The sequence below is a fragment of the Periplaneta americana genome, chromosome 6 (genome assembly GCF_040183065.1).
Source record: "Periplaneta americana isolate PAMFEO1 chromosome 6, P.americana_PAMFEO1_priV1, whole genome shotgun sequence".
In the NCBI taxonomy this organism is placed as follows: Eukaryota; Metazoa; Arthropoda; class Insecta; order Blattodea; family Blattidae; genus Periplaneta; species Periplaneta americana.
In genome coordinates, this window is record NC_091122.1 from 151354877 (window position 1) to 151414454 (window position 59578).

General features: G+C 36.0%; 1 non-coding gene across 1 annotated transcript; it reads right to left on the bottom strand.

The window, feature by feature from the left end:
• Positions 1 to 19834: 19834 nt before the first annotated feature.
• TRNAN-GUU (transfer RNA asparagine (anticodon GUU)) lies at positions 19835 to 19906 on the bottom strand. Its single transcript has one exon. It is a non-coding gene; the product is annotated as a tRNA-Asn (tRNA).
• Positions 19907 to 59578: the final 39672 nt, after the last annotated feature.

The following is a 59578-nucleotide window of genomic DNA, read 5'->3' on the forward strand; positions in this document are numbered from 1 at the left end:
TAACGGTTAGCGTGTCTAGTCGCGAAACCAGGTGGCCCGGGTTCGATTCGCGGTCGAGGCAAGTTACCTGGTTGAGGTTTTTTCCGGGGTTTTCTCTCAACCCAATATGGACCCCCGGACTCATTTCACCGGCATTATTACCTTCATCTCATTCAGACGCTAAATAACCTAAGATGTTGATAAAGGGTCGTAAAATAACCTACCGGTACTAAAATAAAAAAAAATCGTTTTTGCCGGCAATATTCGAAATAACTGAGCGAATTGGCTCAGGTGGTAGCAATTGAGACTTGTATTCGGGAGGTCCTGTGTTGAAACCCCGTTACCGACCAATCTGACTAGGGATTTTCATGGTTTCCCTCAGTCACAATAGACAAATCGACCCTCCCAAGTACTAACATTGTAACTCAATTTTTTTATGGTTTTGAGTTGTCCTAGTTAATATGGTCTTAAATTGTTTCTTTTTCTCCCAGTACTATCATTGTATAGCTCTAAACCTCCCCAATTGTATGTAAAATCTTATTGCTACTCTACATATATACACTAATTTACACGATCATTTTAAAAATTCATTTTCATCTCCTGAAAAATGTAAGAAAGTGAGTTACAATGTTAGTACTTATATGGGTCGAAATGTCGGATTGGAAATTTATATACCATAATTCTGTGGTGTTTGGGTAATGGGAGTTAAGTCATAAAAATGAGTTCGGTGATAAATGAAATTTAAACTTGGAACCCTTATTACAAATAATTTTCTACACAAATAAAACACATCAACTGCTTGTATTCTTTTGGTTTTTGCACACCCACTTGTATAATTTAACTTGTGTGTTCATCTGGGGAACAAAATTCCACCTGGACAAAAAATGACTTATGCTTCTTTACCCGAACACCACAGAATTCATCATCGCCTCAGTCACCAATATCATAAACATTAATTAAAATATATCAGTAACATGAACACAACACAACAAACAACGGCCTCCTAGTATACCACAGATCCTAAATACGCGATATGACCACAGAGGTTTAAGCGAGTATAAACAAACTTAATATATATAGGTATATATACACACACGCACGCACACACGCACAGGCACAGGCACAGACACAGACACACACACACACACACACACACACACACACACACACACACACACACACACACACACACACACACACACACACACACACGGTGAGCCTTAAGTAATGCCATTGGTTTCAGGGAGTTATTCTTTGAGATATTTCAAACAAATGTTTTAATAAAATTTTGCTCGTTTTTGCTTTCTTTCCGAGAAAAAAAAATGGTTTTATATGAAATTCATAGCGTGTTTTGGAAAAGGCATTCAATTACGTCCGAACATGCTCAGTCAAGACAACAGTGTATTATCATAATAAATGATTGAGAGAATTTTAGTTTTTTGTCCTTTAAATGTGCAGAAATTTTATCTGAACAATGTAACATTTTAAAAATGTCTTTTCAGAACTAAAATTTGCATTTGTACGAATGAAATTTCTGCACATGTAAAGGAAAAAACTAAAATTCTTTCAATAAATTATTATCATAATACATTACTCTCTTAAACGGACTGAGCATATTGGGAACTAAATTAATGACTTCCTCAAAAGACGCTTTCAATTGTTTTATATTTAACAGTTTTTATCTCGAAAAGGAAGCAAAAATTATCTTATGACGAGTTGCCAAACTAACTTACTATTATGACACGTGTTGTATTGCATGTTTCCACGTATTCACATTTTTTTATGTTCTAGTGATATTTAACTTATTTTATATATTTTTTTTTCATATTTTCCGGTAATGGTATACCTATAATGTGATAAGTTGAGCTATATATAATCATAATTTTCCTTACTGTATATTGTATTCATTGTATACTTTGTACTGTACTATTTTATTATTATTATTATTATTATTATTATTATTATTATTATTATTATTATTATTATTATTATTATTATTACTTACTGGCTTTTAAGGAACCCGGAGGTTCATTGCCACCCTCACATAAGCCCGCCATTGGTCCCTATCCTGAGCAAGATTAATCCAGTCCCTACCATCATATCTCACCTCCCTCGAATCCATTTTAATATTATCTTTCCATCTACGTCTCGGCCTCCCCAAAGGTATTTTCCCCTCTGGCCTTACAACTAACACTCTATATGCATTTCTGGATTCGCCCATACGTGCTACATGCCCTGCCCATCTCAAACGTCTGGATTTAATGTTCCTGATTATGTCAGCTATTATTATTATTATTATTATTATTATTATTATTATCATTATTATCATTATAATTATCTTATTTTTTATACTTTGTATGTCTCATTTATTTTGACCTGCTGCTCACATTTTATTTTGCTTTTTCCTTTCTTTCTGTATGTTATATTTTATGTCTGATTTCTACTTACTTGTTGTTTACATTTTATTATTATTACCTTATTCAGTTTTGTGTATAAAATTGTAGTGTACTTTGTAAATTTGTAGTGTTTTTTGTAACGCAGTTTTACTCCTGGTTGAGTGTTAGAGAAGGCCTTAACTCTGCCAGGTTAAATAAATCATTATTATTGTTATTATTATTATTATTATTGTTATTATTATTATTATTATTATTATTATTATTATTATTATTATTATTAAAAAAGGGGCCAAAATGTATTGAACTTTTTTGTTTGAAATATCTCAAAGAATATCCCCTTAAAATTAATGACAATACGTAAGGTTCAACCTGTATATATTCAGAATAGGAATTGTTTCAATCGTCCTGTCCTATAACACTACTATATATTTCGTAATGTGCACCGTTACAAAATTATACTCCTTTGTTATCATCACTTATTACGGAGGGTTGCTGTTTATTTGTCGTTCTCATGTTGTTCTTACGTATTTATTCTCCCCATCATTGTTATTACAGATATAACTATAGCTCAGTTATTTAAACATTATGAAAACATCAAATCAAAATATTTTTCTCATAGTTACTATTCTAAGAGGTACATAAATCTTACGGATTCCATGGACTTTTGTTTCTATTCTTACTGCGCATTATAATTATGATTCAAGAAACTAGTTCGATTAATTAAAATGTGTCTTAGTGAAACTTACAGCAGATTCTGTATAGGCTAGTTTCTATCTGATGCTTTTCGAATTCAATGCGGGCTAAAGCAGGGAGATGCACTATCACCTTTACTTTTTAACTTCGCTCTAGAATATGCCATTAGGAAAGTTCAGGATAACACAGAGGGTTTGGAATTGAACGGGTTACATCAGCTTCTTGTCTATGCGGATGACGTGAATATGTTAGGAGAAAATCTACAAACCATTAGGGAAAACGCGGAAATTCTACTTGAAGCAAGTAAAGGGATAGTGTTGGAAGTAAATCCCGAAAAGACTAAGTATATGATTATGTCTCGTGATCAGAATATTGTACGAAATGGAACTATAAAAGTTGAAGATTTATCCTTCGAAAAGGTGGAAAAATTCAAATATCTTGGAGCAACAGTAACAAATATAAATGACACTCGGGAGGAAATTAAACGCAGAATAAATATGGGAAATGCCTGTTATTATTCGTTTGAGAAGCTTTTGTCATCTAGTCTGCTGTCAAAAATCTGAAAGTTAGAATTTATAAAACAGTTATATTACCGGTTGTTCTGTACGGCCGTGAAACTTGGACTCTCACTTTGAGAGAGGAACAGAGATTGAGGGTTTTTGAGAATAAGGTTCTTAGGAAAATATTTGGGACTAAGAGGGATGAAGTTACAGGAGAATGGAGAAAGTTATGCAACGCAGATCTGCACGCATTGTATTCTTCACCTGACATAATTGGAAACATTAAATCCAGACGTTTGAGATGGGCAGGGCATGTAGCACGTATGGGCGAATCTAGAAATGCATATAGAGTGTTAGTTGGTAGGCCAGAGGGGAAAGGACCTTTGGGGAGGCCGAAACGTAGATGGGAAGATAATATTAAAATGGATTTGAGGGAGATGGGATATGATGATAGAGACTGGATTTTTCTTGCTCAGGATAGGGACCGCTGGCGGGCCTATGTGAGGGCGGCAATGAACCTCCGGGTTCCTTAAAAGCCAGTAAGTAAGTAAATAAGTAAGTAAGTAAGTAAGTAAGTAAGTAAGTAAGTAAGTAAGTAAGTAAGTAAGTAAGTAATAAGTAAGTAAGTAATTCAGTAAGTAAGTAAGCAATATAATTATAATTTTAAGAGAAAACTGTATAATTAACTCCAACCTACTTTCTAAAATATATTATACTAAGTTCTGTGCATGAAGGTGAAGCTCTTCTGCTAAGGGAAATGCACGATCTGCAGAAATACAATTTTCGTTACACAGGAGAAATGAAATGTAAGCTCGAACTCAAGCAGAGGGTTTATGGAGATGTAAAGTTGGCGTTTCTGAGACTGTCACATGTATTATTAACAGTGCGATGAGCTGGAATTCATTCATAATTTGGATCTGCTAATTACGGAAAGCGTCGTGCAGTTTATCCAGTGCACTGAGTTACCAAGTTTAAGTCTCAGTAACTTCAAAGTGAAATCATCAGTGTACACCAGAAATGATAGTGAAAGCGGCATAACAAGCAATGTCTTTCTTTAGGCCTACTTGGGAGTTGATATTACCAGCGACGAATTCACGCGAGTAGAAATAAAATGCTATGTAAATAAAACCTACAGATCGAACAGAATAAATATCTAAGGAGGAACAAAAGTAAACACTTAAAATACACTGCAACACTTGAATAAAAAAAAAGCAACACTTGAATAAATTTCAAATATCAAATCATAATACCATAATATAAATTATGACATTATTGTGTGCTTCTATGTACCTGTTTGTGTTAGTGAAGTGTTAATTTATGTTTTGGGAAAGTAAGCATAGCCATTGGGTGGTTTATGACACGCTCTTTGCCACTTCTCGTCTCTCACCATACACGAGAGGATCCCTGCGAGGGGGGTATGGTCCTTGCGGGGTAAGAGGAGAGAGTAAGCCAGTAATTCAGCGTTCTTGAAGGAGCAGGTGGATGGGAGTGATGTCATTGGCCGACTGGGACAAACAAGGCTCAGTCAATGGCCGGCCGGTTCCGTGTTGGGAGTAGGTTATAAGAGTGGGGGGAAAACTCGCATTCCTTGCTCGGATCTTCTCGTGAAATGCGGACTGTATGTGTATTGCTGTGCCGTTGAAATGTACAACCCTAAACACAGGCAATACAAAGTTATAACACTATTGTTTTATTTTTTTGTGTATAATGGAATTCTGTGATATTGAACTCAGGTTTAAGCAACATTTAAGAGAGTTAAGATGTTGATAGAGCAGTTGCGTTGGCAGAGGATGACCACAGCTTACGTTATGTGGTTCAGGTTCAGGGAAAATCACTATAGTAAATATGATAAATATTATCATAAAAATTGCCCCTATGAGTGCTCCTTTTCTTCTGAAACTCTCAAGGTTCAGAGTTAAAAATTTTGTACCAGATTTTCTCTTTATTTCTATCTCTAGTGATAGAATTTGTTTTATTTAGCTTAAGTAGCTTCAATACAAGAAAAAAGAAAACTAAAATTTTTATATGTAATTTAATCATGTACTGGAGAGTTGATGGGATCTACGAAAAGAACCGGAGATTATTTTGAAATGCAATTTCATATATGAAAGTAGAGAAGATGTCGTGAATCGAGCCCTGGAGCGTTCTTGCTGTTTCATCACCATACCAATCAAACAGTTTTCTGTAGATTGATCATATGTGAGTCTTAATTACTAAATTATATCATTTGGTGTGTTACTAAATAGTGCAAATCTGTGTTTAAATTAGAAGCACGCACGGAGGCGAGAATACGTAACGAGAAACGCAAATTAACAGCTGGATCTTCGATCGCTCTGAATACAAACTTGCAAATTACGGACTACAGCGGGACCTGTTCCCCCATCGGAGAACTGAACGCAAAGCGTTGTTTGCAAGGTCCTCAGTGAAAGTTCACGAAATGTTTCTCTTCCAGTGTTCAATAAATTAACTCAGTTGTAAAAGTATGCATAGTTGGATATGTTAAGGAACGAAATTTGTTTCATTATAGACACAAATGCATGTCTTACGCTCTTACTAGAATGAATTTTATCTCTTATCATCGCCATCACTACCACCACCATCAGTACCACCAATTTCACCATTTTCTTCTCAATCTTTTTTTTTTTTGCCTCTATAAAGGAATCTAACATAATCTTCTGCACTATGGCCATTTTACATTCTCGATCGAATTTGTCATCTTCGTCTCTTCCATTGCCTCCAACCTCTTACATCATATTCACCACTACTAAGACCACCATACCCACCGTCACAAAACCATCATGCACACTAACACCAAAACCTCCATGTCCACCATTACCAAAAACAATCATGTCCACTATCGCCAAGACCACCATGTCAACCATCGCCAAAACCACCAGCTGCAGCAACGCCAAAATCACCATATTCATCATTATAAAAACTATCATATTCACAATCCTCAAAGCCACCAAGTACACAAATGCACCATGTATAATATCGTCAAAACTATGTCAACAATCGCCAAAACAATCCTACATTCACACTCGCTAAAATGGCCATGTGCACCATCGTCAAAAGACCATATCCACTACCGCCAAAACCAACACGTCCACCATCGCCAAAACCACTACATCTATAATCGCTAAAACCACGATATACACCATAACCAAATCACTATGTACTCGTACATCAAAATCAAACCCATCATTTCCCTCCAGCGCGCATACCACCATATCACACCATCGCACAGTCAAAATCACCATATCCCATTGACAGAACAACCATATCCCCACTTATCAACAATTTCCAAAACCAGTATGTACAGCAGGTTCGTCTATCATCGCCAAAACCGCCATATACACCGTCGTCAAAACGGCCATATACACCATTCCAAAACCGTTATACCCACCATCACAAAAACCACTATGTCCACCATTGCCGAAGTCATTATGTACACTATCACCAAAACCACCATGTAGGCTACACCTTCGCCAAACAATTACATTTAAAAATGTCAAAATCTTCATATTCAACATCGCCAAAACCATCATGTCCATCGTCAAAAACTACTATGTCTGCCATCGCCAAAACCCCATATATTTAAACGCCAAAACCACCATGTATACAATCGCAAACTACCACGTACACCAAAGCCAAAATCACTATATCTCACTAGTGCCCATAGATTACTACTATATCTCACCATCGCGTCGCCAAAATAACCATATCTTACCGTCGACAAAACCATAATGTATACCATTCCAAAAACCACCATATCAACAATCTTCAAGATTACTTGTTACACCAGCTTCGTCCACCATCACTAAAACCACTGTCTACCATCGCCAGAAGCATTGTGTAGCCTACACCATTTCCAAAACCACCACATCAACAATCACCAAAACCAGCTTCAAAACCATCATATAACTGCCATAATCACCATGTTCACAATAGCAATTCATACATCGTTGTTAAATAAATTATTAGTAAAACACTTCATTTTCAACACCATTCTTGACATTCGGTAATTTAATGGTAGGATTGATTTACACTGAATTGCGTCCTTTGGAGAGGAACTTGACGTTAATCATTATTAATTACGGCTTCTGCTTCCCCTACAGGTAAATTAAACATTACCAAAAACAATATCTAAATACAATAGATGAGTTCCAAAGCAAACAACTGTTCATGGATTAATTGTTTTATTGCATGCGGATTAAGTACAAATCTCCGAATATTTAATGACGGCTCTGGCACGGATGCCACCGTACTCAGTTTTTGCGACTGGTTTGCGATGATGTACGATTCATACTTTGTTTAGAGACGATGTCAAAATTGCGCTAAGCGACAAATTTTTCAAGTTGGTACACGCATGTCATGTAGCTGGGAAATGACTGAGCGAAATTTTAAATATTAAATGGAGAGAGAGAGAGACCAGTACGTGCACGTGGTGGAGTGCGTCCTAACGTACAGCGACGGCCAGCGTATGTCTGAATAATGGACAATGGCTGTATTCCTCTGAAGTGGCCAAGAGTTCGATCATCTAATAGGAAAGCTACAAACGTAGTTAAAACTAATCTGAAATAACTGAAGTTTACAGAGATTCGAACTTTAAAGCATTGACTCTAATTATCAGAAAATCTTGAGTAACTTCCACCGCTGTGGAGTAACGTTTAGCACGTCTGACCGTGAACGAGCGGGCCCGGATTCAAGTATTGGTTGGGACAAGTTACCTGGGTGGGGGTTTTTCCGTGGTTTTCCCTCAAGTAATTGAAGTAGGATTACTGGGTAACTTTCGGCGTTGCATTTCGGAGTCATTTTGCCATCATTAATTCACATATCATCATCCACACCATGGTCCGGGTTAAGTTCACGGTGCGGCGTGCTGTACTTGTACAAGAGCTCGACCGTTCGGCTTCCTAATCATCCGGCTTCGACACTTTGGACCCGATACAATAAGTTTACTGTTTGTACTATAGGTTGTTGACTCGCTGCAGGTAGTGAAAGGTAGAGATGTGTTGAGGTAACAACGTTGCTGTTTAGAGTAGAGTACGGTAGTATGGGGAAACACACATATGTACATTCTGAAAGTAAATATACATTACACAATGATAATGTGAAAAGAATGTGAAAAGTATTTATTCTCCTGTATTTTATAAACATTTGTGTTTACACATTGTTAATGGTGGAAATAAACATGTAGCAATTTTAATTTCTTCATTTATCCTATTGGTCGTCTTTAGGAAGTGGGGTTACAGTACCGAATTGCAATGTACTACAAAATACATTCTCAGTCTCTCAAACGTATATCTTTTTCGGTTATCTGTCCAATACAGTTTGTACTGTGAAAAGTTGCGCTCTACGTCGCATGGCGTGATAGGAGCAAAACGAAAACACCTAACATCATTGCAGTCTCTAAGGGTGCTATGCATAGACATTTCGCTAGCCCGCGCTACGAGCGTGCTAAACTAGCCCCGGCTATCGAGTGATTACTTGTACAGGATTCATATCATATCATATCATATAATATCGCTAGCACTGGTTTATGAATACGAAAAACGTTAGTTCGCTGATCATCCACCGGAAGCCCGCGCTAAGAATGTCTATGAATATGGCCCTAAGAGACAATCCTTTATTCTCGGGTGACTCTATTCCCACTAATTTGCTGTTTATATTACACAATGTTCAATATCCATTATTATTACATAAAATTGATTTACACTTCTGTTTTACACGTTCAGTAACCGGTGTACTTGGTGTCTCATTAATTCTTTGTGTCATTTCCTCAACTAATTTGAGGGCTTCCGGCATCTCTTGCTCTGACTTTTCTAACCGTGTAATAGTTTCAGACACAGTTTGAAAATAGGTTTGTACGAAACCAAATTATTCGCCAGAACCTTCAAACCCAGAGCGTTTTCGTTTGCGTATTTGTTGGCATTCATTCTACAGTACCCCCACCCAATGTACGCTTTACCACTATACTCAGTTCGCCGTTATGTGGATTTCCCACTGAACTGCTCTATTGGGTCCGAAGTCTCGAAGCCTACAACCATTGACAGAATAGGAGTGGTAAGCAAAATAAGCCTTAGGCTGCAGTGTAAGCCTTCGAGTCTCTTCTATGTACAAGAGAAAAAGAAAAAGGTCCCCTCTGGCTAAATTCCAAGTTACAAGTTTCGCGACTGGTTCTTGTTATATTCAAAATAGCTGGTTACTTTCTAAACAAGAATTCGAATGTCAGTTTTAGTATTAAATTTTATTCTGTAAGTTCTTTATTAATTTATTAACTCCGTATTGACATTTTACCGCTTCTGAATTTCGTCTGCTATTGAAAAGGGACGTTAAATAAAGAATGATCACACTTTCAACACATTTCGGAATCAGACTACGAAACCTATTATCGAATGCTTATGAAGCTGGACGTTATCTAAGTTGACATTTAGGACTTCGGCTAAATTTGCTTCACTGTCGATAATTTTCGAAAGTAAAAAATGCACTTTATATCCAGAATAACTCTGTCATTGATTGAAGATAGTCAAATGTCAAATCTATACAGCGTTGGCTGTATGACGACTGAATATGATTGACGTATAAGACTGTACGTAGGTGAGACTAGTGGGACTCCAACATGAAATATGCCGTGATGAACCTGGGTGTTTGCATATAAGAGCGGGAAACGTAATTTTCGAAGAGTGGGTGTAATCACCCACATCAGAAATAAATCTTTTAATAACATTTAATCGACTATTTAACTGTGTGTATCAACTACTCTTTATAGTGATGACTAGACCACGGAACTTTATGCACTAAAAACCTGAAAATATGCATGCAGTTATGCAGTAAAACTGCTGAAATATGCTCTAAAAATTGTATTACTCGTATATGGAGTAAAGAATACACTTTAGAGCAGTGATGTCAAAGCAAGCGCATTTTTCTGACCTTGACGTCGTGCGCGGGCAGCAAGCGCTAAGTATGGAAAGAGGAAGGGTTGTGTATATGAATAAGCAACCTGTTGGATTAAGAAAACAGTGGTGCACAACCTTCAAACGGAACGTGAAATTTTATGTCGTTATTTTTATATGGCTTCTTTCTGTTTAATATTATCTATATTGTCTGTAAAACAAAAGTACTAACACTCATTTCTTAATATTGCACTTGTGATTTAAATCTTAATAACATAATAGAGAGTTAAGAAGGAATATTCACTTAAATTCCATAGTAGTATAATATTATACTGTATTAAGTGGATGAAACACATCATTCATAAAGAAAGTGATATTCCAAAGAAAGAGATTGAGTATGACATGATAAGTTGGAATTTATATTGATGGTATCTTTAGCCTTACAAAAGTAATCAATAAATTAATCAAAACAATATTACAGTACAAAGCAAAGTTACCTAGATACTGTATCTGTTTTAAGTGTGACTAATATTACATAACAAAACTCTTATCGCATTATGCTTTTAGGGTGATATTTGTGAGCAAGTTCCTATCATCATCAGAATATTAAACTATTTTATCGAAATCTGCTGCAGCTATAGAGCTGACATTTTTACAACACATGGGCACGTATCTTTTGCTTATGATGTAACAATAGTTGCTTTGTTAATTCATTTCCTTACAAACAATTTCCATGCGAATATTTTCAAAATTTTCAATACACTATCTTCAGTAATCTGTATATACGGTATATTAGGTTTACGAAAACATTCTGTAAGGTTACTAAATAAATAGGCCTATAATTACCTGAAAAATTTACTTTTCTATACGAAAAGTTGAGAAAATATTTCTTTTGAATAAAAAAAATCAAACTTGTGAAAACTAGCATTAAAATTAAAACTTACATTCTTATAATGCAATTATACTTCTCAGGCAAATCTAAAAATTAACATGGATACAGTTTTAATAAGTTCTCTTCCCTTTATCTATTGAATCAGTGCTGGCCATCCCTGAATATAGCTCGACCAAGCTTCATATACCACCTCTTTCGTCTGTCTCTTTCCTTTCCGCTGTAAAGCGCTCAGGCTCTCCTGGGCTCTAAAGCGCGCGCTTGCTCCTATGGGCATCAATTGACATGCCGGCTTTAGAGGTTTATTTGGTTTAATAATATGATGTCCAATATTGGATATTTTGAAAGAATTAAATATTGACCCAATTTTAGAGAAAATTCAAAATTGTAGACAGAAATGGAAATCTCATATATTCAGGATGCCTAGAACAAGGATAGCACACCAAGCACTAAATTAGCGCCCTTTAGGAACAAGATGTTTGGGCCGTCCGCTGAAACGATGGAGTGAGACCGTAACAAGCCACCAAGTTCTTTTTTCATTATAATTACAGTATATGTAAAAATAATGAAATTTTATAATTCATGGCAAAAAATCGCAAAAAAAATTCTGATTTCTATGTTCAATTGATGACAGTAATTTTTTTTTTTGCTCAACCATGCCGAAATGTAGTCATTATACACCTGGTAGCAGTCCTTTAATGCATGTCATTAAAGTACACCTATTCATTAAAGTTCAGGTTTTCGATTATTCTCTGATATGCAATCGAAAGACAACAAGGGAAACGTCACGGAGGCTGGAAATCCAATACTGTTCTGTTACTATAATAATTAGCGTTAATTGTAAATAATATTCAAATAAATTCAATTTGTCATCTCGTTTTTCAATTCTAAATCAATTTCCAGGTTATATCAAAATTAGTTCATGTTATTCTCAGATTATATCAAGGTCAATGAAATTATTGTTCCTCGGAAAAAATCAATACTTTCACGTCTGTGCACATCTCACAACTTACGAGCTATGCACAAGGTCACTTCCGCTCTTCAGTTAGATACGAATAAAATGAATACTTCTGAATAATTTCAAGTTAGAAATATGGTCGAGCATAAAGAGTCGTATGAAACTTGCCTATAATGGTAATTAAGACGCTCGTATGAAAATTATGAAATTCGCTTGAGCTCGTTTCATAAACAAACATACTCGCGTCTTAAATACTATCATTATAGGCTCGTTGCATAATGTACTATTAACCCACTCATTACGAATAAAAGAAAGAAGACAGCATTGAAATATTAAAAATTGTACAAGATATCAGCGAAGTCTATTTTTCTTGCATAAATTGCACCCTCCCTCCGAATTTAAAAATATAATTACTCTTAATAATAAAAGGTTTTCTTTCCAATTCTAAAAATTATTTATTAATATACAGGGTGATTGACGAAGTTCTGCGTTGGTTTGTGAAGGTGGCTCCTGAAGTTATTTGGAACAAAAAATGAAAATAAATTAATAGAATCACATTCATAATTACGAAGTTATGGTAATTTGAAAACGGGAGAAGAAAATTTTATTTCAGGATTTCACTAACAAAAATGCAAAAAAATAATTATAATACAAACAATTGATTATTTATGTATCAGCGTTTTTCATTTAGAGTGGATTTAAATCATATTTTCGAAAATGCCTTCCTGAATCTCAAGGCAGCGGTTCGCACGGTTGTGAACCGCGCGTGTAGCATTTCGCAGCTTCACACGTTTGTTCCGTAGTGTCACCGCGCCATCCAGAATGCGTTTGTACCTTAAGCTGATACACGATGTCTTTCATCCACGTCCAGATGCAGTTATTGCAACAAACATGTCTAACGCTCCATTCACTATGACGCGTTTCGAAAATGTGTTGTAACTCCGTAATTATGAATGTGATCACATTAATTTATTTACATTTTTAGTTCGAAATAATCTCATAAACCGGGAGAGAACTTGATCAGTCTCTCTATAGAAGTATTGTTTAATCACTAGGCCTTTATCAAATTTCAACGCAAAATTAATTCGGTATGTAGAAACTAAATTTTGAACTTTACTAAATTTATATCAGCGAAAATCGTATATACCCCTCAAAACAGGTTGCTTATTTTATATGGTATTGAAAATTCCAACACGTAAAACTGAAGTGAATGTATGTAGTTAAAACAATATGGTATAATAAATTGGGGTGGAGTAGCATCATCTGTACTTAATGTCATTGCACAGAAGATTAATAAAAATATGTCTAACCAAAAATATGGATTACCCAACAAATTTAATTTATACAGATTTTAAAGTATTAACTATTGAAGAAATTTATTTATTTATTTATATTTTTTTTATTTATTCATTTGTTGTTGAACATAACAGGCAAAGCCCAATTACAATGTTCACGAATAACAAATTAATTTATAAAACATAAACAAGGAAAAGGAAACATACACTTATTAAAAACTGAAACAAAATAGAAATAAGAGAAAGAAAAAAAGAGAAATTGAAATAAGGTGTGAAAGTAGCTTCAAATTAACTAACAACAATATTCTGTAAAATATGATAATAAATAATTCTGTATCTAGAGAAATTCATATTGAAAATGTCAACATTAGGATGAGGATGTAATTTATTGTATAACTGTAACATTTGGAAAACTGGGGAATTTTTGTGGGATTCAGTATTTGTCCTTGGTATGTAAAATAAATTTCGAAATTTCGTTTTAAACTTAGGTGCATATAATGTTATATAATAAAATAAACCAACACAGTCCAACTTATTGTTAATAATTTTATAAAGAAAGTTTGAAGATTGACAATTTCGTCGAATTTGCAATCTAGAAAATGGAAATGTTGAAACATTGTAGCATAACTCTCATAGGTAGGATAATCATTATAAAGTCTGTAATATAAACATTTTAGAAATTTATTTTGAATTTTTTCTAGTAACAGAATATATTTTTTAGTAACTGGCTTCCAGATAACAGCAGCATACTCTAATTTAGATCGAACAATGGAATTATACAAAATTATTATAGTTTTGACTTTAAATTTACAAGAATTTCTCAAACAAAACCTATTCTTTTATAGGACAAATTTATGATATTATTAATATGACTATGAAATGTAAAATTACTCCTAAATAATATACCTAAATCTTTATAACTTACTACCACTGAAATCAAGTAAAACATAAATCTAATCGACATGAATATCGTACTCGAAAACAAAAGTCTACTTTCCCATTAATTGAGCCCAAATGTCATACACGTGCAGCTCTTAAACATGGTGCTAGTTTCGGCGCAAGGTTTTATAATAAAATTGCAAACCATTTTCCAAATTTGAAATATTTTAAAATTGAAGCTTTTAAAAAATAAATTTATAAAATTGTTCACGATATATAATATTAACAATACTGTGTGTTTTTTAACTTTTTATATCTGTGGACTATATTCATGTTTTTATTGAATATCACTGGCTTCTGTCTGATTGTCAATTTATATTAAATGTGTTTTTTCTCTTTCTTCTTTTTTTTTTTGTTCTTGTGTGTTATTTATTGGTTTGAATTAAGTTACTTACTGTATTTAATAAACTGTCCTTGTAAATTTTATGTTATGACTAAGACCACACCGTACACGAGCCTGGTTCTACGGTAGTGACTAGAAACATTTTTGTTTTATAATTTAAATTTGTACTCACTAGCTAGCTAGTTTAAATAGATGGATGGATGGATGGATGGATGGATGGATGGATAGATAGATAGATAGATAGATAGATAGATAGATAGATAGATAGATAGATAGATAGATAGATAGATAGATAGATAGATAGATAGATAGATAGATAGATAGATAGATAGATAGATAGATAGATACATAGATAGATAGATAGATAGATAGATAGATAGATAGATAGATAGATAGATAGATAGATAGATAGATAGATAGATAGATAGATAGATAGATAGATAGATAGATAGATAGATAGATAGATAGATAGATAGATAGATAGATAGATAGATAGATAGATAGATAGATAGATAGATAGATAGATAGATAGATAGATAGATAGATAGATAGATAGATAGATAGATAGATAGATAGATAGATAGATAGATAGATAGATAGATAGATAGATAGATAGATAGATAGATAGATAGATAGATAGATAGATAGATAGATAGATAGATAGATAGATAGATAGATAGATAGATAGATAGATAGATAGATAGATAGATAGATAGATAGATAGATAGATAGATAGATAGATAGATAGATAGATAGATAGATAGATAGATAGATAGATAGATAGATAGATAGATAGATAGATAGATAGATAGATAGATAGATAGATAGATAGATAGATAGATAGATAGATAGATAGATAGATAGATAGATAGATAGATAGATAGATAGATAGATAGATAGATAGATATCTTTCATGTCTGATAAGTTGTATGTATCTCCCTTATTTAGATTATGCCCTGTCTCTAATCTCGGTCTATACGGAGTGAACCGTAAGATTTGTCATTAATTCAAGGGTGTTATTCTTTGAGATATTTCAAAGAAAAAATTTTCATACAATTTTGCTTATTTTTGCGTCCCTTTCGTGAAAAAAGTTTTATATGAAATGTTTCATAGTGTGTTTTGGGAAAACCATTGATTTAATTCCCAATATGCTCAGTCAGTCGAAGAGAACAGTACGTATACGCAGACAGGTAGATTATTTGTGGAGGGAGAAATGAAAGAGTGGTGTATACAGTGCCCGTGCGGGAACATAGTGCCCATGCCTGCCTTATGGCTTTAATTCTCTCACGCAAATTAAAGCTACTACTACTACTACTACTACTACAACTTCATATTTTTACTGTAAATGCTGTGAGTTGCTCACAATATAATGTACTGTAATTATAAATCAAAATGTGGTTTTAGTAATTTCATTTTTTTTGCAGTCCGTGGAATTCTCTGATACGAACATCTAGTTCTGTAAACATGTAGTTTCCATTTTAATACAGTTTATACTGGAAAATGTTAATATTGATGTTAAACAAAAAAAAAATGGAAATATGATTGTAATGTTGATCAATCGGTAACTGTTTTAACGACAAAATTCATAAACAAGTTAGGGGTCAACTATTGAATTCCAACGAAAAGCTGTATCAATTTAGTTCCTAATTTGATTTAAACTGCGCAGTTCCACATTTTCATCGAATCACAATTTAAAATATGGTCAAAGTGGACAAAGGGATGTTTCTTCGTTGTATTAAGGGGGAGGGGGAAGTACAACATTGGCCTGCAAAAATTTAGTAAAATTCATTTTTTTATAGGTCAGCTACTATAATAGATAAATTGAAAAATAATATTAGATGTGCATAATTATTTTACAACCGAAAAGCAAATGATTATATATGGGAGGTGAGAGGTTTGCTTTTTGGTACCCGCGGATCGGCTCATAAATAGACTATACTACTGACATTTTAAAACAATATGACGACATCCCAATATATTAAAAATATTTGTTTAAATATCTTAAAGAAATTTATAGACATTTTACATAATAATTTATATAGGCTTTGATTTTTAAACTTTCCAAATTGTATATTGTACTAAGATTGCTACCTATTGTATTGATTTTTCTCTCTATTCCATATAGGGCTATGCATTTTTTAAATTGTTTTCCGGACGTATATGGTCATCTGTTATGACAGGCGGATGTGTTACAATTAATTAAATATCTGCATGATTCTTTTACAGGAGTATTCTAAAGGAATAGGTAAAAGATCCTAGACTATGTTGTTGATGTAGATCTTTAAAACATTCCAGTAAAAGCATCGTGCAGATATTATTTAATTAATTGTATATTTCATTATGTATAAATGCTTTATGGCTGTAAAAAGTTTTCATATTTGATATTATTTTTACAGACTATTTCGTTTATATGTTGTCATTCCATTTTCGACCAATGAAGTGTAATGAAATTTTGAATTCCAACCAATCACAGTCACACTTTGCGATAATTTTTGCAGCTAGATTTATCGCATGGTCCTTCTTTTGTTTAGTCGTTGTCGCCAACTGTTTCCCCGTAAATTGATGATCATGAATACATTAAGATGCAACTACACGGTTAAACTTTTCTTTCAACTTTAAAGCAATGAATGCAAGATTGATATTTAATATTAATGAATATATTTACACAGTGAAGACGACGTTCAAAACGGAGCACCATGTAGACACAAAATCTTCATGATTCTTAATTGAACGTAACTTTTAAACTTGATTCTTTCAATATTCTTCCCAGATTGCACGCATACGCGATTGGAATATTGAACTGTGTAGATGCAGCTTTAGTTCCGTTACACACTACAGCGAGAATGCGTTTGTCGAGCAACAAAAAATGCTTTCGTGTAGCACTGATTGTAACGGTCGAAATAAGGCACAGCTGACATTGGTCCTGCTCCCACAGGTAACTTAACCTATAATTGTAGCCTATAAAATTTGTATTTTGTGAATGAAATTAAACAATTAATAGAAAGTCAGATGTTCAAATTTATGTAACATCATCGTATATCAAACCCAATGACCTTGCATAGTAATAATAAGGTCTTTGATCAAACTGCCTTCCGTATGGCGTAATAAAATTCGTGTTTTAATTAGGACTATCTATACAGAGATGGCTTCACTGTGTAGCAACATGTCTCGCTGTGAATGTATAAGCATTGGTATATAGCTGTTCCCAATATTACTGTTAAATTAAATTATTTCAGCAGATAATGAAAATGTATTTATGTTTTAATAATAAGGGAAAAGTGCAGTACATGTAATTAACATTGTTAAACCTACATTTCGCTTTTCGCAATTGAAATTACTGAATAATAACATCGAATTTCTTTCTTGCAGTAATCGATATTCATCTACGAGTATTTCAACTTCACAATGTCTGAATGGGTTAAGTATTCGTTAATATACAAATATTAACATTTTGTAATCGAATTTTAGGGATATATTATTTACATTTTCATTTTATTCACGAAATAGTCCTAATAAATGTCACTCGAGGTCTGAGATTTCCCAGATAAACCGCAGATCTCTCGTGACATTAATACAGATAATTATTAGGTATTTTAATATTCTGAATAGTGTTTTATAAAGTGTAATGTATGTGTATTAAGAGTGAAAAGTTTTGTTCATTTAGCTTTTATAGTAGCTGAGATATAAAAAATAATAATTTCACTAAATTTTGCAGGCCAATAATGTACCTCCCCTCTTAATAATGATACACAGTAAATTATTTCGATTGGAAATACCTACAGAGTACAGTAGCATCCAGTTGGATAACATACTAGTCAGAAGAGCCAATTCTCTGGTACGAATTTTATTTACCTTCGAAAGGAATATTGCTATTAGGCCTACGAATACATAAACGAAGGTTGATCATTAAGTAAGGTTTGTCGATAATATTTCCCTGCATGCTAGGAGAAATTAATTTTTTCCTTATGTATATACTGCTAATAATCGAATTGTTCCAACAGTACGACACAGCGAGCACGGGAATTTTAGCAGTGTTTCCATGGAAAGTTATGAAGCATCCTCCTTACAGCCCGGATTTAGCCCCATCCTATTTTTATTTATTTGGTATTTCAGAAGAAATATAGAACTTTAAAGAAACGTCTTCATCTAACTCCTTATAAACTTCAATTGTTACATGCACTTCATCCAGACGATTACCCTAGCACAAAAGGTATGAGTTTGCTCTGTGAACTGTTGTTTTCGGAAGTTCTAATTGTCAGGCACATTTACGAATAAATTTCTTTGGACTCTGAACAAATGCTCTTCGGTTTATTCCCGGACATTTTCCCGAATCCGCATTCCCGAACATCCATTTTCCCGAATACAAAATTCTCGAATCCACTTTCCCGACAGACATTTTCTCGATTTATTTGATTTCTATTTTCCCGAATCCACATTCCCGATTTCATTGATTTTCATTTTCTTTGATTTCCATTTTCCCGGTAATACAGTAATGTATATTACCACACAAATGTGTTTTCTATAATTTTGATATAATTAATTACATTTTCTCTTTACAAAATTACATGTTGTCCAAGTGTCCTTAGGTATGCATGGGTGTGATAATTCTGCATGATATTTCGTATTCGTGTTTGAAGTTGTAGACACTCTCTGCGGCTGGCCCTTTCAGTACTTGCAGGTTATTAGGCGGCCCATAAGTAATCGCCCGTACAGAACATTCTTTGGAACGTACTTTTGCACAATTCCAGTATATTTTTCCTACAGCCGCACTCTCGTTCTTTAAATACATGTAATCTTCCAACAAAAGATTTTTACCTCCTCGCGTTGAAGTTATAATTGTACCTTCATCTGCTATGCTTGTCATAACATAAATTTAATACGCAAATCAAGATTTCAGGTATAACTCCCTGTAAAGTTGATTTGAATAATTTCCGAGGGAAAAATTGTTCCTGAGCCGGGTATCGAACCCGGGACCTTTGGTTTAACGTACCAACGCTCTACCACTGAGCTACTCGGGAACTCTAACCGATACCGATCCAATTTTTCCCTCTATATCCACAGACCTCAAAGTGGGCTGACAATCGTCAAGCAACCAACTTCGAGTGCACACTAACTCCGTGTGACTTAAATTGTGGTTTTCTGTTAACGAACAGTGACGTGTATTATGCAAATCAAGATTTCAAGTATAACTCCCTGTAAAGTTGATTTGAATAATTTTCGAGGGGAAAAATTGTTCCGGAGCCGGGTATCGAACCCGGGACCTTTGGTTTAACGTACCAACGCTCTACCACTGAGCTACTCGGGAACTCTAACCGATACCGATCCAATTTTTCCCTCTATATCCACAGACATCAAAGTGGGCTGACAACCGTCAAGCAACCAACTTCGAGTGCACACTAACTCCGTGTGACTTAAATTGTGGTTTTCTGTTAACGAACAGTGACGTGTATTATGCAAATCAAGATTTCAGGTATAACTCCCTGTAAAGTTGATTTGAATAATTTTCGACGGAAAAATTGTTCCGGAGTCGGGTATCGAACCCGGGACCTTTGGTTTAACGTACGTTTGGTATCGGGTTCGATACCCGGCTCCGGACAATTTTTCCCTGAAAATTATTCATAAATTTAATACATTTGTTTGTCTAAATGTGTTTTGTGCGAGATCGTGCGTATTTGCTTGTTTTCCGCACAGAACCAATGCGCGGTAAGTGTGAAATACTACATTCAGTATTCCCAACGTAACACACATAACAATTTCCCTCTTCTTACCGCTTAAGAGCGACATTCATTTTACTGCTTTAGGCTTTTAACATATGATTTTTAGAGACGTTTAACAAAGTAATAATTATAAATTGGAAATTTCACCTAAATTGCAATGTTAATTATTGTTTTTAAATATTTGCAAAAATTAAGTAAAGTCTACTACTCCACGAAACTTATTGCATTCCTGATACAAGTAGCATTAAGGAAGCCGTGCAAAATTCAACTAGATTCCAGATCTGGATGTTATTACTGCAATATGTTATATAAATAATATTTTTAAAATATTAAAATGAAAAATAAATCATTACATAACCTTACCGTTTGTTTTAAGTTCGCATTTATAGACTGGGGGGGGGGGGAAGATTGACGTATATCACTGCCTGCTGGAATGTAGTAAACACAGAAAACATTTTATAGCAACAATGTTGAAGAAAGATATTAAGTTTCTCGAAGTTGCCGTCATTAAACAGAAACCAACACGGAGATTTTATTGCAACTAATTAGAAATTCGTCTTTCAGGTATGTAATAAACGATCTTCGCACAAAATAATGTACGATACACGAGCGGTATGTTTGCTTTCATGTTCTCGGAAATTAAAAAAGCTCAACTACGTTTCGCTTTTTCAATCTTTTCCTCGACCATGAAAACGTCAACATACCGCTCTTGTAACGTATATTATTATTTCGTAGTTTTTTGTTTCCTGGCAACATGTGGGCTAGTGATTATCAATTCATTTCTTTTACTGTAGTTTTTGTAATTTATTTTGTTTCCTGGCAACATGTAGTGATTGTCAATTCTTATCTATTACTGTTTGGGAATTTCTCGCATTATAAATTCGGGAAATTGAATAGTAAATTAAATTCGGGACCGTGGCTTCGGAAACTTGGCTTCGGGAAAGTAGCATTCGGGAAAACGTCCATTCGGGAATGCGGATTCGGGAAAATGGGTGGGAACGTATTCGGTTGTCTTCTATCGTTTCATCATTTGTTATCGGTCTTCCAGTACGCTTTTTCTCCGATAGGCTTCCAGTCTCTGATAACTGTCTATCCCAACGAAGAATGTTATTCTCGTGTGCTGGTTCCTCGTTAAATAGCGACGAAAGTCATGTCGTACACGAGTAATTAACAGAAAAGATTGCATTAGAGACCTCGGTGTATTAATTGACAATAAATTATATTTTCACAGCCATATTGATTATATTTATAATCATGCAATAAGAATGTTAGGAATAATTCGATCAATTACTTATTATTTCTCAACACCTGACTCTCTTTTAATACTATACTATACATCAGTAGATCGAAACTCGAATATGCATATGTAGTTTGGAACTCTATTACTAGTTCTGATTCGGCAAAACTGGAAATTATTCAAAGGACTCTATTTCATTATGTTCGTACAGATTCGTGCCTAATAACTCTGGGTATAACTATGATAAAAAATGCGAGCATTTTAAATGTCGAAGCCTGTATGCCAGACGTCATGATCTCGATTATTTATTCTTATGTAAGTCCTTAAAGGTGACATTAATTGTCAAGCTTCGTATTCCTATGAAGGACATGAGACATCACTAACTCTTCTATATTAGAAATTTTAAATCTTCCTCTCCGGTCTCCAGATGTATTAAACATGCTAACTTACATGTAGGCGATTTCGATCCATTCAATGTATAGAAGTATATGCCGATGTCCTTGTTAATATTATACACAAATTGGTAGTAAGAATCAACTCCTTTCCTAATATTTTATAGTACGAGGGGGATCCAGGAAATAACGACCGTTCGCGCATACCCGCCGCGCAGCTGACTCCCCTTCCTTGTTTGAAGGTCAACTGGCTTCCTTAACATGTGTTCTCATAATGTTGTGAGTACTGGTTGCAACAAGTCGCCATTGTGCATTTTGCGTTACTTCAAAATGAACGACGTGATTGATAATCCCGCCGACTGTGAGGTGAGGAGTGTGATTCGATTTTTGAATGCCCGACATTTGAAAACTGCAGAAATTTACCGGCAATTGAAAGAAGTGTATGGTGATACTGTAATGAATGAAAGAAATGTGAGAAAATGGTGCGAAATGTTCAACAATGGGCGAACAAATGTCCACGATGAAACTCGACCCGGACGCCCATCACTCATCACAGAAGACCTGAAGACTAAAGTGAACGACAGAATCTTGCAAGACAGGCGCACATCGCTCGACGAATTGCATATTGCCTTTCCTGACATTTCTCGTTCTTTGCTTGGTGAAATTGTGTCGCAACATCTTGGCTACCACAAAATCTGTGCACGATGGATTCCACGGCAACTGAGTGACCAACGCAAAACTCGGAGAATGGCCTCAGCATTGACATTCTTGATGCGATATCACACAGATGGAGACGCCTTTCTTCATCAAATTGTGACTGGTGTCTCACAACACCCCAGAGACCAAGCTCCAATCACGTCAGTGTCATCATCCCTCATCACCCAAGAAACCGAGAAAATTCAAACAGACTCTCTCAATACAAAAAGTCATGACTACTGTCTTTTGGGATCGCAAAGGTGTTCTTTTGCTGGATTTCATGCCAAAAGGCACTACGATCAATGAAAATCGTTATTGTGAGACTTTACGAAAACTACGACGAGACATCCAAAACAAGAGGCGAGAAATGCTTTCGAGAGGAGTTGTGCTTCTTCACGACAACGCCCGCCCGCACACTGCTGCTTCAACTAGAGAATTGCTGGATCAATTCGGTTGGGAAATCTTTGATCATCCGCCCTATAGTCCAGACCTTGCTCCTAGCGATTTTCACCTTTTCACTAAGCTGAAAGACTTTCTGGGTGGTACGCGTTTTGGAAGTGATGAAGAGTTGAAGAAGACAGTGAACGCCTGGCTTAATGAACTGGCGACAGAGGAGTATAACACGGGAATTCTAAAGCTAGTGAACAGATACGACAAATGTTTAAATGTAGGTGGTGATTATGTAGAGAAGTAAAGGAAGCTTCAGTTATGTAACAGACTTTGTTTTTTAAAATAAATATTTTTTTAATTATTACAACAAAACGGTCGTTATTTCCTGGATCCCCCTCGTATTAATTCTTGTAAATTTATTATTGTAATCTATGTTCTTTATTTTGTTGTTAACTCAAGTATTTAATTTGTACCATAGTTGTTCATTTTCATGTATTAATTGTATCACTGTGCTGGACTTTTATTGGCCAATGGCTGTTGTCCAGCATAGAAATAAATAAATAAATAAATAAATAAATAAATAAATAAATAAATAAATAAATAAATAAATAAATATATTATTATTAATACTAGAAGAATTACAATCACATTTGAATACTTTTAAAATATGTTCTGACTACATTAAAGTACGTTGAATCCATAATTTTTAAACGAATAGTGAAATGCATGAAAGAGACGAACCATTTTGAGAAATGAAAGGTCAAAGGCTCTCCTTTGGAGCCACATATTGTGATTACGAAAGTTGTGGATGTACGAGAGAGAGGTCACGGGTCCCCCAAACGCTGTCCGTAATGAGATTGCTGCATTTCCCTCACGTAGTATATATTCCACTCACACCCAGCGCTGCGCTGCGCTGGAATCGAATTCTAAAACACGTCAAGCAGAAAGCAAACTCTCGCCTCATTCCCACCTCAGCAGCCCACTTTTTTTTATCTCCTCCCCCAACCCATAAAAATGCTCGGTCGGTTGGTTTGTTCGGTGAACTGTGCTTCCAGGTAATCATAGAAACGAACCATCTGATTACACCGAGTTGAACATAACGTTTCGAAAAATGTCGCGCAATTAATGCGAGGTGACCATTACCTCATGTAGAAACTCCGAGGGATTCGCTCGCAGCGTGCAGGTAACTAGAGGCCATTAACTTCTCCTACCTAGCTCTGAACAAAAATGGGATAAATAATCATCTGTAGATATTCGGCCTTCGTTTTAAGATTCAAAATCAGATTCTCTGTGTAATATTAATGTGTTTTAGCAATGTTTCTCAGACTTTTTCGAACGCGTGTGAAGGTACTAACTCCATCAATTCAGAAAATGGATTACAACTGACCAGAAATACGGATAGTAATGTTGATTTCTTAGATATTGATAATTTGTAGTCTTTCCTATGGAATCTACAGGGACATCATTTTATTTTTACTTCAATTTTTATTGTACCTGAGTTTTGGAATGTACTTCACTCCCATCCCTTCTACTAGTAAACTTCCAACCCTTCACGACAAAGAGCCGAGGGCGCGTAAGCAGTACTGAATTACTGAGTATAGTACGTTTCAGAAATATGTTCGCGTTTTCCAGTGACGAAAGAGCTTTCAATATTGAATCATATTTTCGTACGGGTACTGTCGTCCATTTGCCTATGTCGCATCCCGGTTTCCCCCACCTGCTTCTGTTCGCCCCTCTGTTAAGTCTAGTAGCTGGGCTATCTTAGCTCTTTTCTGAAAACATTAATTTCTGTTAGGAATTGGACGTCTACGTAATATTATGCAAGTGTTTAAAATAACAAATAAAAGGGCCTCGTTAAGTAATTAACTATCACGCGATTCCCCCCCCCCTTTCTACAACCCTGCGTCAAAACCACTTGAACGGACAGTAGATAGCATTTATGAGTGATTTTATCTTTTTGGATCGGGCAGAAGTGAAGATTAAATTTACAGTACGTAAGGTACTCTTTTATTATAGAGTAGGTACAGAATTATTTCAACATGAGTTACTCGTACGAAGGACGAAACTGGTAATTGGAATTAGGTACAATAGTCTATAGTGCGATAATATGCACAAAAGAACTGAAGCCTGTATCGAAATGAACGGCCACAATTTTCTAAAATGTGTTTAAATATCCATATTATGATTATTTTTCAATTTAACTTCATTCTCTATATTGTACGCTAATGTACTGTAACAGTACAATCTACAGTACACTGTATAATTAATACTTCCGAATGGATAGCTGAATTCGTGTGTAAAAACACTAAGTGTTAAAACAGTACTGTATTTTGATTAAACAAAAACCTAATGAAAATTATCAAACTCAAAATCGCGATATTTCCTAGTTTACATAAATGGATGAACTACTTTTCTTCCCTACTATACCTAGTAAAGTGATTTGTATATTACGCCAGTATCATCGAACTCCGTCGTGGAAGGGGGAACAAACGGTGTTTCCTGCTTCAATCGTTAATAGAAAGGTATAGCCAGGTTAATATTAAAAATGTTAGTAAAAATAAAATGATGTCCCTGTATGTTTCAAAAGTTGTAATTATGACAAGGTTTTATAACAATACAAGTAAATAAAAGTGTGACGTATACTAGCGCTATTACCTGCAGTGAAGGTAATAACGCCACTTACTTTTTTTTTTGTCCTTAAACATTTATAGGGGTATTTTTAGACCATTTCCCACAAATGCAGTTATGCCGTTTTTGCATACGGGCGATTCCATATGAAATCGATCAGTAAAAAAAAAAAAAGCATTTTTTAATTCTCTAATTTTTTCCCTATTTATAAAAGGTGCTGAGGAGAGTGCATTTTCGAAAATATACTACCGAAAGTCAAACGGTTTTCGTACTATTGAGGGACAAAATTACCGTATTTTATAAAAACAAGCCTCTTTCAGCGCTCAGAACTCAGGAACCATTTACTGCGGAACATTGAACGAGAGCTCATTTTGAAGCTGACATTTGGTAGGTTATGTTAAGAAGTAATTCTTATTTTTATTGTACACAGAGAGACAGGTAATCTGATTTTACTTACTTTTAGGCTTTTTGCCCATTTGTAAAAATGTAAAAAAATATTGAGAAAAAACCTTGCATTAGCGTTGGGCGTGATTTTACTTCTGTGTTTATGAAACCGTGTGATAAAGCTAGCCCAGCTATGCGCTACGAGACGGAACATGACGTGTTTATGTCTCCTGGCCTTGCTTGCCTCGGCTAACTCCCGCCTCACAGTCAGCTGGTTAGTTCACGCGCGTACTATTTATTTTCTTTATTTGATATTTTCAATACTTTCTTATCAACGGTGCACCAGTAAAAAATATGTGTTTGTTTGTACTTCCAATGCAGAATCTAACCATATATTTTAAAAATATTTTTTCGTGGGCAAAGGCGTCTTAATGAAGAAAAATCTAAATTTTTCCATTTCCATAAAATGTAAGAAAAACTGTTTACTTGTCAATATAAACTTTAATTTCTCAGCATCAAAATAAACCATGATTTTAATCATTGGGTGAAAGGGTTTTGGAGCCACAACAGTTGAAAGTACGAAAATACGATAGATTAAAATATTTTTAATTTAAACACTACGAAGTTCTGAGGCCTCAAACTTTGCACAAAACTTTGTATCACAGCTGGCAACGGACAGAAAAAGTTTCATTGTATTTAAAAATTGCAAGGTCAATTTTCTCTATATTTCGATCGATTTGAGATGGAATAGCCCATACATTTCTATGTAATCAATGTCGCCAACATAAGAAACAACTCGTCAAAAGTAATAATAATAAGTTATGTAATAATCCTCTAAATACTAAATTCGGTAGGAAACGTTGGTTAATATGACGAAGGTTAGGTTTGGTTTGTTAAGGTTTTTAGAGCTTGTTCTCATTCGAATAATCTGATAACAAATAATGATAGATGAAGTATAGGAATTTTTTCCACGGCCTACATTAATTTGAAACTGGCATGGCATAGTTGCTTCTGTTGGTAACGCAAGAAAAGGCAACTTGGCGGATGTCAGTGAGAAATGGCCTAAAGTTCCTTCCATTTATAGTTGTTTAATTCTATAACATAGTGACAGAATCATTAAGTTTAATAAAAAAATCATCATGACTGTAATTTATGTTACCGCAGTTACAGTGACCCTCGCAATCATTGTTTAAACAACAACAAAGCCCTGGAAGAGTAGCTGATTGACAGAAATAACGAAACTAGTGCTTTACGGAAAGAAATGTACGCAGGTATCTAATGGTACTCCAGTGTTGTTATATCGTGGTATATTCTGATGTGTAGGGGTACATCTTTAATTCTTGTGTGCGATTGCGTGACCATCTATACGACCAATATGGACTCTCACGCCACTACTGCAGTCATCAATGACCTTGTAATTGTTTTAGATAATTCAAACTGAGACTGATCGAAATGAATGCTACATGAAATGGAGATATGTGAGTTGAAACATGAGTTTAGAAGCATGCATTTCAAAGTAACGATCAAGCACACTCTGGAGTCTGAAACAAAGCTAACTTTTACACACTTCTTACTTATCTACTTATATATATATATATATATATATATATATATATATCTATCCATCTCGTGAATATATCAGGTGTTAAGAAAAAAGTATCCAATATTTTAGGAGCCGCTAGTATGCATCAAAACAAGAAAAAAATATCTAATAAACATGGGTCCTACAACACACACCTTCTGAGATCTGAACACTTGTTCATAGGAGGTGCTCAATGTGACGTCCATTCATGGTAATGCATTCCTCTGCCCTTCGGCGTAAGGAATCACGCACTCTTTGAAATTGACCTGGTTGTTCTTATATATTATTTTAATGTACCGAAGTACATATGATATTTCCATGCAGATATTCTGCGTCATCATACGATGAAAGAGTAATGGAACGGAGAAAAATTCTCTCCGGCACCGGGATTTGAACCCGAGTTTTCAGCTCTACGTGCGGATCCTTTATCCACAAAGCCACACCGGACACCCACCCCGGTGTCGGACAGAATCGTCTCAGTTCCAACTCTTGGGTTCTCTCTAGTGGCCGCCCTCTGCACTACGTCATAGATATCTATGAACGTAGGACTGAATAAATAATATATATGATATGCGTAAATCACTTCTTAAGACGGCGCTTATTTCGTCGGATCCCGGCCAACTAGTCACTCATAACGAGTGCACCTCAGCACATGTGTGGACCTCAGTCCTACGTTCATAGACATCTATGACGTAATGCAGAGAGCGGCCACTAGAGGGAACCCAAGAGTTGGAACTTAAACTGAGACGATTCTGTCCGACACCGGGATGGGTATCCGGTGTGCCTTAGTGGATAAAGCTTCAGCACGTAGAGCTGAAAACCCGGGTTCAAATCCCGGTGCCGGAGAGAATTTTTCTCCGTTCCATTACTCTTTCATCGCCTGGTTGTTCTTGATAACCAAAAGTCTATGGGATTTAGATTTGAGGAAAGAGCAGGCCAAGGTGTGGGGTCTCCCCAATCAATCCAGCGGTCCTGAAATATCAGCGTCGGTGTTCACGCTCATTGCAGAAAAAATGTGCTGGTATGCCATCATGCATGAACCACATCTGTAGTCTTTGCTGACATGGCACATACTCCAGCAAGGTAGGCAATACATTAATAAGAAAGTCCTGATAACGAGCCCCAGTTAATCTCTGTGGTAACACGTATGGCCCTTAATCTATCGCCAAGAACGCCTACCCATACGTTGATTGAGAATCGGTGCTGATGCCTTGTTTCTTCAACTGCATGGGAATTTTCATCAGCCCACACATGCTGATTACGAAAGTTCACAACACCATCTCTGCTGAACCCCGTTCATATCCGCAACCAGACTTTTGTTTTCAGTATTCCTTGCGACGTCACAGTATTCCAAGTCAGGGTGTCAACTACGGTATGATTATCTGGTAGCCTGCTGTATTGTAGGGCAGAAAAATGCATTGCCATAAATGGACGTCACATTGAGCACCTATGAATAAGTGTTCAGATCTCAGAAAGTATGTGTTGTAGGACCCATGCTAATCAGACATTTTTTCTTGTTTTGCTACATACACTCACCTTCTAAAATATTGGATATTTTTTTTCAGTCCACACCTGTGGAGTAACGGTCAGCGCGTCTGGCCGCGAAATCAGGTGGCCCGGGTTCGAATCCCGGTAGGGACAAGTTATCTGGTTGAGGTTTTTTTCGTGGTTTTCCCTCAACCCAATACAAGCAAATGCTGGGTAACTTTCGGTGCTGGACCCCGGACTCATTTCACCGGCATTATCACCTTCATTTCATTCTGACGCTAAATAACCTAGATGTTGATACAGCGTCGTAAAATAACCCAATAAAATAAAAATAAATACTTTTTTCAACACTCTGATACGATATAGAAAATAGTCCGGTAAATATTTCATTATAACTAACGTTTTTACACATATTATATCAATTCAAATCAGTGCTATGTAGTTAACCATTATGCTAGATTGAAAGAAACGTATCAATACATGATTGTGTACTTGATCTTTTCTGTTTACCGAGGGTTAGTGATATGTTAATATGGTTCTTGGCTTGGATAGATAATAGTATATGTCGAATATAGATGTTAAAGGTAAAAATAATATTCGGAATATGTATGATAAGACTTTCTTGTGTTAAATTCTAACGTACCTTGTTTACATGTTTCGAGCTATTTATGGGTCATCTTCAGAACTGGTCGTTGCTGCTCTTGATGCCTCTTGTTTTGTTTCCTGTGAGGGTGTGTTCGTGTGGTGTAAAAAGGAGTCGAAGAGTGTGTGCGTTCAGAAATTTAGTTGTGTGTTGAGAATTTCATTGGGGTGTGTTTTTGAGTGTCTGTATATTTCATATTGTTCTATGTGTTTAGTTTCTGGCTTTTTGGTCGGATGCCCTCACAGAAAACAAAACAAGAGGCATCAAGACCAGCAACGACCAGTTCTGAAGATGACCGATAAATAGGTCGAAACATGTATCTATGTATTTATTCACACTGCAAATGGGTATATTATACCCGGCGGCAGTGGTAACTAATTACACTCAATAATGACAATTAATAATAAACACAACTAATAAAAACAATAATAATAATTAATAATAATAACAACAACAAGGAGCATCCTAAATTACATAAAGCATGATCACTTAAAATAACATTTAAAGTGAATCTAATTTGTATCTTAACTCTTAGTTCGAACTAAGACCTACGAGTGTGACAGGTTCATATCTGCACAAGTACCTTCCGGCACTACACTTATTTCGCTGTCAACTCACTCACTGCACTGATTCTATCCTGATTTCACTAACACTTCTAACCACTTCACTGTTCAAATACTTTGCACAGCCACTTCACAGACACAAACACACTTCACTTACACAATAGACTTCACTGACACTACACACTTCACTGACACAACACACTTCCTCACTGATAGAACACTTCACATAACAAGATATCAATTACACCCTTTAAATAGTGTGTATAATATATTACCTTCTATTAGTAAAGTCCTTAAGCCTATTTCAAAATACATTATATTTCATGTAAACATGTAAACAAGGTACGTTAGAATTTAAGACAAGAAAGTCTTATCATACATATTCCAAAGTGATACAGTGTTAAAAGTTGTGTAATCAAGATGTATAAAAATAATAGTTCTACGAAGACAAAATATTGTATTAATAAAATTCATACATAAAAATCGAAATAATTTTGAATTGTATTCTCATAGTTATGAAACAAAAGGTATGAATTCTTTAAGATTGTTTGAACCAAAATGCAACACTGTTACAGTATTTAATCATAGTAGTAATTTAGGCCCAATAATATATAACAAATTTATATTTAAATAACCTAATCTTGTCAATTCTAATAGTTCCAGTATTAAATTTTAAAAGTTATGTATGGATTTTATAAAATTGAAAAATTGTAAATTTAAATTTATATACTATAATTGCATAGTACACATAAGACAAATTGTATTGTATAATTTTTAATTTCAATTCAGGAATCCGCCCCTGAGCACGAGTTCTACTCTTTCAGGGGCGAGCTAAAGTTTTTCTGTAGGCTATATATTATATTTTATGTTACAATTATTAGCAAAATAAGAAATAAATAAATAAAAACAAGCTACAAAGTTTAATTGATAACAAAATAATTTCTTGGATGAGATGTAAATAAGTAATCATTCGAAATCAGACTAATTTTGATATAACATTTTGACTTTGAAAGGAATCCGGTAGTTCTGTGTATCAAGCAAGGAGGATATGAAAGTGTAACAGACCTCATAGAGATGATGAAAGAGTTTTACTGTCACTTAGGAACAGTACAAGCCGACCTATTCGTGTAATAGACAGAGGAAAGGTCTTCAGTTAGAATTTATACTTCTGGCAGTAGGCGAAATAGATGTAATTCGCTCTTGAGCTGAACAACAGGGATGGTGGGATTTGGACGCTACGGGAAACATGACTGTCCCCTTGTGAATATTTCATGGAGTGTCCATCCATAACTTTAAGAGAAATGGACTGACGCCGCGGATTTGAAATACTGGATAGGTGTGGAATTGAGAACCGGGAAAATTAAGTTAGGTCTAAGCCTTGCATGGCGTTATGAATGTGTGAAATGACGGCATTGAATTATTCTAATCGATCGGCTACAGTTTTAAAATGAGATTGATGGATGATGTGTGTGTCCTTGCAAATCGATTGCGTGGCTACCGCTGCGTACTGGTACGTATTCTATACATTTTTATGGGGTCACTAGCGTTTTATTTCTGTAACCGACGCTCTAACAGGCACCGACTTTATTTAGCACGTGGTCCATAAGTGAATTATATGTGGTTAGGCGCCTGGTAGCTACATTGGTACAACACAGGCTTACGACGACCACGGACGAGAGTTCGAGACTCGGCGTTGGCGAAATTACAGGCTATTTGTGGCTGACAAAGCTTTGTCGTGAGGGTTTCTTGGTGTTCTCCCGCATTACCTTTTCATTCTACTAACACACTTTGTGATTTACAATTCTTTTATTATCATCATCATCATCATCATCATCATCGTCATGACATACCGTCACTCCATGACTGTTTCTAAATTATCTCAAATACTCTCGACCCTGGCAAAATAGAATGAGGTCAAACTCATCTGGATACCAGGACATTATGGTGATAAGGGCAATGAATAAGCTGACAAACTTGTAAGGTAAGTAGTTAATACAAAGTATAGGGTAATCGAAAGTCTTGAACCATACAAATATCTTCCTTGATTTTCGATTACTATAGGTGTTACCAGTATTTGTAAGATCAAATGCTCTACCAGTGACACATTCAATTCTAGCCCTCAGCTATCTCAAAAGCAGCCATTTTGGATGCAACTTCGAAATTTTAAATAGAAAGGGGTCATGTAGCTACTCAAAATCATGTGAAATTTTCTGAAAAAATAAAAACAATGGTGCAATCCGTTTTGAGATATCTCTAATCGTTTTCAGGCTATTTAAAGATAACTGTCATAATGACACAAACATTAGTTACTGTATCTACAGATATTTTGTAACATAGTACAGTACTCACAGTAATGCTCACAAATTTGACCACATTACACCGTCATTCAAATCTTTATCCTGGCTGCAACTTAGTAACCGTAGAACACTTCATTCGCTGTCTCTTCTGTTTCGAGTTATCCACACTTCTACTCCAAATTATCTTCGTTCCCGGTTTAACTACTTATCCTCCAGTCACAATCTAAACACCAGGTCACAGGAGAGCCAAATTCTAGCAATTCCTGCCCATAGAACATCCCATTATTCATCCTCTTTTACTGTCTCAGTTCCCCGTGAATGGAATTCTCTACCTCAGAAGATTAGGGGCTGTCAGACAATAACCACTTTCAAGAAAAGGCTAAACGATTTCTTACGGGCGCAGTCAAATTGAAATTATACTTGTGATCGAGCTTAATAATTTAATTTAATTTAGATATGACTATCATTACTATTATTATTATTATTATTATTATTATTATTATTATTATTATTATTATTAATATTATTATTATTACATAATTATTTTATTGGTGTTGTGGAAACGAAAAGAATTGTCATTGTATTATATTAATTATGTATTATATTGTCTTGTATTTGTAGTATTGTATTGTTTTGAATTGTATTGTATTGTATTGTATTGTATTAATTATGTTATATTCATAGCACTGTAGTAATTTTTTATCATACTGGTTGAGTGGAAGAGAAGGCCGAATGGCCTTAACTCTGCCAGTTAAAATAAACCATTATTATTATTATTATTATTATTATTATTATTATTATTATTATTATTATTATTATTATTATTATTATTATTATAGTACTAAGGAGACTTTGGAAAATATATTTTTATGCAATTCTGGTAATTAACTTTTCCTGCTCTGCTGTTTGATTAACCTGTGATAATTTCAATGCATTAACAATGGTGCAATCTCTTTTGAGATATCTCTAATCATTTTCAGTTCATTAAATGATAACTGCCATAATGACACAAAAAGAAAATTCTACAAAATGCGCTCAATATGTTGTCCATTTTCGACGATACACATGTGTAGACGGATTTTCCACTGAGAACATTTTGTAGCATTTCCGGGGTGACTTTAGTATAGACTTCAATGTTACGGTTCTTTAAATATTCGACATTATCAATTTCCTCTTCATATACCAAGCTCTTTATGTAATCTAAAAAGAAAGAAATCAAGGGGTGCTAAATCTGGAGACCTGGCCAACCATTCTACTGGTCCACGCCGACCAATCCAATGTCTAGGGAATTGTTCGTCCAATCTGCTGCAACATTTTTGTGGCTTAACCTACCAGAATGAAGAATGATATCAATTCTTAACTCTTTCGATAATGCCACTACGAAAATCAAGCAATTTATTATAGGAAAGATACAAATAATCAAACAATGCATTGAAACTGTCACAGGTTAACCAAACAGTAAAGCAGGAAAAGTTAAGTACCAGAATTGCATAAAAATACCATTTCTAAGGCCTCCTTAATACTGTACCATGTTACAAAATATCTGTACATGCAGTGACTAATGCTTGTATAATTATGACAGTTATCTTTAAATAACTTGAAAATGATTAGAGATATCTCCAAACAGTTTGCACCATTGTTTTTTTTTTCTTCAGAAAATTTCACAAGATTTTCAGTACCTACATGACCTCCGTTCCATTAATAATTTGAAAATTGCATAAAAAATGACGGCTTTTGAGATAGCTGAGGGCTAGAATCGAATGTGTCTCTGGTAGAGAATTTAATCTTACAAATACTGGTAACACCTATAGTAATTGAAAATCAAGCATATGGAAGATATTTATATGGTTCCAGACTTTTAATTTATATTGGACCAGAGCCGGCTCTCAGAATATCTTGATGTTCAGTAAAAGAGGCTATTAAAAAGTGGTCTGAGATTGAACATCCAAAATCTGGAAGAAAATACCAGGAATTCAACATGGGAAACAATTTACTACCGGACCTTATAACAAAATCTCTTTCTCTCTTTTACGGAGGGGAAAACCGAAAGCTTACACTGCAGCCTGAGGCTTATTGTTCTTATCACTCCTATTCTGTGAATGATTGGGTAGCCGAACTGCCGCGCTCTTGTACAAGTACAGTACGCCGTACCTTGAACTTAACCCAGACTATGGTACGGATAACATGTGAATTAATGATAGCGAAATGAGTCCGAGGTCCAACGCCGCAAGTTCTGCTTCAGTAGGTTTATGCGGATGACGTGAATATGTTAGAACAAAATCCACAAACTATTAGAAGCAAGTAAGAAGATAGGTTTGGAATAAGTCCCGAAAAGATGATTATGTCTCGTGACCAGAACATAATACAAAATGGAAATATAAAATTTGAAAACTTATCCTTTGAAAAGGTAGAAAAATTCAAGTACTTGAAGCAACAGTAACAAATATAAATGACACTCGAGAAGAAATTAAACTCAGAATAAATATGAAAAATGCCTTTTATTATTCGGTTGAGAAGCTTTTGTCATCCATTCTACTCCCAAATAAGCTGAAAGTTAAAATTTGTAAAACAGTTATATTACCGGTTGTTCTTTATGGTTGTGGACTCTCACTTTGAGAGAGGAATAGAGGTTAAGGATGTTTGAGAATAAGTTGCTTATTAGGGGCTAAGGGGAACAAAGTTACAGGAGAATGGAGAAAGTTACACAACGCAGAACTGCGCGCATTATATTCTTCACCTGACATAATTAGGAACATTAAATCCAGAGATTTGAGATGAGCAGGGCATGTAGTACGTATGGGTGAATCCAAAAAAATTCATATAGAGTGTTAGTTGGGAGACCTGAGGGAAAAAGACCTTTGGGGAGGCCAAGATGTAGAAGGGAGGATAATATTAAAATGGAGGCAGGGACGCAGAATTTCTTCATGGAAATATCATATGTACTTCGGTACAACGTAATAATATATGATATGCGAAAATAATCACCTAGTGATTTAAGACGGCGCTCATTCCGTCGGATTCCGGCCACTCAGTCACTCTTAATGAGTGAACCTCTGCAAATAGCGTGTTGGACATTGTGCCACTGTCACACCTGTGACGCAGTGCATGAGGGTTGGCCACTAGAGGGAACCTAAGAGGTGGTGGAGCTTAAACTGAGAGGATTCAATCCGGCATCGTAATGGGAATCCGGTGTGGCTCAGTGGATAGAGCGTCAGCACGTAGAGCTGAAGACCTGGATTGAAACCCCGATGCCGGAGAGAATTTTTCTCTGCTCCACTCATCCTTCATAATATGATAACGCAGAATTTCTGCATGGAAATATCATATGTACTTTGGTACAACGTAATAATATATGGATTAATCTTGTTCAGGATAGGAACTGATGGCGGGCTTATGTGAGGGCGGTAAAATGATAATAAATAGTCATCATCATCATCATCATCATCATCATCATCATCACCTCCTTCATGAATTAGATCATTACTGATCTGTTCCGGCTCCAAAGTATAGTTGATCACTCCATTTTTTGGTTGGTCGTCCTCGACTTCTGTGACCTTGAGGCTTATAATTTAGGATCATACGGGGCAACCTTTCTTCATTCATTCTGCTGACGTGTTCAAACCATTTATTTCTGTATTCTTCCATTTTTGTTACTATGCTATTTGTAGTTATTTGCGGATTTCTTCATTCCTTTACTTGTCTAAAAGAGTATATCCTGCTACATATCGAAGAAATCTCATTTCTGCTGCTTCCACTCTTCTTATCATGCTTTTATTAAGGGTCCAGCATTCCGAACCATACATCAATACAGGCAAAGCTAAAACGTTATAGAACTTGAGTCGAGTTTCTCTTCAGGTTTTCCTTCCTAGTGTTCTCTTAATTGTACCACAAATATGTTGGAACAGATTTAATTCTCTGTTAATGTCCTTTGTCCTATAATTTCCTAGGAAGGCCCCTAAATAGTTAAAATCAGTTACCTGTTCTATTAAAAGATTATTCACTACTATTTTGCCTCTTATTATATTCTTCCCATGGAACGCCATTACTTTAGTTTGACTTGGCGATATCTGTAGGTTATATTCAGCAGCAACTCTTTCTAATTGAAAAATGGCTCTCTGTAAGCTGTCCTCATCAGTTGCTGTCACTGCCTGATCATCTGCAAAGAGGAGTGTATGTAATTTTCTATTATCAATTCTAAACTTTTCTGATAAAATATATTGCCATTTCCTTATGACATCGTCAATATAAAGGTTAAACATAGCGGGTGCTAAAGGGCATCCTTGTCTTATACCTCGATTTATCTCTATATTGGTAGTTGACTGTCTGTTATCATTTTTATAGTCATAGTAATAATAGCTGTTCTTTTGATACTATTTTTCCCTCCGCCATCCATCATTAAGAAAATCTGTTTCCTTACTAGACCACCAGGGGTTCCAATTCTTGTAGTCCTGCCCCTTTTCTCTCACTCCGCTTCTCGCCAGGTGGTATACAGTTGCAGTCCAGACGTCGTAAAGCGTGCTGTCGCTCTAGCTCTAGCCAGTTGATGGCAGTCTCGTCTGTTCTCAGGTTATTTCCCTGAAATAGAACTTCTAAGAATCGACATTTGGTCCTTAAGGGAACTAATTGCTTGAAGAGGAAATGCTGGCGTTCCATGGGAAGAATATAGTAAGAGCCAAAATAGTAGAGAATAATATTTTAACAGAACAGGTAACTGATTTTAACTATTTAGGGGTCTTCCTAGGAAATGATAGGACAAAGGACATTAACAGAAAATTAAATCCGTTCCAACATATTTGTGGTACAATTAAGAGAACACTAGGAAGGAAAACCTGAAGAGAAACTCGACTCAGGTTCTATAACGTTTACCTTTACCTGTATTGATGTATGGTTCGGAATGCTGGACCCTTAATAGAAGCATCATAAGAAGAGTGGAAGCAGCAGAAATGAGATTTCTTCGATATGTAGCAGTATATACTCTTTTAGACATGAAAAGGAATGAAGAAATCCGCAAATAACTACAAATAGCATAGTAACAAAAATGGAAGAATATAGAAATAAAAGGTTTGAACACATCAGCAGAAAGAATGAAGAAAGGCTGCCCCGTATGATCCTAAATTATAAGCCTCAAGGTCACAGAAGTCGAGGACGACCAACCAAAAGATGGAGTGATCAACTATACTTTGGAGCCGGAACAGATCAGTAATGATCTAATCCATGAAGGAGATGATGATGATGACTATTTATTATCATTTTACAAATGAATTTAAGGAACCCGGAGGTTCATTACCGCCCTCACATAAGCCCGCCATCAGTTCCTATCCTGAACAAGATTAATCCATATATTATTACGATGTACCGAAGTACATATGACATTTCCATGCAGAAACTCTGCGTTATCATATTATGAAGGATGGGTGGAGCAGAGAAAAATTTTCTCCGGCATCAGGGTTTGAACCCGGGTCTTCACTCTACGTGCTGACGCTCTATCCACTGAGCCACACCGGATTCCCATTACGATGCCGGATTGAATCCTTGAAGAGGAAGAGGAAATGCTGGCAGGCATTTTCCATCGCGTCATTTGCTCTCGCGTGTAGGAAAACGGAAAACACAGTTATGCAAGGAATATAGCTACACTCTATGAAGTGTGCACGCTTATATTATATTCAAACCTTCCCTCCGCTTCTGTAGCGTTTCCGGCTATAAATTCAACAAACTCGCTTTCGATATCCGGCAGTAAAATGAAGATTTTTCTCTCTTTCCTAGGAAATGGATGTGTTTTCTTGCCTTGCCTTTATTTGTGTTCTCTTAAATCTCCTACTGTCTGTGTTATGCGAAGATAAGACGTACAGGGTGTTGTCATAGGCTTTTTGTAAGTTAATATTGTCGGACCATCGGATCTGTACCCCTTCAGCGCTGTCGTCGTTCTTGGAAAAGTTAACGTCTGTACTCACTCCATTCCACCCGCTTTCCTCCCACCACGTTAAACAGCAGGCCACGAACCTTGCCGAATAGGGATGTTGCCAAACTTCCGTCAAACGGTGTCATAAATAACTGGTCCTCCATGCTACAATATTATTTCTTTCAATCAAAATACATTTTGTATTTCTACATTTTTTTAAACCTAAATCCCATATCTCGAATCACTTTCCTTACTTTTTCTCTCCAACCTTGGAAATTATTGCTTCTCTCGCAGCCTTCAGTAATTTCTTCAATGTTGAAACTTCTTGCTGATCGGTATAAAATTCTTGTATCTTTCTACTTAAAATACATCGGTTCATATCATCTACAATAATTAAAAGTTCCCTTGGTATGCTCTTCTCTGGTGATTCTAGCTTTTCATCTCCTGCACAGACTGCCTCTCTCCTGATTTTCTTTAGGAGTTCTGACCTGTCTATATAAATTACATAAAATATTGTATTATTAGTATTAGTTAAGTAAGTAATTTTAATACATAATCAATTGAAATAAAATAAGCCTCACCTGTGGTATCGGTTGCTCCTTTCGTTGCCTGATTTATAGGAAACAGATATTGACCTGTTTGTTTCTCTTCATCGCAAAATGCTATTACGTACTTGCTTAATAATATTTCTTTCGCTGCTCCGTGCTACAGTATTCATGTTGAGTTGACAACACTGGACTGCAAGTGCAAATATTGTAAACTGTTCCGCAAGAAGGCCAAAATTTGAGTAGTGGGGGACAGAAAGGGAGAGAGACAGAAAAGAGAGAGATAGGAATGCAGGGAGAGAAATGAATTACCGAGGCTGAGAAGGAATTAGGGTTCAGTTCGCATATCTTACGGGGGCACAGATCCGATGGTCCGACTATACACAGAATGCAACGATACTAAATAAATCCTTTTGAGAGATGAATGAAGGCAGTGAGTGAAATATCTAAATCTTATATCATTCTGGTCTTTTATGGACGGATATTAAGAAAAGTATAATTTTATTTGAATTTCGGAATGTGTATTCCAGGAAAACGGAAGACTTTCGAGAAATGATGATGAGGAATTTTGTAGAACAAGTTCCAACAAATGTATTAGTTACTGATTTGTTGCGTAACATTGACGGTTTGGCAGTAATTTTATTGTAGATCGATAACGAAGTGTGTGGCAGGAAGTAGTGGCTACTGTGCATTCAGTGACGGTGGAAGAAGCGAGTCAGAAGTTCAGTATCAGAGTGTTGCAGAACAGAGCTTAGAACCGGTTTATATTCGACCAGTCGCAGATCAACCGGCGAGGTTGGACTTTCGTTCGAATATCCGACCTTGAAGCGATTGCGCATGACTAGACACAACCACAGATATGTAGGAAGAATGCCAAGCTCATTTCATTAGGCCCGTAACACACTTGCAGAGTTTTCGCCAGCGAGAAATGCGTTGCGAGAAAGAGGCGAAGAGCCTCCTCCACACACTTGGCGAGTTCTCGCTATCAAAGATCACACCTCGCTATGATCATCTATGCACTGTCGTCATGCAGAAAGCATTTTTCTGATTATAAATGACTCGCTGGAGGAAATATTATAGGTTATGTATGTACGTATATTGTCGTACTTAAATATATAACCTGTAAGTATATTGTCGTACTTTACAAATTACGTACGAACGCTATGTTGAATCTGAGTATTCGTGATGAGAGAAAAAGTAGGCCTAAAATTAAAGCCAGAAATATCTGAAAATGACATTGTATCTTACGAAAATAAGAGCGAGTTTTGGACACTGATTTCGATTTGAATGATGATACGTTTAGGCGTTATTTCAGGTTCAATGGACCACAGTTTTTTTTGCCATTCACGATATGATAGAGAATTCTTTGCTATATTCTGATTAAAATTACGTAAACTGTTAAGACATGGATACATTATTTCAAATGTTTAATCAACTATTAAATCTCATCAAAATAAAATATAGCCCTATTTATACCCAGATAATCTTATATTTGTCTCTAGATTTATTCTTTAAGTTTCGTGTTTTTGTAGTTTTCATCCCGTGTATCATATAAATAGGCCTACGGGTGACATCGTACAAGTTCGATAAGTTTTTGACTGCAATTATTTATCAGCCATCTTTCCTCATTTTAAAATAAAAACAATACAATTCATCGCCACCTGTGATATCTTTTTCTACATTCAATCGTCATAAAGAGTATAAATGTCAAACATCTTTGATAAATGTGTCAAGAAAATTCGTTGAGCTACCGATTCCAGCGAGAAACTGGCGCGAGGTTTTTGTCTCGAGCGAGAATCTCTTCCAGTGTGTGGACGTCTATTTGAATCCATGTTATCAATATTTTATTTTTTTCGCAACACATTTCTCGCTGGCGAAAACTCTGCAAGTGTGTTACGGGCCTTATACAGGAATCTGATGACATTTTCTAACTACACAAATGGAGTAACAATTGAAGGAAATTTACTTTTCCTAATTAAAGTGTTAGCTTGAAATTCTTAAGAAAATATTTGGGGGTAAGAGGGATGAAGTTACAGAAGAATGGAGAAAGTTGCACAGCACAGAACTGTACGCATTATATTCTTCACCTGACATAAGTAGCAACATTAAATCCAGACGTTTGAGACGGGCAGGGCATGTAGTACGTATGGGTGAAGCCATAAAATTGCATATAGAGTGTTAGTTGGGAGATCTGAGAGAAAAAGACCTTTGGGGAGGCCAAGACGTAGAAGAGAGGATAATATTAAAATGGATTTGAGGAAGGTGGGATATGATGGTAGGGACTGGATTAATCTTGTTCAGGATAGGAACCGATGGCGGGCTTAAGTGAGGGGGGCCTTGAACCTGGGGGTTCCTTAAAAGCCACAAATAAGTAAGTTAGCTTGAAATAGGATTATAATTGATTTGACACTTTGGTACATTTATCTTCATAACTAATATATAAATCAACTAATGGACAATGGGAAAAAACAAAGGAAATAAGCATAATGTATAGATGAAATGTGACATGTAAAAAAATACAAGAATAAAATAAATTACAATTACTTACAAAATAGAAGAGCAAATATATACACATTTGCTATGGGAGCGTTCATACTTTAAACTCAAAATAGCCTACATAGGCTACCTCTGAAAGAGTAGTTATTAACAAAGCCTATGTCTATTAATTATTCTAAGTGGATGTATTACTGTTGCACTAATAAATCATTTTTAAGGAGATAAAAAGTTATTAACGAAAATAAAAGCATTCTCAAGTCTAATGATTGTAGCTTCATGATGCGTGCTGTTGCAATACCTGTATTGCTGAATCAATCAATCAATCAATCAATCAATCAATCAATGAGGAGAGAGGAGGAAATATCAATTGAAAGGTACACGATGGTAATTGCGTTCTTGCAACGATTCTTGGAACTCCTGGATGGCTCAATATTATCTGTATCTCATGATCCAGAGCCGTCCATCCTAGAGAGACTCGGACATTCGTTAAACCGAACTTTGGACCACTCCGCGAGACGCAAGAGCTTCGCATACTGTCTATAGCGCCAGGCGTTCAGTAGCAATATGTCTTTTTTTTATCTTTCTATTCAATAAATGAAATGCGCAAGAGAGATAGGTGAGGAGACCATTGTGAGAGCTCCCTCCCGCATCGCCTATCTCAAGGCTCCAAGTCTGCGAAGTACCCCTCCAAGTACAACATTAGCTTATCCAGTCTTCTGCACATCTATCTGAGTAGTCTCAGATAGTTTTACCAGCTTTGTAAGACCATAGTGTGGAAGAGAAAATGCACAGCCACCGATGTGCCGATGTCTAACCGATGCGTTAGATTACGGAATTTTTCTTGTAATTACGTAGGCCTACATAATTTTGTGAGTCAAACGCTACTGTTAAGGTACGGTCACACGTCGTTACTTTTGCAGCGCTGCAGTACAAAAAACTGCGCAACTCTTGTACTGCGACGTGTGAACAACGGTGCAACCAGAAAAGTAGCGGCTGCCGAACCTGCTGCCCGCTACTTTTCCATGCTGCGCGCAGCTTAAAAGTAGCGACGTGTGAACAGGGTTCTCAGGGTTGCAGCCGCAGCATTTTTGATATCGGTTTTGTTGAAACTTTTGCTGCGGTTGCAACCAGTGTTACTACCCAAATGTGTCAATGATACTTTTATTGTTCGGATATATTTTAATGTTAAATGTGATGAAAATAAATTATTTGTAACAGTTATTAAATACACAACACAGTCTGAGCGTAATTGGTGACGATATAATTCATTTTTTAAATTTTCCGTAGCGTAGTTCCAAATAGGAGGGTTGCCAACATTGATTACGTGAATATACTGTTGGTTATCATTTAAGTATATAGGTGTTTTTAAAAGCTTTATAGTCAAAATAATGTCAATTTCTGAATACTAGATACGACAGAAAAGCAAATAATAGATAAGGAAGCTTTCGCATGAGTTTCTTAATTATGCGAACATAACCACAAAATGTATATTGAGAAGTCAACACTGAGATGGGAACCTGCAGCATGACTGCGGCTGCAAAAGTAGCGCCTTGCGTGTGAACAGACTCGCAACCTCCAGTTGCAACTTTTGCTGCACTCGGGTTGCGCAGCACGAAAAGTAGCGTGCAGCACGACACGCAACTTTTGCAGCTGCAGTATAAAAGTACCGCTGCAAAAGTAGCGACGTGTGACCGTACCTTTACGTGAACACGTGCTGCAATGTTGCCTAATGTTCGGATTTATTTTGTATCAATACCTCAAAAACCGTTCTCAAACGACGACAATGATATTAGACTTTATTATTAACTCTCCTCTCTGATTCATCTCTCGAAATGATACTATTTATTCTTCATTGTTAGATACAATCTTTTAACACTTGTACGAGTATTATCACTGCATAACTTTATAATTCCTTTACTGTGTTAATATTATATATATTTTTATAATATAAACACAGTAAAAAAGTTACAACGTTAATGAGTGACTATTTATTTCTATGCCATCAGATACAGTATAATGAAAGATTTTATTTTGTCCCTAGTAAAGTCTCTTTTCATTATTCTTTTTTATATTTTTGTTGTTTAAGGTTTCCCCACATACAATAAGCCTACTGATTATTGCTACTCCGAAAATGTTCTTAATAAATTATTACTTACACTTCCCGTCAGGGATCTGCAAGCGTGAGTGACGTCACGTGGTGTGTAGAAGCAGTACTATGTATCCTCGCGCATGCGCACTCTCTGTTTTACAGACGAAGCTAACGGCCGCTATGCTTTCAGATTCCAGGCGACTAGTGTACTTCTTGCGAAATATTCTGAATGGCTTGTTGGATATTTCCTTCCACTTTTTGCATTACTTGAAACTACGAAAACTCGCTGCAATGTACTATAGCCCTACACCATTCTCAAAAAATTTAAAGAAAACAAAGTAGCTTGTACTACACTATGCACGAATGAGTAATCCTTCCAGTGTTCTAAACAATTAGTAAAAATACTGTCTCTTCAATACCTTGCACTACCTTACACACGAATGAGTAAGCCTTTTAATAGGTTATAAGAAATTGAGATGAACTGTATGCATGCAACGCCCGACAAATTGTTGAATTTTTACGCGTATGACAAACACACTGTGAGAGGCAACGTTTCTGTACGTCCCTTGGCATCATATATGTAGGCCGGTGGTTCAAAGAGATAAACCATAAACCTAAGATCATTGAGAATATGATCAAGTAATTAAATAATGATCTCAAAACGCATTGAGTCCATTTTTCAGAAAGGTCTGGGCTAGTTTTTTTTTTTCTTATCCACCAGCCTGCGGACTGAGTGAGTTTTCAAGCAACATACACAATAGCATAAACCTTTAGACAAAGATTGGCGTAGTTTTGGAAGGAAACAAACTTAAAAATAATAAACATAATCGTAGATATATGGCTAAATCATAAAAATGGCCAAATGGATTGAGTGAGTTTGGGGATTACTCTCTTCAATTGAGTAGTTCTGAAATAAAATGTTTATCGAAAAGATAGGCCTATGCTTCAATTCGTTAACGTAATACGTCGTGGATTGAAATGAAGTCATAAATGAAGGCAAAGAAAGGTAATAATGGCAGTTTTAGTACAATGAAATTAGTAATGTAGAGAGGAAATTGGAAAACTCCGAATAAAATTCTTGTTCCAGAATTACAGTTACCTTTCTAGTCAACGCCGTGAATCGAACATGAGTTCCCTAAGTGATAAGTCATATATTGAGCCACCGGAGATGCAAATCTGAAGATAAATTATTTCATAAGATTGGATTTTATAGCAATTCAATTGTTTTCTCCTTCTACTAAAAGTCTCGTAATCTCCAGACATCGGCAAAGTCGAGGTAGAAATGTGGTTTGTAAGGTTCTTTGAGAGTGATTGCCTATGCAAGCGGTATTCCAGAGAATCCGAGACAAATAAAACCACAATTCCCACCAAGTTGCGGTTAGGTACTTCTTTCCCCGAGAAGTTGTCAATACGTGAAAATTCTTACGCATTGAATAAAACATCAGAGTTTTGTGGATGTAACAACGGAAGCAAAGTCTCTTGGGATAGAATCTGTTGCAGTGTGTGCAACCTTTGTATAGGATTTTTTTCTTCACATTTCATTGCTTACCTTTTCAACATTGCTACATGAATAAACGATTTCTCCCTACGCTGTATACATTTCTCTTATAAGAAAAATTACAAAGCAAGAAGTATGCACAGGAAAAAAAGTGAATGAACCTTCTTTCTCGTATGAAATATTGAAACTGTGGAAAGTATGAAATTGTGTAAAGGATGATGTAGAATCTTTAGTATTTTAGCGCACCAGTCAGTTTTTTTTGTAATATTATAGTGTTTGCATTGAACAGTGCAATTTAAGCATCGGAATACTCAGGTTCAAATTGCGGCTCGTTTAAATGAATGTTTAAATAATGCTCAACTGATGCGATATCGAGTTAGGTTTTCTCCAAATTTTAATAGTACATTATGCAACGAGCCTATAATGATAGTAATTAAGACGCAAGTATGTTTTTTTATAAAACGAGCGCAAGCGAGTTTCATAATTTTTATACGAGCGTCTTAATTACCAATATAGGCAAGTTTCATACGACTTTTTATGCTCGACTACATTTCTAACTTTAAATTATTCAGAAATATACATTTTATTTGTATGTGACAGAATATCGGAAGTGACCTTGTTCATAGCTCTTGAATTGTGAGATGTGCGCAGACGCGAAAGTATTGATTTTTTCCGAGGAACAATGTCATTGACCTTGATGTAATGCAGAGGATGTATAACCTGGAAATTGATTTAGAATTGAAAAACGAGATGACAAATTGAATTTATTTCAATATTATTTACAATTAACGCTAATTATTATAGTAAAAGAACATAACCTTCTGCGACAGTATTGGATTTCCAGCCTCCGTGACGTTTCTCTCGTCTTTCGATTGCATATCCGAGAATAATCGAAAACCTGACCTTTAATGAATAAGTGTACTTTAATGACATGCATTAAAGGACTGCTACCAGGTGTATAATTACTACATTTCGGCATGGTCGAGCATAAAGTCTCTTTCGCTTTATGAAGGAATTAAACAATATAAAGAAAAAATGGGAAAGATAATCGACCTTTTAATTAAGCTTAAAAAGTAATTGGATGAGGAAATTGTATTAGAGAGTTTTCGCACCTTCTTAGTCCGCTAAACGATTGACGCAATATTGACGTCCGTAGTGACGTACTTTGTGATGTATGTTCACGTTCGTAAAGCTTCGGGAAGAATCGTACGGGATGGGTGCACGTAAGGCTCTAGCTATTATTTCCGTTCCGTTAAATATTTATCATGACATAGCTTTTATGAAAGTCAAACAATCGCACTGTAATATTTTTAATTGATAGCTCAATATCTAAGGAAAGCATAGAAAAAAAATCGAAATGAAAATATTTTTTTGAAAAGTGAGAATAAATAAATCAAACTTCGAAGTGGTCTGTTGAAAGTAGACATATACTCCTTCAAAAGTTGGTAAGCGGCAAACGTTTTTATTTTTTCACTTTAGCCGGGGGCTCAAAGCGAAAAAAATGTCGAGAAAGAATGGAAATTTCTTTTAAAAGTGGTCACTACTAAAAATCTTTACTGGTGTCCAAGTTACGACGAGTTAAACAGAGGAGCGTTTTCGCTTCGCGGAGTCCTCACGACTTAGCCTTTTGTCTGTTGAAATCTCAACGAAATATTCTTTCCTGAGCCTTCCTGTACTTCGGCCTGAATATTTTATCCATCTTGAGTTCTTATAAATAGATCAATAAAATCAGCAGTGGTAAATCTCAAACAAGATGCCACATTTTAACACCGAATTAGGCCTAAGGTAAACTTCATCAACTTCCACGTTATCTGCCTAGAGAAAGCGGACATCTATGGAAATAACGTGAGATGAATGACTCTGATTGGCTCTTTCATCAATGACGTCAACATAGAGTTAGCTGTTTAACAGGACTAGGGTGCGAAAACTCTATTAATAGAGATGTGCGTACGTAAGTGTTGTTATGTCAACTGTTCGAAGACAGATCTGAACTTCACAAGTGATACAAAGAAGGTACCACTTATAAGGCAACTAGACCAGGAGGCAGTGGGATAGTGCGGCCAGTTCCTTTCCCCCTCCATTACATACATCGCTGACTAGAGTCTGTGTGATGTATCTTGTCTCACTGTGAAAAGAGAGAGAAAGGAGATATGTCTTACTTCGTCTGTATTGTTATGGCAATGGGTGAGTGGAGCGGTGCCGTCCATCCATCCAGTGGCGGAAGGGACCAGTTGGTACATTCTGTAGCGCAAAATAAAATTACAAAATATCTCTCTTTGTGCAGTGTGTAGTTCCGTCACTGAGCTTGTCTTTCAAGAAACTGAGTTCCGGTAGCCTGCACAATAACAAGGTTTTGAAAGGAATCCTGAAAATTTACAACCCTCCTATAATCTCCACCCTCATTTGAAGGGACTTGGTTTTATTGCTACTGAGACAAGATAAACCTTACCAGGTATACCTACATATTCTCCTAGTCAGACTTCAGATGCATACAAACGCTTGTTCTTCCTCTGACACATATCTTCAAGTGAGATGTACTGCCTGATAATAGATGTACATATCAGCCAGAACCTCAACCGAAGGATGTGCGTAAATTAACATTGGTAATTAGCCTGTTGAAGGCTTATTAATTAACGACAGAAATTCTTTGTATTAAGTTACAAATGTCTAAATAGTATCAACGAAATAACAAGGATGTTAATATGATGATGCGAGTACTAGGAAACGACGCAATCTGTTCGAGAGAGTCAAAAGTGTGGAAAAGTGCGTGAAAATGTTCTTACATGACGTGACCATATCCCTCAGAGTCGAATATGGGACCAAATGGGTAACTCCGCAGCAAGCCCCTTCTCGATAATTTTTCCGATCAGGTACAAACTTTATTTTACGCGCAGCTATATCTGCTTCTTATTTCCACTATGTTTCCGCACTTACGGACATCAAATATGAGCCATGACAACGCGAATAATCGTTATTTCTTATTTATTTTAGTAGGTTATTTTACGGTGCTTTATCAACATCTCAGGTTATTTAGCATCTGAATGAGATGGTGATAATGCCGGTGAAATGAGTCTTGGGTCCAACACCGAAAGTTACCCAGCATTTGCTCGTATTGGGTTGAGGGAAAACCCCGGAAAAAACCACAACCAAGTAACTTGTCCCAACCGGGAATCGAACCCGGGCCACCTGGTTTCGCGGCTAGTCGCTCTAACCGTTACTCCACAGATGTGGATACGAATAATCTTATAATAATAATAATAATAATAATAATAATAATAATAATAATAACTGTAATTTTAATTGTCGCCTTAAAATCTGCAGAGAACTCGTCAAAGCTATCATAGACATTTTCTTAATTGTTGTTGGGACTTCAAATTTATGACAGAATGAGACGAATTATTTTGCTATGGTCCCTCTAGCGCCCATTATTAATCCGATGACGTCTACATCTCTGAATTTATATGATTGTTTTAATAAGGGATAGTTGGTTCATAAATTACCCATTTCTCTAGATTATCTCCTCGGGTTGATTCTGATGCGTCTCAAATCTGATGGTCGGATCCAGAATATAACCTTTTGTCTCTCCAGGTTTAAATGTTGTAATATCAATACGCCGAAGACTTACGGTATCCGCTATTCCATTGACTTCTTCATAGGTAGTGTATCCATTGGACTTAAGGTATGTTGCGATTACAGACCTGATCTTGTGATGCCTGTTGTTACGAAGAGTTTCGCCAAATGGACATGAACCCAAGACATGAGCCAAAGTTTCAACCTCACTGTGGCATCGCCTACAGTGGTTATTGTCTTGAGTTCTGCCTGGAACAGCGCGTACAGGAGCAACATTACCGGTCATCTTTAGCGCATCTCTCCACTCGGAGCTTGAAAGCCTGTATGCCTACTCAGTTTGTATATTTTTAATTGTAAATTATTTTCGCCGTTTCATGTATGAACATTATAAATAAAATCGTTAGACCCTAGTATCTGCTAATCCACTGAAAACATATTTAATTTATTTATTGGTTGAAATGTTCGTTTATTAGTCTTCTGTTAGTTTATTCAGTTTATACCACCGTTAATTGTAAAAAAGAAATTATAAATGCAATCAATAGGTCCTGATGTCTGTTAATCTGCTGAAAACATATTTCATCTTTGAAAGGCACGATAATATTCCGAACTGAAATGGCAAACGTAAATAATTTTTCAACTGAAGATTGATAAACGTTGCTGTCACAGTTGTATATAGCTCCAGCGGGAAAACACGAAAATTGTCACTGCGAGTTGAGTGTGACAACATTCAAATTTAACGGCGATGGATGTACGAATCTGAAGGCGTGTCGCTGAGTTTTCTAATGACGCTTCAGAAACAGATGTTCAGTAATTTGTATGGGAACGGTGGTTCGTATTTTAGATTTGTTGAAAATACAGACACATTCTCTCAGAAAATAAAACTAAATCAATGGCTGTAACAGTAAAGAAAGATTCAATAGTCGAAATATTTTTAAACAAAATAATTGAACAGGTAATACACTTTGTATATTTTGGCAGGCATATATTTCATAGTTCACTTATCAAAAATATATAGAGAAAAATTTATTAAATTATAACAAATTGAATATAAATTTGAAAACAAAAAGTTCGGATATAAGCGAGGGAAGACATCCAAATTAGATTTCTCAACATAATTTCAAAACGAGCCCTCCTTTACGATAGTAAATGTTGTACCATTGGCATAAAGATAAATCAAGGACAAACAGCTCAAAAATGAGTCTCCTGCGATCCGTAAGTGGTTTAACATTAAGCAATAGAATGAAAAGCGAAGATCTGCGCAATAATGAAAAGCGAAGATTTGCGCAATAATGAAAAGCGAATATCTGCGCAATAATGAAAAGCGAAGATTTGCGCAATAATAAAAAGCGAAGATCTGCGCAATAATGAAAAGCGACGATTTGCGCAATAATCAAAAGCGAAGATCTGCGCAATAATGAAAAGCGAAGATTTGCGCAATAATCAAAAGCGAAGATCTGCGCAATAATGAAAAGCGACGATTTGCGCAATAATCAAAAGCGAAGATCTGCGCAATAATGAATAGCGAAGATCTTCACAATAATGAAAAGCGAAGATCTGCGCAATAATGAATAGCGAAGATCTGCGCAATAATGAAAAGCGAAGATCTGCGCAATAATGAATAGCGAAGATCTGCACAATAATGAATAGCGAAGATCTGCGCAATAATGAATAGCGAAGATCTGGACAATAATGAAAAGCTAAGATCTGCGCAATAATGAAAAGCGAAGATCTGTGCAATAATGAATAGCGAAGAACTACGCAATAATGAATAGCGAAGATCTGCGCAATAATGAATGGCGAAGATCTGCGCAATAATGAATAGCGAAGATCTGCACAATAATGGAAAGCGAAGATCTGCGCAATAATGAAAAGCGAAGATCTGCGCAATAATGAATAGCGAAAGTCTGCGCAATAATAAAAAGCGAAGATCTGCGCAATAATGAAAGCGAAGATCTGCGCAATAATGAATAGCGAAGATCTGCGCAATAATTAAAAGCGAAGATCTGCGCAATAATGAAAAGCGAAGATCTGTGCAATATTGAATAGCAAAGGTCTGCGCAATAATAAAAAGCGAAGATCTGCGCAATAATGAAAGCGAAGATCTGCGCAATAATGAAAGCGAAGATCTGCGCAATAAAGGAAAGCGAAGATCTGCGCAATAATGAAAAGCGAAGATTTGCGCTATAATGAAAAGCGAAGACTTGCGCTATAATAAAAAGCGAAGATCTGCGCAATAATGAATAGCGAAGATCTGCGCAATAATGAATAGCGAAGATCTGCGCAATAATGAAAAGCGAAGATCTGCGCAACAATGAAAAGCGAAGATCTGAGCAATAATGAATAGCGAAGATCTGCGCAATAATGAAAAGAGAAGATCTGCGCAATAATGAATAGAGAAGATCTGCGCAATAATGAATTGCGAAGATCTGCACAATAATGAAAAGCGAAGATCTGCGCAATAATGAAAAGCGAAGATCTGCGCAATAATGAATAGCGAAGATCTGCGCAATAATAAAAAGCGAAGATCTGCGCAATAATGAAAGCGAAGATCTGCGCAATAATGAAAGCTAAGATCTGCGCAATAATGGAAAGCAAAGATTTGCGCAATAATGAAAAGCGAAGATTTGCGCTATAATGAAAAGCGAAGATCTGCGCAATAATGAATAGCGAAGATCTGCGCAATAATGAATAGCGAAGATCTGCGCAATAATGAAAAGCGAAGATCTGCGCAATAATGAAAAGCGAAGATCTGGGCAATAATGAAAAGCGATGATCTGCGCAATAATGAAAATCGAAGATCTGCGCAATAATGAATAGCGAAGATCTGCGCAATAATGAATAGCGAAGATCTGCGCAGTAATGAAAAGCGAAGATCTGCGCAATAATGAAAAGCGAAGATCTGCGCAATACTGAATAGCGAAGATCTGCGCAATAATAAAAAGCGAAGATCTGCGCAGTAATGAAAGCGAAGATCTGCGCAAATCTGCGCAATAATGAAAAGCGAAGTTTTGCGCAATAATGAAAAGCGAAGGTCTGCGCAATGATGAAAAGCGAAGATCTGCGCAATAATGAATAGCGAAGATCTGCGCAATAATGAAAAGCGAAGATCTGCGCAATAATGAAAAGCGAAGATCTGCACAATAATAAAAAGCGAAGATCTGCGCAATAATGAAAAGCGAAGATCTACACAATAATGAAAAGCGAAGATCTGCGCAATAATGAAAAGCGAAGATCTGCGCAATAATGAAAAGCGAAGATTGCGCAATAATGAAAAGTGAAGATCTGCGCAATCAATGGAGAGCCGAAGAAATGACGCATGACATTCAAAATTATCAACTGAAATAAGACCATAATGTTCTAACAATACCAGAGGAACAGCTATCTTCAAAAGCACTTCATTAGCAACTACAAGGAAGGAGGGACTCAGGAAGAACCTATCGCAGTCGCAGAATAGGCAATTCACCCAAAACTGCAAAAGAAAAGAAAAGAAAAAGAAACAGAAGAAGAAGAAGAAACAGAAGTATGTAACGTAAAGTGAAGCTTCTTGACACACCTACGGATTACTTCTATGAAGATAATTTCTTTGTTCGGTTCAGCCTCTGTCATTTAGTTATTCCTAGACGTTTGAGGTCTGGCAATATTCAGAACTTCATCTTTTAAAAGGGAGCACCTTGCAATTCACTACTGTCTGTGGAATATAGGCTAAGTGAGGGTGATGCATTGCAGGAAGGTCATATTAAATACAGATTTCTTAGGGTAGTACGTTATTGACACAATTTGCATTACATTCAGTTATAAGATTTTGGACCACACCAGGTTTACATATTCATTTCATTTCATTCATTTAGTGTTCTGCCCAAGAGCAGGTCTTTCATTGAAAACTCAGCTTTCTCCAATCTTTCTTATTTTCCTGCCTTCCTCTTTGTTTCCTCATGATCCATATATCTTAATCTCTTCTATCATCTGATATCTTCTTCTGCCCCGAACTCTTCTCCCGTTCACCAATCCTTCCAGTGCATCCTTCACTAGGCAGTTTCTTCTCAGCCACTGACCCATCTAATTCATTTTCCTCTTCCTGTTCAGTTTCAGCATCATTCTTTCTTCACCCACTCTTTCCAACACAGCTCCACGTCTTATTCTGTCTGTCCACTTCACACGTTCCATTCTTCTCCATATCCACACCTCAAATGCTTCTCTTCACTTCGTCGTAATGTCCATGTTTCCGCTGTATACAATGCTACACTCCACATAAATCCCTTCACTCGTCTCTTCCTTAGTTCTTTTCACAGAGGTTCGCAGCAGATTCTCCTTTTTCTATTAAAAACTTCCTTGGCCGTTGATATTCTCCTTTTGACTTCCTGGCAGCAGCTCATGTTACTGCTTATAGTAGGCCTACACCCCAAGTTTATCTTCTGTATTCTTCTTCCTATGACCATTCCATGCAGTAGTTCTTGTTCTCTCCATTTAGTTTCCTTCTACCAATGAGCAGCTTATTAACCCCGCAACATGGCGCCTCCAATCACAGCTCAGTATCCTCACAATATGGCTTCCCAAACGACGTGGCACCGTAAGTTCTACAAAGCGCTTCATAAAACTTTGATTTTGTACTTTTTCTATTCCTTCCTTTAAACTTTCTCTTCAAATGCAATTTCAGCGTTTTATTTTATTTAATGATATTTTCAGACCTACAGAAAAAGTATACGAAATTTACATCGTATGTACAGCTAAATGAACAAGCATGCATATTCTTTAGAAAAATAATGTTTTTTAGATATTAAAAAAATTTACTATAGCGAATTAGTTTCAGATATTCCTAGGATTTCGTTACACTGATATTTTACTATATTAAAAAAAAAGTAATGTTATTCAGTTTTGTACACCGGAGGTAAAGGGCACTATGTCCATTTTTTACGAAATTGAGGTTTTTGCATATTTCTATTTTATTTTTCGGTCTCTTTTCAGTGGCGCAAAGCACTTCTACGCATAATACACGAATTAGCCTGTTGTAAAGGGTACATGTGCCGTAAGGTATCATGTTAAAGAGTACTTTCATTTAGCTCTCCTGTAAAATTCAGTATATGTGACATAGTGTCTTTACCTCCGACATACAGAGTTGTGCTTTGACATGGGCGGGAAACAGACGCGGGCACAATACATGCGTAACTATGAATGTTAATAAAAGCTTGGCAATATTCACAAACAGACGGTAAATAGCAATAACAATATTTATGGGATATTCTCATGTGTTTATATATATTATACCAGTTAATTGTTAATTGTCTGTGGCTCAAAGCAGTTATTTATTTTTCGTCTTAATAGTACATTCTGTTTTAATGATTAATTGTCATTCACAGCTTATTTTTTCCATTCGTTAAATACCAATATTACAGAAAATTGTATTTTTTACCCTAATCTCTTTGGCCTAATTCCTATACAGGGTGTCAAAAAAAGTTCGTTTACAATTTTTCAGGAATTATAGAAGAGTTAAACGCAAACACCTTTTTTATGTGACAGAAATTCTACAGATGCACCATTTTGCTAATAGGTGTCCTAAACGGGCAGGTCGCTTGGCTTCCGTCAGACCATTTACCAGTCAGCTCTGTTTTGACTATTTTTCTGCAACACTTTGTAAGACTAATTGTGTTACAAACGCAGTGAGTAGATTGCCAAGAAAGATAGGTTTGCATTCTGCTAGCAGTATCATGGCCACCTCGATCGCCTGACCTAACCTCTATGTATTTCTTTTTTGTGCGGGATATGAAATGCCTGGTTTACGGCAGAAGAACTGGTTGTTCGCGTTTTTTAAGTTGCAGCAATTATTCGATAAACTTTTGTCTTTCAGACAGTCCGTATAAATCAATTGTGCATTCTATGAAACGGAAGGCAGTTTGAACCACATCTCTGAACAACATTTTTTTAACATCTCTGCATTCAGGTAACAGTCTGGACACGAACTCTTCACACCACTTATTAACTCGTAGAGCGGAAATGACAAACTGAGAGGTTTTTGTCACACAAAAAAGATGTTTGTTTTTACCTCTTCTATAATCCCTGAAACGCTGTAAACGAATGTTTTGACACCCTGTATAGACATTACACGTATTCATACGTATTTTCTCAAATCTCTTGTTACTTTTTCACTAGTTTCCATTATTCTGAAATTTTAGAATAATTCAAATTTTTGGGTGGGTCATGACTAGGGCTTGGATTCTGATGAAATTGCATCTTTTTTCTAGTAAGCCAGAAACATTGCTGCTGTAGTATTTATATGTTATGCGATAAACTGAGTGTTTTAAGACATATTTGTTAGGGCATTTTTTGCTTTTTTTTTGCCTGTTTCAACTCATAAGAGCATCTTTTGTTTTATTCGGTCATTTTTTAGGCATTTTCATTTAATTTTGGCCATAAATCCCCATTATTAATGTAAAATAATGTTTATTTCCTTTGATATTTTCTTTACATATTTTGTCCATTAATACCCATTATTATGTATAATATTTTAATCGTTTTTCTACACAAATATTGCCATTTTAACGTAGTACACCCCATGTAATGCATCAATCCAACTACCCCTTCAATACAGACTCCTCTATACCTCCTAATTCCGGATAAGAGTGGCCTTGTGGTAGACTACATGGAAACTAAAAGTAAAGTAAATCCATGACGCTACAGCCCATGAAGGGCCAAGACCGACCAGCCGACTGCTGACCTCACGTCCACATGCCGAAGCAGAGGTAAACAATCATACATGGAAACTACATCAGGTAAAATAATTAATTAAAGTGTACTACTTAGAAAAAATTATGTAAAATTTAATTTAATTATTAATCTAAATATTAAGTAGTACAAAACCTCTTTTTCGATCCCAGGTTGTGACAGAAGTTTTTCTCGTTGCCAAACTTTCAGAACGGCCCCGAGGTTCACTCAGCCTCCTATAAAATTGAGTACCGGGTCTTTCCCGGGGGTAAAAGGCGGTCAGAGCGTGGTGGCGACCACACCACCTCATTCTAGTGCCGAGGTCATGGAAAGCATGGGGCTCTACCTCCATGTCCCCCAAGTGCCTTCACGGCATGTTACGAGGATACCTTTACCCTTTACCTTTTACCTTTTACAAAACCTCTTTTCCTACTAAGCAATTATGTAAGATCAATTTTTAGGACATTTTTAAGGGCATTTTTTTTTTTTAAGATTTTAAGGTCGTAAATGCATTGTTTTTAGGACATTTTTTCATGATTTATAGGTCATCAAATTCCTAGCCACCTGATCCACCCGCTAAATCCACCATTGAAGTACATTAAAACAGAAGGAATTGGATTGGCGTACATTCATGGGTGTATATTTTTAACTACAAAGTACTCTTCAGGTTCTGAAATGTATATTCTATCGATATCTCCGTGTATAAAGCTTTGTAATGTATTCTGTTGAAATTGGAATGAGAGTTAAGCTGCACGCACGCTGCCACAAAGGTTTAGCATATGGTAATATGTTTTGGTGCTGAGATAAAAACTTCTACTTGTGTGCACTTCACTAAGAGCTTTAATCTGCACTTGGGGAGCAAGTATGTAAATCAAAGTGTCGACCAGACTTTTAGTCATATTTACAGATGCCTTCTGCATGCAAAACACAGCTCTACCCTTACACCATGAATACTAATTAAGGTCACACCTGTGATAACACACAATACTCGTTGTTATTTTCATTTTAACTGTATTCCAATCGTTATTTAAATATCATATCATAAAATACTGACCTATAGTACATTCTATAACCTGAATTTTGCATAACATTTCCAAAGATTATATGTGTGTATGCTTAATATAGCAAAGAAATGCAACTGTGGTGCGTGAGCTATATACATAACAAACAACACTTACAGGGTGTTAAAAATAACGTTTACAACGTTTCAGGATAATAGAGGAGGTAAAAACAAATATATTTTGTGCGAGATCGTGCGTATTTGCTTGCTTTCCGCACAAAACCAATACGCGGTAAGTGTGAAATACCACATTCAGTATTCCCAACGTAACATACATAACAATTTCCCTATTCTTACCGCTTAAGCGTCATATTCATTTTACTGCTTTAGGCTTTTAACATATTATTTTTAAAGACGTTCAACATAGTAATAATTATAAATTGGAAACTTACCAGTGCAATTTCACCTAAATTGCACTGTTAATTATTGTTTTTAAATATTTGCAAAAATTCAGTAAACTCTACTACGCCACAAAAGTTATTGCATTCGTGATGCAAGTAACATTAAGGAAGCTGTGAAAAAATCAACAAGATTCCAGATGCCGATGTTATTACTGCAATATGTTATATAAATAATATTGTTAAAATATTAAAATGAAAAATAAATCATTACATAACCTTACCGTTTGTTTTAAGTTCGCATTTATAGACTGTGGGAAAAAAAGACAGACGTATATCACGGCCTGCTGCAATATAGTAAACACAGAAAACATTTTATAGCAACAATGTTGAAGAGAGATATTTTTGTTTTCCAAAATTGCCGCCATTGAACAGAAACCAAGATTGAGATTTCATTGCAACTAATTAGAAATTCGTCTTTCAGGTATGTAATAAACGATCTTCGCACAAAATAATATACGATACACGAGCAGTATGTTTGTGTTCATGTTCGAGGAAAACATCAACATACCGCTCTTGTAACGCATATTACTATTGTAAGTGACAAAACTTTGGCAGATGCGCCGATTATTGTGTACGTAGGTGTTAGTAAAATTCATAAGGAACGAGACCAATTGTCGTTTTGGAGGTGGTGTTCAAACTGCCGTCCATTGAAGGCATTGCACAACTGGTACTTTCGTACTATGGAGTGTCTGCGATACTCAAAAAGACCAACATTGTCTCTAATAACATGTGCAGCTTCAACAACGCGAGAAACTATGTCTTCAGCCGATGCCGTATCGATCAGTGTCCCATACACAAAACGTTTCACGTCTCCCCACAAAAAAATCCGGTGGGGTTAGGTCCGGTGATCGAGGTGGCCACGGTACCGGCCCAGCCCCTGCCAATCCAACAATCGGGGAATGTAGCATTTAGGTGGTTCCTGACACGACGATCAAAATGTGGAGAGGCACCGTCATGCTGAAACCATATTCGTTCTCTGATGTTCAGTGGGATATTTTCTAAAAGTTATGGTAGGACGTCGGGTAGAAAAATAAAATAATTACCACCACGGACAGTGTTAGGCAACAGATAAGGCCCTACAAGATGGTCGTGCACAAATAGAACTAACCAGTGTGTGTTGTGACGGAAGTCAAGTCATCTATCCTTCAGGTCATCTAGCGGCAAAACGGCACATCTGCTAAAGTTTTGTCACTTTAAACAAATGTTTGTTTTTACCTCCTCTATCATCCCTGAAACGTTGTAAACGTTCTTTTTTAACATCCTGTAAAACCTACATGAAGGAATTTGCTGAAGATATTCATGTTTTTTTATTTTTTCTCCCGCCATAGGAAAACGTGTGGTTAAAAATTTAATAATTTAAAAATATATATCTAATTTCAATATCCAAGTCGAATGTTATATTATTTTATTTTCTTATTTTAGCAATAGTGTAACCAGATTTAATCTTCATAAATTGCCAATAGTGTTTTTATTTTAAGAAATTGTACTTTATCGTGCTTTCCACATCGCCTTCAACTTAAGACGCAACCCAGGCACCGGTAGATGGGCAGTACTCTCAAGCGGTAACACCCAGCGGCGTTGAGCGGTAATTGAATTGCTAAGGGGCCCGGTATGCATTATTTCTACCCGTATTTAGTGTTAGTTTGTCTTCTGTAAAACAATTGAATAGTGTTTATGTCCTTACCTTAAGACATAAGATGTTCAAAATGACCTCCACCAGCTTCAATACAACGCTTACATTGGCAAAGAAGATGCTGAAATACGCGATCCAATTCCTACCTTGAAATGCTGGAGATCACGGCCCGAATATTTTCTTGACATTCCTCTAATGCATGAGAATTGTTCACATACACTTTATGCAGGCCTATTCGCCCGATCGCCCGCCTACCTATCGCCACACAACACCGCTGGGTTTTCCCGCCATAGAGACCGGCCTATCGCCCGCCCGCCTGCCGTGACCAGGGTTGCGTCGTAAGTTGAAGGCTCTGTTTTATATAGAGTGGCCCACATGAAGGGTCAAGAGTTAGCCTAGTTTCTCTTAAAGTGGTCTGTAAACGTAAATGCTTACTTTCAAATTTCTCATTAGAGAAGGGGACTTTTCAGATTGCATCATAGATGACATTCCGTCGGGCCCCACTTATGGGGCACAGAGGTCAGATCTGATATTTTGAATGGAATGATGTAAGTAGGCTTATTCTATTTCTACTCAAAAAAATCAGGCAACTTTTGTTTGAAACATATTTTTTTTATATATACTGAGGTCTAAGAAATTACAGCGAGTTTTAAATGAAGTTTAGGAGGTAAAGATACTAAATAAATAATAACAATTAACTAATAATAAGCTAATACTTTTCATCAATTTATTAAGTACCGGTACTTCAATCTCCAGTAATTTCATCATCATATATTAAATTAAATT